The sequence below is a fragment of the Bidens hawaiensis genome, unplaced genomic scaffold (assembly GCF_021521415.1).
Source record: "Bidens hawaiensis isolate Kalapana, Puna unplaced genomic scaffold, B.hawaiensis_p1.1 tig00004774_1, whole genome shotgun sequence".
Classification (NCBI taxonomy): Eukaryota; Viridiplantae; Streptophyta; class Magnoliopsida; order Asterales; family Asteraceae; genus Bidens; species Bidens hawaiensis.
In genome coordinates, this window is record NW_027491298.1 from 1,446,178 (window position 1) to 1,518,266 (window position 72,089).

General features: G+C 36.9%; 4 protein-coding genes and 1 pseudogene across 4 annotated transcripts; 2 read left to right on the forward strand and 3 right to left on the reverse strand.

Annotated features, from left to right (window-relative positions):
• Nucleotides 1–24,254: 24,254 nt before the first annotated feature.
• On the reverse strand, nt 24,255–25,151 carry LOC143628048 (uncharacterized). The gene has a single exon (XM_077097728.1). The coding sequence runs from the start codon at nt 25,149–25,151 to the stop codon at nt 24,255–24,257; it is 897 nt and encodes a 298-aa protein (XP_076953843.1).
• An 8,626-nt stretch (nt 25,152–33,777) lies between these two features.
• LOC143628067 (putative pectinesterase/pectinesterase inhibitor 59) lies at nt 33,778–36,981 on the reverse strand. The gene is made up of 2 exons (XM_077097743.1): nt 35,556–36,981; nt 33,778–34,575 (listed from the first exon to the last, which is right to left on the reverse strand). Exons 1-2 carry the CDS (start codon nt 36,454–36,456, stop codon nt 33,881–33,883), a joined length of 1,596 nt encoding a protein of 531 aa, XP_076953858.1. The 5' UTR covers nt 36,457–36,981; the 3' UTR covers nt 33,778–33,880.
• A 3,724-nt stretch (nt 36,982–40,705) lies between these two features.
• Nucleotides 40,706–42,305, forward strand: LOC143628049 (hypersensitive-induced response protein 4-like). Its single transcript, XM_077097729.1, has 6 exons — nt 40,706–40,732; nt 41,579–41,689; nt 41,764–41,871; nt 41,951–42,043; nt 42,127–42,165; nt 42,228–42,305. Exons 1-6 carry the CDS (start codon nt 40,706–40,708, stop codon nt 42,303–42,305), a joined length of 456 nt encoding a protein of 151 aa, XP_076953844.1.
• A 2,014-nt stretch (nt 42,306–44,319) lies between these two features.
• LOC143628050 (uncharacterized) lies at nt 44,320–48,991 on the forward strand. The gene is made up of 6 exons (XM_077097730.1): nt 44,320–44,416; nt 44,519–44,574; nt 48,166–48,290; nt 48,413–48,518; nt 48,618–48,687; nt 48,778–48,991. The coding sequence occupies exons 1-6, from the start codon at nt 44,335–44,337 to the stop codon at nt 48,855–48,857; spliced, it is 519 nt and encodes a 172-aa protein (XP_076953845.1). The 5' UTR covers nt 44,320–44,334; the 3' UTR covers nt 48,858–48,991.
• Nucleotides 48,992–50,322: 1,331 nt separating this feature from the next.
• LOC143628068 (pectinesterase inhibitor 10 pseudogene) lies at nt 50,323–51,168 on the reverse strand (annotated as a pseudogene).
• Between the last annotated feature and the right edge of the window lie 20,921 nt (nt 51,169–72,089).

Here is a 72,089-nt window from a genome sequence, read left to right on the forward strand (position 1 = left end):
CTCAGGATACTCCTCAGCAGTTACGTCTTCCATCTCAACCTCTTCATATTCAGGCACATTCCCACGTGGAATGCCTAGAATAACACTTTCCTCGAACTCAATATCAACCTCCACAGTCTTCCCAAGTTCCTCAACCTCCTCTTCATTCAGATCCAGAAGCAAAGCTATTTGTTCTTTAGTCAATGAATGATTCACAAACTTGCCTTCTTCGATCTCATCAGCGTTCACCATACTCTTCAATCTTGGCCATACATGCAAAGGATTCGGTTTGTTCAGGAGCTGAAAGATCCGAATCAGTTTCAGAATCAGAGGGCTCACTCTCTTCAGATAGATTAGCACCACTTGCATCTTCAAACTTTTCAACTGGTTCAACCAAGAACGGTTTGCTTGATTTCCCAAAAGTCGTTGAGACCAGTCCACACCATCATTGGCAACAAGAGCTTGTGAGTTGGTTGGCTTATTCTGGTCACCATCTGATGAACTCTTCTTATTCTGATCATTTCCAGATGAATTCTTACTCAAAGTTCTCTCAGAATTGTGTGGATCTGAATATTCCTTCCTTGGTTTATCACACTCTTTTGCGAAATGACCGAAATCTCCACAATTATAACACTTGACCTTCAGTTTGTCAAACCCAACTCGCTTGTTCAACATTGGTAGATCTTTTCCTGTCCGTTGCTTGATTCTTTTCACCTTCATGACAACCATTGCCACGTTCCAGTTAAAATCCATCAACTCAAGATCATCGGGATCTATTTGGTCATAATCTTCATCAGTCAATTCACTTGTAGCAATCTTACTCCCAACGAGTTGTTCGTAAGATGTCATGAACGCACAAACAAAAGCAAATTGCTGCTCAGCTTCTTGAAGATTTACATTATGCAAAAAACTTGAAGAACTTGCACTTGAACTAGAATGAGCACCAGATGCCATGAAGCATACTTTTGGAGAACCGTTACCATTATTACCATTAGTAAACTCTTCTGACGATGTCTGTGTGAAGAATGCGGTGATTGGAACTGAGCTTGAAGAATTATTAGCAGGTAATGAACCACCATACAGAGAAGGGTTTTGATCCTGATTATCCTTCAATGATGTTTGACACTTCATGTCGAATTCTCTTTCTTCAATCTTGTTTATGAATTGCTCAGCAGTGAGTTGATCATTTCTAAAATATCAATTCTCCTTTTACACCAATAAGAAAGTAGAATACGAAGGTGGTGATGCATTCTTCAAGGTGTCAATCTTATCTGACTCAATCAGTTCCAGATTCACAGTAGTCATCTCCACAACCAAATGACAAAATTGACTTATCATCTCTTCCACCGTCTCGTTTTTCAGTAAAGTAAAATTTCGAAACTGAAATTTCACTAGAGTCTTTTTACTCTCGAGTGTATTTCCCAAGCTTCTAGTCCTCAAAGTTGCAAAGAGAGATGCACAAGTCTTGATAGTGCTATACTGGTGAAAGATTTGATAGGATAATGCCATTGTGAGCGTAGAATAAGCTTTGGTCTCACTCTCATAATCTTTAATCTCTTGGGCTTCATAATGCTTATGATACTTTGGAGTCCAACCCAGTGTATCACTTCCTACAAGAGGTTCTTTGTAGACTTCATCAAGAAAACGAACACTGCTTAGATGTACCGAACCCAAATGAGCACGGAACCTCGGTTCCCAACAGGCAAACTCAGACAATTTCAGAAGTTTTGGACATTTGTTGTGAGTACCAATTTCATTGTCCAATGATAACATCTGTTGCATTAACGCATTCTGGGATGCTAATGCATAATACGTGGCATTTTGAGAAGCCATGTTATCACCAATTTGAAAAGTCAAGGACCAAACTTGTTAAATTTTAAAGGTTCTGGTTACTGTTCAAAGGAATGAAAGCAACACGAATGAGAGTAATCTAACGAATGGGAAATAGTAACAAATGTGAAATATGAACGAATCACTCCATTACTAACGAATATGAATACTTGTTTAGTGATTGAAAGTATATAACAAATGTGAGAGAGTGTATAGCGAATGGAAGGTTTAGCGAATGAATGGTTAAAGAATGAATGTGACTTAAGCGAATGTGAAGACGACTGTAGTTTTATTGAATGATCAGTTGAGAGTAACGAATCAGTCTTCAAACTGGTTAACGAATCAGTACTTAATCCAATTAACGAATCAGTATTCAAACTGATGAATCAAATTCAAGTAAGTCCAAAACTTGTCCGAATTTAACATAAACTATATCAATCGACTAGTAATCCAAATCCGAACCGTAATATACTCGTCTGTAATCACAAACTTTCAGTTCAACACTCAATTAACCAGTTCGTAAAGTACTGTTTACCGCCATTAACTATCAATTCCAATTCTATCAATTCATTATCCAATTCCACCTCAAGTACACCTCAAACTACCATTAACACTTTCAATTACTTTAAGTCCTCATCTAATTATGGTTATCTCGGGATGATTACAGTTAATATGAAGCTCTGTTTTACTAAAATTTAATCAAACACATTTCATATCAATTAACACTGCAATTTACTCAATACGTGATGAATGAATACAATTACACAACGAAATAGCACGAAGGTCAGATCAAATTGGCTCTGATACCACTTGAGAGAGCCTGTTAAGGATCTAGATCTCGGATGACATCGTGTGATTCGTTGATTAGGTATACGATTAGGTCAATTACGAATATGTGTGTGTACTGTGTGTGTTGAGAGAGAATTTAGGCAGCGTAACGACTCTGGAGGGATAATAATAATAAGAACTAACAAAGACCGAGACGCCAAGATCGTGTATCAACACCAAGCCCGTATTCTATGTAGTCATATGGCGATTGAAATTCAAACACCAAATAGTAAAATCATTCGGATAGTTGGAGATAAAGAAGTAGGAAAAGTTGGAATAATTTCAAAGATAAAAGCTAGTCGTTATTTAGGTAAGGGATGCCTTGCTTTCATGGCTTTTGTAACCAAAGAACCCGAACCAAAGAAGTTGGAAGAAGTACCAGTTGTTTCAGAATTCAAGGATGTATTTGCTGATGAGTTACCCGGAATTCCACCAGACAGAGAAGTAGAGTTTAAAATTGATTTAGTGCCAGGAACCTCATCAATAGCTAAGTCTCCTTATAAACTGGCACCTACTGAGATGAAGGAATTGAAGAAACATTTGGATGAATTATTAGAAAAAGGATTCATTAGGCCAAGTTCTTCACCGTGGGGAGCTCCGATATTGTTTGTCAAAAAGAATGATGCTCTGATGAGAATGTGTATAGAATACCGGGAACTGAATAAGGTTAAAATCAAGAACAAATATCTGCTTCCCAGGATTGACGATATGTTTGACCAACTTCATGGTGCAAGTCATTTTTCTAAAATTGATCTCAGATCTGGATATCATCAATTAAAGGTCCAAGAAGAAGATATTCCAAAGACAGCATTTAGGACAAGGTACGGACATTATGAGTTCACCGTTATGCCTTTCGGACTCACTAATACACTAGCAGCTTTTATGGATATGATGAATCGAATTTGTAAGCCACATCTTGATAAGTTTGTCATTGTGTTAATTGATGATATCCTCATATATTCGAAACCAAAGAAGATCACCAAATTCACTTAAGGATTATGTTGGAAACCTTGAGAAGAGAAAAGTTACATACCAAATTCTCTAAGTGTGAATTTTGGTTAGCGGAAGTTCAATTTCTTGGTCATATTGTAAATGCTAAAGGTATTCAAGTCAATCCCGCTAAGATAGAAGCCATAACCAAATGGGAGAAACCAAAGATACCAACTCAAGTGAGAAGTTTTCTAGGTTTAGCTGTACAGGAGGTTTATTCAAAATTTTTCAAGAATAGCTGTTTCGCTAAATACACTTACTTGAAAGTCTATTAAATTTGAATGGGGACCAAAGCAAGAGGAAGCATTCGAGACATTGAAACAGAAATTAACAAATGCGCCAATCTTGGCTTTTCCTGAAGGTCAGGACAATTTTACCATATACTGTGATGCTTCACACATGGGTATGGTATGTGTTCTGATGCAAGGAAAGAAAGTCATTGCATATGCTTCAAGAAAATTGAAGGTCCATGAAAAGAATTACACCACACATGATTTGGAACTAGGCGCGATAATCTTTGCATTAAAGTTATGGAGACATTATTTGTATGGTGTTTACCATATACACTGATCACAAGAGTTTAAAGCATATTTCTGATCAAAAGGAACTGAACATGAGGCAAAGGCGTTGGATGGAGACTTTGAATGACTATGACTGTGAAATTGTATATCAAGAAGGAAAAGCCAACGTCGTGGCAGATGCTTTGAGCATAAAAGAACATTACAAACCAAAAAGAGTTCGAGCTCTAAGACTAGAAATTAAAGTAGACTTGATCGATCAAATTAAGGAAGCTTTAAAGTTGGCATTAGAAGAAGAAAATATTAAAGCTGAAAAAGAAAATGGAACGATTAATCAGTTAGTGAAAGGCGATGATGAAATACTCTGACTAGGGAAAAGGATATGGGTACCTATGGTTGGAGAACTGACAAGATGTATCCGGGAAGTGACAAGATGTAACACAATTTGAAGAATGATTATTGGTGGATAGGCATGAAAAAAGACATTGCCATATATGTTGCTAAGTGTTTAACATGTTTAAAAGTAAAAGCCGAGCACCAAAAGCCGTTGGGGTTATTGCAGCAGCCTGAAATTCCGATATGGAAATGGGATATGATAACCATGGATTTTATCATGAAGTTACCGAAAACTGCTCGACAAAACGATGCAATCTGGGTTATCGTGGACAGACTGACGAAATCAGCCCATTTCATTCGAATACAAGAATCTTATAGCATGGATAATCTGGCACGATTATACGTTGAAAATATTGTATCCTTACATGGTGTGCCGCTGTCTATCATTTCCGATATAGATAGTCGTTTCACTTCAAAATTTTGGGTGAGTTTTCAAAAGGCTATGGGAACGGAATTGAATTTAAGTACTGCGTATCACCCATAAACAGATGGTTAAAGTGAACGCACTATCCAAACGTTAGAAGATATGCTTCGTGCATGCGTGATTGATCTAGGAGGAAGTTGGGATACTCATTTACCGTTAATGGAATTCTCATACAATAATAGTTATCATACGAGTATCCAAATGGCACCATTCGAAGCATTATATGGATGGAAATGTAGAAAGCCCGTATGTTGGTCAGAAACAAAGGATAACCAATTGTCAGGTCCGGAAATCGTTTAGAAAACTATTGATCAAATAATACAGATACGAGAACGATTGAAAGTGACAAGAGATAGACAGAAAAGTTATGCCGACGTTCGCAGCAAACCATTAGAATTTCAAGTCGGGGACAAAGTGCTACTCAAAGTATCACCTTGGAAAGGTGTAGTACGATTTGTAGGACCATTCAAAATACTTGAAAGAATAGGACCTGTTGCATATAGAATAGAATTACCCTAGGAAATGAAAGGCATTCATGACGTGTTTCATGTGGAACAACCGATTCAAATTGAAGATAGTATGATTAATTTCCTCAAAAGCAAACGACTCAAGTTGGTAAAAGTTCGTTGGGATTCAAGACGTGGACCTGAGTATACATGGGAACTTGAATCGGAAATGAAAAGAAAGTACCCATATTTATTTCAATAAATCTAGAGGACGAGATTATTCAAAAGGTGGGGAGGATATAACATCTCGGGAATACCCTATTCAATTTTGGGACAAAAGTGACAATTCTGAAACATAAAAGGGGTAAAAATGAAAATTTTGGTTTATCAGACCCATGGCGCAACGCGATGGGTGGACATATTAGATCATCGTGCTACGCGATGGTGTTCCCTGGAAGTTCTAAAAAAGGGATCGCCGCGCTACGCGATGGTCCGAGATCAGATGGGCATCGCGCTACGCGATGACCCCATCAAGCAACCAGGGCCACATAGCCAACCACGTGTCAACACGTGGTAGCTTCTCACTGATTGTGGCGTCGTGCTACGCGATGACCGAAGGAAAAGCCCGATCGCTCAACGCGATGGTGGCCAAAACTCACCTATAAAAGGGCAGCTACGGGTTCAGTCCATTTCACCCCATTTTCACATTCACAAACACACACTTAGTGTTGGGAAGCGTGCTAGATTTTCAGGGAAGCTCCGAGGTCCGTAAGCAAGCTACAAGCATTAGCAACCGCTTTCGTTTTCTTGAAGTTCGTGAAAGTATTTGAGATATAACGAGCCGTAGAGCAGTTAAGTGAGTTAGGAGCGAAGTTTTGCCAACTAAGCAATCATTCTGCCTAAGCATTAGTATTCCAAGCATTCACTAAGGTAGAGTCTAAGTTTAAGTTATTGTCAATCATATTATAATAGCTTAGACTCAGTCAAGGCTATGGCCTTTAACCTTGAAAGTATTTTCAAAAAGCATGCACAAACAGTTTTCGATAAACATTATTTTGATAATGATAATGTTATACAAAATTATATTTTGACGGGCATGTTGTAACTGGAAGGGGGATATCATTAGTAGACTCTTCTTGCCTAAGGTAAGTAATTCGTACACATCCCAATCAACCGCGGGACCTGTTTACTTACCTGGAGAAGTTTTGCCAACGTGATAGACTCTATTAGGCCAAAGCATGCTATACCAAACGTCACACAAATACAATAATGATTTCAAAATACATTCACAAACCTAATCAAGGTTAAAACCAGACTTAAAGTCTACAGTCTAATCAAGAAACACCATCAAGGTGATCATTCAAACCTAATTGTTTATATGTTAACAATCAGTCGCAATCAAGAAAGGTTTTCAAAACAATCACACCGACGGTACAGGTGAATACGTTAAACCTTTACAAATAGTCAAACAGATTTATACTCTATAAGATAAACAAGTTGTTGTCTTATAGAGTCAGTCAAACATTTACATGAGATTACGTGATCTCTAAAACTTTATAATACAAAGTAGAGAATTAAACAACTCAGACCGAATACACATGTGTCTGGATCCAAACATAACCGTTAAGCCTATAAAGTCAAAGGCTATGTGACCGCGAGCTAATGGTCATATATAGTTTCTTCGGTATGGGCTACGCGGCTTGGAGACTTGTGTGTGTGTAGGGCAGTGTTACAAATACCGGGTATAGTAATATATCTGCTGAGATTGTCAAGAAAAATATATTTGTATTATGATTGTTATTTAAATACTTTTAGAGTCATAACTATTCACCAGCACATAGCTGACGTATTTTAATCCCACTTGCAGGTAATTAGAGTCATCTTGAAGATAGAAGTTCGCACCGCATGATGGCTCAATTTTGTTATAAAATCCTTGTAGAATTAAAAACAATATTTTGTAAAACTTCAACTTGGGTATTTAATTCCCAAGTAAATTTTCAATGTAAATTAATATTATATTAAAACTTTAAGTCTTCTGCTAAAATTATAACCTGATATATTTACCAAACAGCTACCAACTATTGGTTACACTCCTAGGCTCTAAGTCAGGGTGTGACATGTAACATCCTACTTTTGTTAAAATATACAAAGGACTTTATGTTAATTTAATTGTGTGATTAGTGTTTAAGTTACGTTGGGCTTGGATATAAGATTGGGCTTGGAAATGAGTATGGGCTCTTAAGGTCTATAGACTAGGAGTATATAAACTTCAAAATCTTCCTTCTACTCATTTCCACCACCTCATTCCACCCAAACACTCTCAACCTTAAGAACACAAACAAACACACGAGCTCTCTTCATCTTATATTCTTCTACAAATGTAAGAGAGCCAAGAAGGTTCGAGTTTAAGCATCACCGAACAACAAGAACTTGTTTGTAAGACCCTGAATCCCGGGAACCCTACAGCTGGTATTCATACAAAATACTTAAACTCAAAAACAGTTCATTTCATTAAAACAACCAATTCAGAGTTAATTCAGTGGAAAACCATAATTAATACAACAAGTTCCCAAAACGAATTTAAATATGTTTAATAAAACTTTAAAAAAAATGTTTAATAATGAAATCTTCCATCCACGTATGCCCTTCACCGTCCAAGTAGCTTCGTGCACGTCCAAGCGAAAAGGCATCCTCCTCCTAACCTGAAAACTCACACTAACATGCACACAAAGTTAGCTTGAGCTGAGTGAGTTTAAGTTTTAATAAATAACATCAATAATAATCATAATAGTCATTCCAAAGGTTTTAAACTATAAAAGGGATACATCAGTTAGGCCATCATCTTCGATAAATAATCATCCTTATATATATATATATACATACATACATATAAACATCTTTATAAGTGCATCCCTATATATATATATATATATATATATATATATATATATATATATATAACATCCAAGTAATAACATCAGGGTCGAGCAAACGTACAACCCAAACACGTAACATCTCATTAACGTATGTAAACACAAAGTAGGCACACGTAACATCCGTAGTCGATAACGACTACTAACATCGCCAAATATTGGCCATACAATAATACATACATACATACATACTATAACATCCCAAGGCCTACCATATACTAGCAAGCCTATATAAAATAGTTTAAACGTTTCATCAAGCAAAATCGCTTAGGTGTGCATGCTAGCCCAAAAACTTAAAAAGAGTTAAAAGGGCATCATGAACTCACCTGACACAAGACACGTATTCACCATGAGCTAGATGATCCCTAAGTAATCCCAAAACTCAAACACTTGTCGGTTTACATACAAACATTACAATCGACATCGAAAGAACTCATTTATCCTACGAGATGTTCTAACATGGTTCGAGTTACCTAAACCCTCGACCTCATCAAACTAAATCACAACAGTCCCCGAGGCCTCACATTCACCAAAACGACCCTTAGGTACTCCCGGGAATAAAGAATTCCCAATTTGCCCCCGGAAGCACTAGGTGACACTAACACGCGCGTTTAAGAGTCGTTTAGGCCGTTAACATCCAACTCAGCCCCGTGTGGACCCAATATGATAAAATCACAGCCAAAAAGTTCACAGGACGCTACACGAATCAAATGGGTCGGTAACTCGCAAGTATAATGCACCAACTATTCAATAAACGCAATTGCGCGTTGTACCGACCCGTTGGAGTAACCGACAACCAATTCAGCCCCAAAACTTATAAAAATGATTTTTCAACATCCCATACATCAAACCGAGTGCCCCCCCGAGCTGAATTGGTCGTTAATCACATCAACACTCGCGTTAAACGCATCAAACTACAATTCTAGTCAACTGAACACTAACAATCTAACTACAACTAGTTGACCAATTTAACGAACACCAATGAACAAGATTTTTAAGTATGTTATACTAGACATACCTAGGAAGATTTTGGTGCAAAAACCTCAACCAAAACAGTCCTGAAACCGCTCAATTGGACAGCCACCCGGTTAACCTAAAACAAGTCGTTTATTGATCAATACGTGTAATACAAAGATCAATTAAGGTGTAAAAGACATGGGGAATCATAAAACCAACCTTGAATTGAAGTTTTATGGCTTAACCTTGGCTGCACAGAAGAAAATCGCAAGGGGGGGGGGGTTCTCTGGTCCGATCGGCGCTGGAATAGGGGCTAGGGTTGGATTAATTTTTTTATGATATAAATAAATATGTTACACACTAGCCCTTCTAGTTTAAGGGATATGGCAACTTGTGAGGAAAGATTAGATAACTTAACGTACCGGAAAGATGATAGGGTCAACGAAATATGCCGGTTAACTCCCGAGAAATATACATACTTTACATGCTTTAATTCTTTTAAACCGGAAATTATCGGGTGTTACATCGTTGAGACCCACGAGTTGGTCCAGATCCGAACGAAAACCGAGACCGTAAGGTGAGATTTGTTAAAAAGGTTAAGTCTAAGGTCGGTTTTGACATGCAACCTGATATAATGGTAGATCGGGATGTAAGTTGTAAGAAAAATATAAACTTTATGAGCCTTGTGCTAACGGTTCCATCATGGGACGAAAAAGTAACGTTAGGGCTTTGTAAAATACGGGTAGACAAAGTTGGTACAACCAAAAACCGTAAAAAGGGTAAAATCGGGTCATAAGGAAGGGTCTCGGAGAAGAATGGCTGGAAAATGGTAAAATAAAGGAAAAGAGGATTATGATCGCACAAAAAGAAATCGCATTGCACGAGCATGTGATGCGATTTGTTTAGATTCATGCGATGCGATTTGTTTATCATGTGATGCGATTAGAATTCAGCATGCGATGCGATTGGTTTTGTCCATGCGATGAGACTGGTTTTGTCCATGCGATGCGACTGGTTTGCTTCTATGCGATGCGACTGGTTCAAGTGCTTCATCTTTCTTTATTTTACTCCACATACGGAACGTACCTGAAAAACACGAATGCTGGGGATATAGAAAAAAAAGGAGTTAAATCCTACACGCTACAATATATATATATATATATATATATATATATATATATATATAAACGCATTCATCTACGAAACTTGAAATAACATTTATGTTCGGGTATATCTAAAAGACATACGTCTCGTAAGTATGATCAACGTGTAACAATGTATAATATATAATTAGATGTGTTGGATGTATACACACATGCAAGTATGTAATATTATACATGGAGTATAGGTGAAATTCTTACTTAAACTCCTAACCACATCTAATTAAACTTAAACTAAGTAATTAACCTACAATTAGTCTAAAGCTAATATCTAGTAAATTCCTAATATTACTACACACTACTCCTAAAAACCCCAACCGACTTCAATACTCAACCACATTAAACCTTTGTTTTAATCCATCTTACAAATAAATTCATCCTACAAAGAAAACAATATAATACATAGCTCAAGTCAAAGATGTGCAAAGATTTCAAAACCCAACACAAATCTCAGGGTCTGTTTGGTATGGGGTAATGGAATTGACGATGGAATAGAATGAACGAGGTAATGGAATGGCTAATTACCATTCCATTGACATGTTTGTTTACCATATGGGAATGAAATGAATTATTTGTCTTTATTTTCTAATAAGCTAGAAAAGCTGGAATAAAATAAAAATGGTAGTGAGTGGCAGTGGGTTGGTGGTGGTGGGTGGCAGTGGCGATGGGCGGCGAGTAGTAATGGTGGTGGGAGACGGTGGCGATGGACGGGAGCCAGGAGCGATTGTTGGTGCTGGCAGGTGGTGCTAATAGTGGGTGGTGGTGGCGGTGACGGTGGTGGACGGTGGTGGTGATGGCGGGAGCGATGGTTGGTGGTGGTGGCGGCGGAGTTGGTGGTGGTGGTGGTGACGGGCAGCGGAGGAGGGTGGTGGTGGGCGGTGGCGGGCGATGGAGGCGTTGGTGGTGGGTGGTGAGAGGGCAATGGGTAATGGTGGTGGGAGAGTGGTGGAGGTGACATAGTGTGAAAGTGGGATGGAATGAAAAAAAAACAAAGGGGGTGGATGGAATGAATTTGGGGTGTTTAGGGGGGATGGAATGGACATTGTAATGGGTTATTTCGTTCCATTGACCAACAAAACACATTTTTTTCATTCCATCATAATGGTTTATTCCATTCCGTCTTTCATTCATGCATACTAAACGCTACCTCATTCTTGTCCCCCCTCTCATCCATGATTCACGGCCATCTCTCCTGTACCACCAAACTTGCTAGTTTTGTTTTTCAAACCAAACACTACACTAAAAAATCAACCATCATCATCCATCTTTATTTAAAATATGTGGATCCAAAACACTCTTCGCTACCGAGCCCGTTAGCCGTTTCCAAGCTCAAGCAAGGATGTGGATCCAAACTCAATTTCTTATTCTTTTTAGTCAGCACTCTATCTCAAAACTCTCTCCCTATCATTTGTTTATGCTTCAAATGTGTTCACCCAAATAAAAACATGCTAATATACTTAAAGGCGTTAAACACGTTAACAAGTTGGTTTTATATATGTGATATATAAAGGAACATGACGATGGAGACATATTTGGTAGACCGTTGGTAAAACGAATGTCATATTATTAAGCTAACTGTTGTTTTAAAATAGAAATATAAGCATATATAAATTTTATTAGAAATATTTGTTTAATCAAAGAACACATTCACATAGCAACTATTTAGCATGCATACATTAATATGTCAATTATCAAACAAAAAAATTGGGAAATACTGACAACCGTAAAGTAATAAATATAAAGGATTGCATACACTGGTTTGGTAGATTTAAAAGATAAAATAATTATTCAAATAAATATTTGAAGTTTTTATTTAAAGAAAATATAATTATTTAAACATAAATCTATATTAAGTTTTATTTAAATAAATTAATATAAGTGTTTTGAATTAAATGCTCCAACGTCCGTAACGTCACACGAGAATTAAACGAATATAACTAAGTTGGGTGAACAAATGGCATAAACCGATCTGTGAGATAATAATTAGATTATGACCGTCCTTACATGTTTAGGGAATCGCAAGAACCGGATTTAACAAATTCTCTAGGTCACCAGAATGAAATTACATGGTGAGTCTCACGGCCCCATTTTAAGTGTTTTATAATTGGTTTGGGGGGGGGGGGGACATACTAGTTCTATTTTACCTAATTATACGAAAAATGCTTGATTATATGTGTTATGTTTGAGGAAAAACGCACCAGTTCTATTTTATATGATAATGCGAAAACACTCTATTTTATGTGTCCATGAGGTGTTTGGTTCAAGAGCTCGAAAAAGTCCCCTATCTAAGTATAACCATTAGTTATGGATTTAGCCGTGGAAATATCGAATAGTACTATTGGGTTTGACACCCCTTATCATGGTTAGTCGCACTAATCACCGATCTGGAGGATCGAATGATAGCAATATTGTCCAAATTGTAACCTGCCCAGCGGGAAGTGGGGCAAGGATCTCAGGTCAAGGTTTGGTTATGTCTCATGGAGTTACATAGTATTCGTATTCCCTGCAGGTTTACGAATTTGTTTATTTTTGCTTGTTTTGGTTATCATAGGTTTATATAAATATTATCAATTTTTCGGAGGAAAACGGTTGAATATTATGATTATTTACATTTACGTATTATTAATGTTTTTCGAAGGAAACGGTCAAATATTATGAATATATACATTTGTACATTATCAATGTTTCAGGGAAAAACAGTCAAATATTATGCATATATACATTTATACATTATCAATGTTTTTAGAGAAAACGGTCAAACATTTTGAATATTTTACTAATTATATAGTTTTTTTTAGGATAACTACGAAACAGTGTGTTGGGACTTATATTTTAGACCGACGCATCGAATTATTATTAATATGGGTGAAAAATAATCAATATTTTTGTTTTCAACCAAGGGTGGATGGCTTGAAGACCAAGACATGCTAGACTAGTATAAATAGATGTATTTGTTAATTTTTCTAGGATGAGTGAATTGTGTATTGTGTGAGATCTAGGGTTTATCTCTTTGAGAGAGCCGCTGCCTCCAGGATGAGCTCTCCTGGAGGTGGCTGATCTTTACTGTATGTATGTGTGTATGTATGAGTGCTTTTTATGACAATCTTTTGGTTAATGAAATCATACTGCCACCTCTTTATCTTTGTGAATCGATTGCATATGTTTGTTCATCCAGCTTATTGTTCATTGTAATCGATTCAGGCTCTCTCCCAAACACCAGTCATCCGTCCAAAACCCCCTTTCAAGAGCGAATATGATTCGATCCTTGCACAGATACGAGCCCCACCATTAATAACGACCATTATTCACGCTTCCGCACCGGGGCTCGGTTCCTACAATTGGTATCAGAGCCAGTCGCCGAATCGTTTAGACTAACCGCTGAATCTGATTCATCTCGCTCTTGAATCCACCATGGACGTTAAACCGATGAGGTTTGTTGAAAATTTTTTTTGGGTTTTGAAATTATTTGATGATTTGGGTAAAATTTATGTGGATTGATGTTTGGGTTTATGACTCGTTCGAAGATTCAACATCAATTTCATGTTTATTTGGTCATATCGGTCCAGATCTGATGTAACAGTGTTTTTAGCTCGTTTTGGGGCAAAACTGTTATTGAAAATGATTTTCAGATCTGTAACGGCTGTTGATAGATTGAAGATAGACGGTTGATATTGAGATGACTGGGATATTGCTACAGCGATTAATTTTAGATTAAGAAGCTTGGTTCTTGATCTGAAAATTAGGGTTTTATGTTCTTAAAATTGTTTCTGATATGAGTGTGCTGCTTGAACAGTAAAGGGAATATTGAAGAACATTGCTGCTGGTACAATCTGATATGCAGAATCAAGAATGAACAGGTACCAGGAGCAATCTAATCATTGTTTGTAGCAGCAGATGGAAGATGCTAAGGGAATATTCAAGCAGGTTCTGTATTGGAAAATCATTGATTGATGATGCAGAAAAGAAATCTGGATGTCTCGAGCATGATAAGAATAGTCTCGAGTATGTAAAATGACTAAGTGTTGCTTCGAGCACAGCTTATCTCGAGCATATCTTATATAGAGCACATCAAATTTGGTTTCGAGCACATGAACCCCGAACACATCCTGGTTTATCTCAAAATCTATCTTTTGGTCTCGAGCACACTTTGTTCTAAAGCAAACCTTCTTCGAGCACACTTTGCTTTTGTACATGCTCAGGAAGAAAGCAAAAAATAAGTAATTTTCGAGCATGGTCTCGAGCATACTCGATGACAGACAGAAAAAGACTAAGTATTTTCGAGCAAGGTCTCGAGCAAACTCGAGTAAAGACAGATGCATGCTCAAGTAACAACAGAAAAATACAAGTGTTTTCTCGAGCAAGGTCCTCGAGCATGCTTTCCAGCATGCTCGATGAAAGAAAAAGACAAGTGTTTTCTCGAGCAAGGCCCTCGAGCAAGCTCCCCAGCATGCTTGAGTAAACACTGAGTATGCTCGTGAAGGGACTTTGACTTGTGTGCTCGTGAACCGATAATCCATGCTCGTGAATGAATTACACTTGAGATTTTTGGTGCCGTTGACCGTTTGACCAAGCTGAGCTATATGGAAGATATATACCAAGGGTATTTTGGTAAATTTTATCAAATCATCAACAAGCAAATGGAAATCAAAGCCTTATCAATTTTTCACAAACTTCATCAAAGTGCTTTACAAAAACAATTGTTGACCAAGCTTACGGATTTTATACCTTATGAGTGTCAACCAACATAATGTCTTGTTTATCTTTGTTTATTACAGAATCAACAATCTTGATATGGATGGTCAAGGTTGTTTCACCCATACTTGATTTGAAGACACAATTTTCAAAGACAATTGCAACGAAATTTGGGGAGTAAAAATTCTTGAATTTCATTGCAAATTGCTTGCTTCAAATCAAGTGAAAGACTCAAGTTAAGGAAAAGTTGATCAAGATCGATAATCCAAGATTCTTTAGAGATGTTTCAATGTTTGTGAGTTTTCAGATTTCCTAGTACGGTTGAGAAGATAGAGTCATCACTAGTAACATGGTGAACGGATGATCAGTAGAGTTTAACCTCCTATGAAAACAGTCACTTGACAATCAAGAACGGGTTATGGTTGACTTGAATGCTATCTTGATTCAGGGAATGGTTTGAAGATGATTTACAAGGAAAGAAACAAGTTTGAAGAATGGAAGTTTATTTGATGATCACATTGAGTTTATTTGTTTTTGTGATGAACTTGCTACATGAAGTTGATCTTTGAAGTTCAAAACCTCGTTCATATGCCTATACAAATGTATCCAAAATTGGTATAAGAGATATGATTAGAAATGAACAATGGGAGAAGCTTAACGTGAGGGGGAGAAGTTCAACGAAAAACAACAGGTTTTTGAGGTGGTCATGGAAGAAAATTCGATGGCATCGGTCTAAGGGGAGATTGTTGGGACTTATATTTTAGACCGACGCATCGAATTATTATTATTATGGGTGAAAAATAATTAATATTTTTGGTCTCAACCAAGGGTGGATGGCTTGAAGACCAAGACATGCTAGACTAGTATAAATAGATGTATTTGTTAATTTTTTTAGGATGAGTGAATTGTGTATTGTGTGAGATCTAGGGTTTATCTCTTTGAGAGAGCCGCCGCCTCCAGGATGAGCTCTCCTGGAGGTGGCTGATCTTTACTGTATGTATGTGTGTATGTATGAGTGCTTTGTATGACAATCTTTTGGTTAATGAAATCATACTGCCACTTCTTTATCTTTGTGAATCGATTGCATATGTTTTTTCATCCAGCTTATTGTTCATTGTAATCGATTCAGGCTCTCTCCCAAACATCACTCATCCGTCCAAAACCCCCTTTCAAGAGCGAATACGATTCGATACTTGCACAGATACAAGCCCCACCGTTAATAACGACCATTATTCACGCTTCCGCACCAGGGCTCGGTTCCTACACAGTGTAAAACACATATACGTATCATTGATTTCCAAAGAAACTATTATATTTATTTAATATTGAGGTTTTCAAACATATAGCATTTACATCGTGTCAATAAACCTGTGAACTCACCAACTTTATGTTGACGTTTTTAAGTATGTTTTTCAGGGAACTATCTTGGAATTAAATGTGTCACTAGGAGTGCTTTCTCATAAACAAAGGCTACGAGAACCATGACCGTCACATCTCGTGTTTCCGCCTTTGCGGGGTGTGACATGTTGCGAATCCCTTTAGCCATGCGATGCGATTGGTTTTACATGCGATCCAAATTGTTGTAAAACTTAACCCGATTTACTTGTAACATCCATAAAAAATTGGTCCAAATTTGAAAAAAATTTATAAAGGTGAGGGACCAAAAATATTCATGGTATAAGTAAGGGGGAAAATAAGATAAAGAAATGGAAATATATTATGTTAAGAAAATAAAGAAGGAAACCCCATCCCACATGGAAGAAAGGAAAGAAATGAAAGCACTTTATAAGGAAGGAAATTCCCATAGTTATGTTCTTATGTGGATATCCACTCTTAGTGGTCCTAGCGGAGAGTGCGAAGCACCCGACGCACACGGGCACGGGCGATGGGCGCAATGTGGTGCGCAAAAACATGATGTGCTAAAAGTAGTTTAATAATTATCAACTAAATTAACTAAAAACAAACACTAAGTAATATTCTAGACTCTCTAAAACTCGACTAAACTACTAACCGGCAAGTGAACCGATCGACTCTAGTAAAGCTAAGTAAGTCCGGATATCGAACCCACGAGACTCTCTAAATTACGTTTATTAGCTAATTAGACTCGACTACAAACACGACTTATTAATTTATATTTGTTTGGGGGGTTTTATTTAAAATACTAATTTAATACTATAACTAAAAACTAATTAAGAAAATAAGTAATTTAAATGAAAGAAAAAGTTTGTTATGAAAATAAGACGATGATGAGAAAACTACCTAGGGTAGAATCCCCTAAATTTCAGTTATGAATTAGCCGGGAAAATATTTAGTTATGGGCTGGGATCGTAAAATAGACACTTAAAAGAAAACCCGAACAGGACCCCTAACCCTTCTCAAGAGACACCTATGGATTTCTAACAAGTTTTAACGCAGACCAGTATTAAAAATCAAGTTTCTTACGGTCACCTAATTAATTATGATCTAGTTCATTTATAACGAAATCCTACCTTATAGCGCGGAAATTAAAGGCAATTTAAAATATTTAATTGACTTAATAGGCAATAATAAATAATCAATCCTAGACGGACTCCTTACGAAGAACTAAATCTAGCAAGATTAAATAATAAAGATCTATCAATAACCTAGCACTTTACAGATTTTAGGTTAGCAGCACACTTAGGTTTATTTGACAATATTATTCCTATGATCTTATCGCGAAATCAAATCATAAAATAATTAAGAACACAAAGTAATTGATCTAATAGCAACCTATCATATGACAAACAATAATCAAGGAAACTATGGAGTAAAACTCATCAAACAATCCTAAGCATTCATGCGCATCAATTTTATATCAATAAATCTTTTACTAAACCATAAAAACCATAACAATAAATAATCCCAAGTTAAAACAAAACATCAAAGTAGGTTCATCATAACCTAGGCAGTCTAAGGGTTTAGCCAATAACCATACTCAAGAACAAAAGAAAGTAAACAAGTTTAAATAATAAATTCATGATGAAAATAATAAATTCAAACCGACTAATAAGAATTCTTGGATGAGTAGGTGTTGAACCCGGATGCTAACCGGTCGAACCAAAGTGCTTTTTCTCTCCTTGTTCTTTCGGGCGCTCCTTTTCGTAAACTGATGTTGAACCCTCTGCCTTCTGTTCGTGTCTTGCTACCTTCGTACGATTCATGCCCCCCACATTATATATCTTTTTGAAGTCGGTTAAAACAAAGTTTTTGTGGGCCTTTTTTCTGTTTAACTTTTATTAATGGCCTTGTGGACATGAACTCTTTCCAAATAATAGATGATCAAATTAAATTAGTTACTAGCCATATATTGACTTTTCCTTGCCCTCTTCACGTTTTTCTTCTTTTCATTTGTAACAATGGGTCCCACCAATCTTTTCTAACTCCACACCTTGTACGTAAACCTTATGCAAAACCATAAAACACACTAGATTATTAAGTGTTTATAATTCATTTAAAAACCTTCTTATATTTAATATTAGATCATGACACTTATACTATATTATAATTAGTAATTCACATAAACATCAACATAAACTTTAAATTTCAAATACAAGCTAACTAGTTATATAGTTTCATAAAAAGCAACCCAAAAATAATCAAAGTGTAGGAAATAGTTATATATTTATATATATATTTTAGCACATATCATTTGCACTTCGCAAACTCGCATCACCGAGAGCCGCATTAGTATTTAGGATGATGGAAGTTAGATCAAGACATGGCAAGTTATCAAAAGATCAGGGACTAAAAATGAACAGATTTGAATTTCTGTTCCTTCGCGCGACGCGAAGGAATTGGATCTTGAAACTTCGGGCTACGCGAAGTAGCAATGTAGTAATCGTACCATTGAACGACACGTGGCAACACGTCATAGGACACGTGTCACCGCGTGATGACCCGTGGCAAGCCTAATTGTCGAATCACCAGAGCTATAGGTCTACTTCGCGCGACGCGAAGGATACTTCACGCGATGCAAAAGACAAAATAAACCTGAGGCGGTTTGCTAGCCGTTCGCGCGACGCGAAGATTAAGTTTGCGAGACACAAAGAATCCCTTTTTCTACCTATAAATAGGCGGCCAAGGAAAGATGTCTCAATCACACATTTTATACTACAATATTCTTGATATTCGTGCCACGAACCCGACATATCTACATTCCGACGATTGTTGTCTTGAAGTACGTGCTAGAACCCTACCGAGATATTCTCTTGACTTTCCACCGACTAGTAGAAGTGTTTCCCGAGTGAAGCCTAGGCATTCTCTATAAGCAAGCAATACAAGGTAGGGGTTCTGCCCGATTATTTTATTATAAATGGCTTAGACCCTAGTCGGGGTATAGCCCATACCTTGATTATATAATAAGTGGAAAATATATATTTCATAAGATGAGATTATAGATGAAATATTATTTCTTTATTTTATATAAAGATTTTATAAAATGTTTCTTATAAAAGAAGAAACTCAATATATACGTTTCTTCATGAAGAAGAAACGTAGTGTATAAATGATGAATAAAGGAATGACTAGATGTCCTTATGTTTTACGTAAGAAATGAATGTCAAGGTAAAGGTTATGCAAGCAGGCTAAAGGTCTGAAGCTAGATCGTTGATCTAGTATTTATAAAACGTTATTCTCGTACTATAGGTCTGAGGTAACAAGAAAGTACAAATGAGTGAAAGACACTGATCGAGAAGAAAGGTGAATACGCTTAACTCTTTTATGTGTCATAAATTGTTTGCATGGGATTATGTATCCCTAAAACTTTATAAACAAAGGTAATTGCTTGCCTTGTATACATTTGTTTGGATCCTTACATATGTGGGCAGGAGGTGGGCACACCGCACCACACTTGCTAATGCCTCCGCCACGATGGGCCGGACCTAAGTAATGTCCAGAGGGGATTATCTTTTGTATATTGGTAGTTTCTAAGTCCTTGATTATGCGATATCGATGAGTGGTTTCGAGTAGATCTGGATGTTTTTAATAGTCATTCAGACTTTCAGAACTTGGTTATTTCCTAAGCCATGATGGGCCGGGTCATAAGATACCCGAGGGGATAACTGAGTATCATAATGTTTTGTGTCAACGTGTTCACCAGCATGTGTTGCTAACATATTTTTATAAACTGTTTTACAGGTAATGAGGAATAGGTGATTGGAGATGGTGACTAGCCATTAGACGATCTGATGGATCAGATGGAGTTTTGTTAATAAAATATTGTAAATTATGGTTTTGTACTTTCAACACTTTTTTGTACCAAACAACCAGGTGTTTAATTCCCGACTTTTGAATATAATATTATTTTAATCAAGTTTTCCGCTTTACCACCTTAAACTCTGATTTATTTACAAAACAGGTACCAACTTGTTGGGTCACACTCCTAGGCCCTAGATTGGGGTGTGACATCACTTTTTTGATGAATTTTTAGTAAAGGCTTAATGAGGGTATGGTTGGTATGGTTGTATGGTTGAATGGTTAGTGATAGTTGCAGACCCTAATAATATCTGCAAAGAGTAAAGGGTTGCAGACTCTAATAATATCTACGAAAAAGCAAAGGATTGCAGACCCTAATAATATATGTGAAGAGTAAAGGGTTGCAGACCTAAATAAAATCTGCAAAGAATAAGGGTTGCAGACCCTAATAATATCTGCAAAGGTTATAGGGCGAAAGGCTCCTTAAAAGATATAACGATTATGTGTGTACCAATTAATGAAAGTAAGATAAAGTATGAAACTAAGAATGTACGTAAGTATGTTTAAAAGATAGGTAAGCAGGTTAAGAATGTATTACGCATCTTCGGACATATATATTTAAGAATGTGAATGTAATGTATGTTACCAGATTAACTAGAACTCACTCAGCGTAGCTAATTTTTAGTATGCACGCAAGTAAATAGATTAAAGGAGCTGGCTTGAGGATGACACATGGTATGGACTGGAAGACTGGCATCTTGAGAAGAAGTATTATGAAACTTTTATGTTATGTTTAAGACAAGTTAGCCTTTGTTAAGACAAGATTTTATGATTTTGGTTGATGTTTTTATGATTCCGCGAAAAGTTTTAATCAACTCTGATCTTAGAACTGTGTTTGTGAGTAAATCCAACGTCAAAGTAGGGCTCCCGGGAACGGGGCCTAACAACAACAACAACCATACCCAGTATAAATCCCACCAATAGCAAAGCTGTTAGCAGGGTCTGGGGAGGGTGGGATGTAGGCAAACCGTACCTCCATCCCAAAGGATAGAGAGGTTGCTTCCAGGGAGACCCCTGGCTCGAAAACCATATGCATGGGATCAATAATAATAGTGATATTGGTAATGAATACTAAAATATATGTTATAGTAATAATAGTGATGTTAGTAATGAATTGATCAACAATAGTGATATTATAATGAATAGATCAATACTAAATGTGTGTTACAGTAATAATAGTTGTATCAGTAATGAATACTAAATATGTGTTATAGCAATAATAGTTGTACTAAATATGGAAATAGATCAATAATAATAGTGATATTAGTAATGAATACCAATATGTGTTATAAATACTAGTTTGAGGATAGGGTATTATAGTAATATATCATTTTTCCACTCGAAATAAGGTAAAGAAACGCCTCCTATGATAGAATTATAATCAAAACTCTACGATTCTCCTAAAAGTCCTTAGCCTTAATCCTACGTCTCCAAGAATTCCTATCCTCAACCATGTCCTCGTAGAGGTGCAAATCTAGCAAATCATGCTTAATCCTCTCGTCCTAAGTTAATTTGGGACGTCCTCTATCCTTCCTTCCCTCTATACTAATAGTTTCTACAGATCGGACAGGAGCCGTCGTCTCTCTTCTCTTCACATGTCCAAACCATCTCAATCTTCCTTCTCTTATCTTATCTAAAATGTTAGCAACCCCTAATATCTCTCGAAAAACATCATTTCTTATTCGGTCCAATCGTGTGTGCCCACACATCCACCTTAGCATTCTCATTTCTGCTACCTCTAACTTGCGCGCATGTGACTTCTTGATGGCCCAGCAGTCTGTTCCATATAACATTGTCGGTCTAACCGCGACCCTATAAAATTTACCCTTTAGCCTGTTTGGGAATCTCTTGTCGCACAAAACTCCTGTAGCTGCCTTCCATTTACTCAATCCAACTTGGGACAAACGATCCTAGATATTTGACAAACGATCCTAGATATTTGAACTTCGTTACCCGCGGAAACACTTGGTCTTTGATGGTGATCTGGATCTCCTCATCATTGACGAACCGTCAATAAGAATACATTGACGAACCGTCAATAAGAATACATTGATGACAATAATGAAATCGTCAATAAGAATACATTGACGACACCTTTCTATATGGGGATACCATATATACTCGGAATTAACGTATGATCATACTTTGATGAGGCTACTCGCCTTAGCATTCAAGAGGCTACCCGCCTTAGCATTCAAGAATTTGCACATAATCATGTAAAGCATATAACACCAAATCAAGCATTTATTTAAGTAAACATATACAATACGTGTTGTGGTTTAAGACTCAAGTATAAATCATTTGAATTTGAATAAGTATGCAATGACACCCCCAAAACGAAAGATGGAAAACGGGGGATGAAAAAGTACTCACATTAACAAGTAACTTGAAAGATAGTGTCGTGAATAATCGGAGAGATCGGTTTAACGAGCAAGACCTATATTAAACGGTTCTTGTGTTAGTAGGTAGTCTTGGAAGGGTTTAAAATAAAATACATGACAAATAAAGTAAATAAATAAAGTTTAGGATTTAAAATGTAAATATTTGAGAAATTAAAGAAACGAGTTTTTTAAAATAAGTTTACTCGAAACCGGGTCTTGGTATTCTATTCATTAGTTTTTTCTTTTTTTTTACTCAACCTATGTTAAGTAATAATGTGGGTTAAAATGCGATATTGCAAAACCCTTGGTTATAAGAATACCAAAACGAGGTTTAAACGAGTGTTCGGATTTGTCGGTTCGAGACTTGATAATTGACCAAGCTCACAGTTAACTCTGGACAAACGATCCTAGATATTTGAACTTCGTTACCCGCGGAAACACTTGGTCTTTGATGGTGATCTGGATCTCCTCATCATTGTTTCTCCCACCAAAGTTACAATGGAGATACTCGGTTTTTGAATGACTAATCCTTAAACCTGTATTTTCTAAAGCTGCTCGACACTCCTCTAACCTTATGTTCAGATCTTGTTTTCTCTCAACCACTAAAACAATATCGTCTGCGAACATCATGCACCAAGGGACTGTCTACTAAATTGACTTTGACAACTCGTCCAAGATTATTGCGAAAAGGAACGGGCTGAGTGCTAAGCCCTGATGAAGGCCTACCTCCACCGGGAATAAGTCAGTATCTCCCAAGGGTGCACGCACACTTGTCGTAGTGTTGGCATACATATCCATAATCATCTCTATATATTTCCATGGGACCCCTCTGACCTCAAGGCTATCCCAAAGCAGTTGACGTGGCACATTGTCGTACGCCTTTTCTAGATCAATGAACACCATATGTAGATCACGCTTCTTCTCCCTATACTTTTCCATGAGTCTTCTTAGGAGGTGTATTGCCTTTGTAGTGGACCGCCCCGGCATGAAACCAAATTGGTTCACTGTAACCTGGGTTTCCCGTCTAATTCTAGTCTCTATAACTCTTTCCCCTAGCTTTATAGTATGACTTAGTAGCTTAATGCCTCAGTAGTTCCCACAACATTGGGCGTCTCCTTTGTTCTTATAGATAGGTACTACGACACTGCTCCTCCATTGATCTGGCATCTTACCGGACTTGAAGATACTATTGAATAGAGTAGTTAACCACAAAACTCCTTCCTCCCCTAGGCACTTCCACACCTCGATAGGTATGTTGTCTGGGCCAACTGCCTTAGCCCTTCCCATCCTCCTTAGTGCATTCCTCACCTCTTCTTCCGCAATACGTCGGCAGAAGCAATTATTCCGTTGTTGTCGTCGTAGGCGTGTGTTGTCGTTTTCTTCTTGGTAGGCCCTCTCACTGTTGAAAAGGTTCTGAAAATAGGTTTTCCATCTTAATCTGATGTTCTACTCTTTAACTAGTACATGCCCATCCTCACTCTTTATAAACTTCACAGCCCCTAGGTCTTTCCTTCTATGCTCCCTTGCTTTGACAATCTTGAACATATCATGTTCCCTCTCTTGTGTTTTTAAATGTTCATACATCCGTTTATAGGCAGTGCTCTTTGCCTCTGAAACTGCTTTCTTCGCCTCCCTTTTAGCCTTTTTGTATGCCTCCTTCAATCCCACTCGCTCTTCCTCATTCGTGCACCTCATAAGCTCCCTAAAACTTACTTGTTTATCCCGTATTTTTTCTTGGACGACCTCATTCCACCACCACGTCACCTTATGCCTCCCCGGCTTTCCAGTCGTAACCCCGAATGTGTCCTTCGCTACTTGGGTAATCTTTTTCGCCATTGCTTCCCACATCTGGCATGAGTCATCTTCTGCTCTAGCCAAGTTCATTGATATAAGCTTATCCTTAAAAAGTGATAGCTTGTCGTCCTTTAGATTTCCCCATCGAATCCTAGGTGTCCCTTTTCTCTCTCGCTCAATCAACTTATTTCTAAAGTTTATATCTGCTACCAGCAATTGATGTTGAGCCACAATCGTCTCCCCCGGTATCACCTTACAATCCCTCCACCAACGTCGGTCTCCTTGCCTCGTCATTATGTAGTCGACCTGTGTGTTTCGTCCCTCGCTGCTAAAAGTAATCAAATGTGATTCTCTTTTCTTAAAGAATGAGTTTAAAATACTTAGGTCATGGGCTACTGCAAAGTCTAGGAGATCTGTGCCAGATTCATTCCTATCACCAAACCCAAAACCCCCGTGGACGGCTTGGAAACCATTGCTATCCTTTTCGATATGACCATTAAAATCACCTCCTATGCACATCCTCTCATCCCTAGGTATGGCCCTTACCATCGCGTCTAAGCAATCCCAAAAATCTCTTTTTTCCCGATCTCCTAGTCCAACATGTGGTGCGTAGCGCAAACCACTGTCACTGCTTCCTCACCTAGGACTAGTCTTAACACCATAATCCTATCATTATGCCTTATCACCTCCACCACACTATTGTGTAGTTCCTTAGCCACTAGGAACCCTACACCATTCTTAGCCCCATCAGACCCCGAGTACAACAATTTGTATCCATTACACTCGGCCCCTTTATGCCCTTTCCATCTAGTCTCTTGAAGGCATGCTATCTGAACCCTAAGCCTTTTAAGCACATCTACCAACTCCAACAACTTACCACTTAGTGTTCCTACATTCCAGGAAACCAAATGTAATGTATGTCCCCTACCTTTTTTCCTTACCTACACCTCTCCTTTCCGGACATGGTCTCAAGTAATAATCATGGCTTCTATGGTCTATGATTATCGTTAATCACACAATGCCAAGCAATAGCCACCAAAAATGTAGGTCACACGTCAAACGTCACACTCTAAAACACAAACGACCCCCTTAGTGGTAATATGTGTTAATAAATACTATTGGTAGTTTATGTTAATCAAAGTGGGTAGATTTTATTAAAACTTTATCAAACAAAAGTACTATTTTAAGATTTAAATTTAGAACGGATCTACTCACACTACACAGTTAATTGATTAAAATAAATAAATAAATAAATAAATTATATAAAAAAATAAAAAAATGAAAAAAATAATAAAATGTGCGTTGTGTTGAAGCTAGCGGTGGCTGGAAAACGGGCGTGTTGGTGTCCGGAAAAGGAGAGAAGGTAGCCGCTATGAGTGGCCGGAAACTTCTCAGTGGCCGGAAATCGAGCTCCCGGTAGGTTGAAGCTAACAGCTTAACCAAAAGACGACCGGCTTCCGGTCGCTACCGTTGACGTGATGGGGGTTTGAGGAGAACTGTGATGAGGACACAAGAGTTGAGGAGAAGCTTACCTGATTGGACGTAGGGAGAGTTGCAGAACTTACCTGGTTGCCGGCGTCGAGAGTTACCGGCATCCTCGGAGGAGAACTGTGATGAGGCCAAAAGAGTCGGTGTCCTCGGAGGAGGGTTACCTAGTTGCCGGCGTCGGAGAACTTAACTGGTTGCCGGCGTCGAGTTACCGTTGTTGGACGTACGGAGAACGTACGGAAAGCAAGTAGTAGAGAGAGAGCATAATAACAAGTGACTAACAACAATATATGTAATCCCGTATTAATTCCATTAAGTTCGTATTCCGGCGAGCCCTCGTTGACCGTCAAACCATTTCAAACCAGGTAATTAATATATGCGTCTTGATCGTTTTTCATTGTTAAGCAAAACCCCTAACTCTAATTGGTCAAACTTGGAGCAGATTAAACGATTAAAAACCTAAGGTTTTATGTGAAGAAGATGAAATTGGAAGTTAATATTTATTTGTTTGTTTCTATCTATAAACCAACAAAAGTTTAGTCTATCTGGTTATGCCACTTGGGTTTAAGCCAAGAGACCCGGGTTCGAACCTTGGTCATAGCATTTATTTTTGTTAAAACCTTTTTCTTTATGTTATAAATCAAACTTATTTATTAAAAATTATTTTAAACTAAATAAAACTATATTAAGTTAAATAAAATATTTATGAACTAAATTTTACCAACATTCGTCTAAAAACCATACTTTTCCTACTCATCAAGTTTTCATGAAAACCGTAATATAATATTATAATATTCATCTTTTCGTTAACATATTATTATTTACTCTAAAATAAATCGCCTTCAAGTTAAACTCCCGTCTAAGTTGTACTTCATAGTTATAATTAAATTCTCGTATCTATAATAAATTATAGTTGAAATAGCATCTAAAATATTATATTGTAACCCTTTTTCGTTAACCTTATAATTCGATTTCGTTAACCTTTATAATCTACTACTAAAATCATTTTCGAGTTAAACTATCATTAAAATCCGTAATATCGTAACTCTCACATTAGTGTTAAAATTATAATATTAAAATAATATAAACCGTTTAAATTTCCGTTAAGACTTAGAATAATATTAAAATAATTCACACCTTAAGATAATAAAATATATAACGCGACATCTTTAAAACCAATGTTGTAAAACTCCCGAGTAGGCGGCGAGTACTCCTCGATTACTCCCCGCCTCGGCCGAGTACTCCTTAGGTATTTTTCGAGTAATCCCCGACTACTCCCGAGTACTCGCAACTCCACAGTCGACCGCCTAGGACCGCCTACGACTTTTACAACATTGTTTAAAACTAAATAATTAACCCATTTAATCCCGTTAGTTAGTCCTTAAACATTTATATTTATTTTATTTATAGTTCGAGAAGTTCAATCGTTTCGGATTCTTTAATGTATTTTCGGTTGCTTCGGTTTCGTTAAACGCGCTTTCGTTTTTTATTTCAAGTTGATCTTCGATTTCAAGGTAAGTTTCTCACACCTCCTTTTTAAATATTTTTGTATTTTTGGGGGTAGCATATGTATTTTATTACAAATTCAAAGTATTATGATTTTGCTTACAAACTACAATTCACTATATGGACTTGTGTGTTACTTGATTACTTGTTCGAATTTACTTGCACGTGGTAGCCTCAATAAGTATGATCATACGCTCCCCTTTGCACTCAGGACCATTTTGTTATGAGTGGAAGATGGCCTCATTATCTAAGTACGTTGGTTGTTACTAACTGGAAAGACCTTACTTGCGCGATTATCTGAGTACGTTGGTTGATGATTTTTTTAAAACTAATCCTTTTTCTCAAGGATATGATTACAACTAATGCCATGTTTAAATTCTTTTCGCATATAGTGTCTTCTCCAATACAAATGGCGATTTGGTATGCGTGCAAGATGTTGACCTAGAGAATGTCAGGGAATTTTCTGGAAAAGGAAACATATCGCCATTCCCAATGGCAAAGCAAAACGTACCATATTTCCATTCTCAATGGTGATTTATATCAATCAAAAGATCATTCTTTGACATGGCTGCCACTGCTAAGGCTGAGGGGTGTGGGGGGCTTTAATGGGGCTCCAACCAATAATATTATGACGTGTGGCAGAGAGAGAAACTGGATAAGGGGGTGTTGGAGCCCCCGTTGGAGTCTCTGGCCCTGGTGTGGAGGGGCTCCAGCAGGGGCTCCAGCGAATTTTTTTTATTTTTTTATAAATATATTCAAACAACGTATTATTAAAAAAACTTATAAATTATTAAAAAAACACACATTAATAAAAAAACACATTAATATCTAAAAATAAAATAAAAATTAAAGTACTAAAAAAAACATTCTTCTTATTCTTCGGCTTGGTCTTCTTCGATCAACCTCTTTCGGATACGTTCCTTTTGCTTTTCCATTAGCATTTGATCGACCGGATTTAGGTTACTGAAGTCTCTAGTAAGAAAGTCCAAATCTCTCATTCGACTTTTTTCCTTTTTGTCATAAGAGACCACCTCCATGGTTTTGTTGAATTTATTGAGGGATTCAACAAGATTGGCGATGTTTACGGCTTCCCCCTCAGCCGGTTTTTTCCCCTTGGCGTCCCTTCCCAATGGCCACCTCCTCGGCGGTGAAGACGTTTCCTCCTCCGCAATGTTTAGGTCGAATCCAACGCGGCAATCCGACCCGGTTGAAGTGCTATACGCTCCAGACGAACTAGTTTTAGTCTGTTTCGGCCTTACTTCCGCATCAAAGTCCGGCGCCACCAACTCAACCCACTTGGAACACCTTTTCAACCTCTCCCACAACAATAAATCGTCCCACGTCTTCACCATCCCATACCTCCGCAAACACTCCTGCTTCCACTCTTCGACCGTGAAATTGTAAACCGCCAAATCATCACTGCCACTTGGTCTCATACGACCGCTGTTCCTGTTGAAAAGATTAGTAAACAAGCCGACAAATTTTCTGATTTCGGACCACCGACCCGAAATCATATCGGCGTTCCGCTCTGTACTCCCAACGAGCATGTAGAACGTCTCCCTAACCTTTGTCCAAAAAATCTTGCTCTTTTGGTAGTCGGCTGCAAAATGACTAAATAAATTAGATTTCCATTTAACTTTTTTATTTAACTTTTTTATTAAAAATCATTTTTAAAAACGTTAAAACAATTACCGCAACGCCGATCCTCAGAAATGACTATCCAAGCCCGACACAAGGCTTCCTTCTCATCCGATGACCACGGAGTGGCTTTCCGTTTCGTCCTCGGAGTCGAAGCCGGTCCCGACCCGTCCGTTGCAACTTGTTTTTTCCGATGGACGCGTCTTTTGGTCCCGTAGCTTCACCGTGTGATTCTTGTGTCTCCGGAACAACAAAGTTAGGAGACGGTTGTGTGTTGCATGGTTGAAAGCCGGATGATTCTTGCGGCTCCGAATAAAACATCGGTTGGTGCGGTGACGACCATAAATCATCGTCAAGATAATCTGAATCAAGGTTTGGGAACCAATTTCCAACCATTTTTTTAAAAAAAAAGTTGAGAAGATGAATTGATTTTGGGTGAAGGTTTGAAGTTTTGGTATAAAAATGGGTGAAATGGGGTATAATTATATAGGAAAAAAAAATTTTTTTTGGTTTGTTCGGCTCCCAACGGTTAAAAAACCATCAAAAGTTGTGCAGCCCTCTCCCTTCTCCCGCTAACCGGCTCACGCCTGCATTGTTTTTCGCGTTAGCGCCCCCGCTAGCGCCCTGGTGGTGTGGTGTTAGCGCCTGGGAGCGTGAACGGAGGGGCTCTAGCGCCCCCGTTGAAGCCCCACACCCCTCAGTCTAATAGCAATATCTACCATGTTGCCGCTGCTATTGGCGATTGAGCTTATGATGTCACATTAAGTAAATAATTAATCTCTAGAGTTTACACTTTTCATTTAAGACTTGTTCTTTTTTTTAATAAGTAGATGAACTTTTATTAATCACAGTACACAAACAAAACTATTAATTATTTGAGCATAGTGACGGTACAATAAAACTAGTAATTATTTGGGCCTAGTGATAGTACATCTGCCAGGAGGATATCTAGGGCCAGACTTTCCAAAGTCTTTGAATTAGTAAGATCACCTGTAGTGGGGCACCATCTGCAACCATGGCGCCCCATAGCGCCACGAACACCTCCCCCGGAGCGCTATGGGCGCATGGCGGGCGCTTCCCACACAACGTCGGTAAGGGAAATGGGATGAAAGGTGATTGGTGGGTTTGTTTTTTGTTTCTTTTTGTAATAAAATAAAATAATAAATAATAATAAGGTAATATTTGAAGGGACTCCATTCACTACACCCATTTTAGCCATAAAGCCCCTAAGGTGACATGGCACCACATGGTACATAACGCCCTCATATGAGCTTCATCCACTACACATGGTCTAATAAAGTTTGCATTTGAATTCACAACCATTTTCCAAACATGAGCCATTCTGCGTCCCGATAATTATAAGAGTATTACAGCAATCGTCATTAAGAATGGCAACACTTTTAACTTTTTGTCAGGTATTGGTAGAAATCGCTGTTGAGAATGGCGATATGGTACTTTTTTATAGAAATTGCCATTGAAAATGGTGATACAGTACTTTTCTTTGCAGAAATTGCCAATGCTAGTGAAGATATGTTTAATTGCCATTGAGAATGACAATATGGTACTTTTTTTTTTTTTTTGCAGAAATTGCCAATGCTAGTGGCAATATGTTTCTTTTTCCAAAAAATTTCTTGACATTTTCTGAGTCAACATCTTACACACCTATAATCCCATACCAAATCGCCATTTGTATTGGAGAAGACATTATATGCGAAAAGAATGTAAGCATGGCATTAGTTATGATCATATCTTTGAGAAAAAGCATTAGTTTTAAAAAAAATTCGTTGGTTGATACCAACTAGAAAGGACTTCACTTGCTCGTTTATCACTTGTTCATGAATTGTATGATTTTTTATATATTTATATCAAACTGTGTGAACTCATCAACTATTCATATAGTTGACATTATTTTATACATATGCTACAGGTACAAACATTAGAGGATGATACTTGGAGAATACACTAGACTTAGGTTATTCAAACAAACGGACAAAATGTTTAATATATTTATATTTTCCTTGTATTCCTTATTGCAAACTTGTGTACTCGACTTGTAAATTAATTAATGATAATATTGTCACGTAATAGTGTCACATGTGTTTTGAACAATCTATACGTCACACTCAGGCGTTTCGCTTTAGCCGTGGTGTTACAGAGGACACGGCCGTGGTGAGCCTAGAAGTGTCCATTTTTCGTCTTTTCTCTTGTACTTTCAACATGGGTGTGTTGAGGTTGAACATGGGCCACGTTGAGCTTCAGAACCTTCTATTTTATCTTTTCCTCTTGTACTTTTAACATGGGGTGTGTTGAGGTTAGCATGGCCATGTTGTGACTTCCTGAATTTCGTCTTTTCATCATATGTTCTTAACATGGCTATGCCTTGATTCACCATGGGGTGTGTCGAGTCCGTTTTCACAGTTTTTCTCCGTATTTTTCGTATATCAGGTTGTTTTATTCATTAAGGTTATATTTACCTAGAGATAGAAATTATAAACATTAGTGGTTATTTATTCTAATATAATTTCTGATATTACGCTTATTTGGAGATATTTTGGTGCCGAAAAGATGTATACATTTATATATATCAAAGCACCTGTGAATTTCCTGACTGGTCCATTGGAGGAAAGATCATCTCTTCGACCGACTGACATTTTGGTGTTTGGATGGATATGAGGAAAACATGCGTATGTGGATCCAACAGGGGGTTCCTCTCTAGTGGGCTTAGCGAGTAGTGGTTTCACAGTCGGTCAAGCTGTTTTAAAAGCTGCTTCATACAAGGTAACTAAACATGATAAAGCGTGTCTTGACAACCAATATGTATTTATTCCTTTTGATTTTGACACTTTTGGTTTCCTCGCACTTGAAGCTGTGGAGTTACTAGCCGAATTCAACGTGTCATGCATAGTAATGTTATTACTCCAAAGTTAGCCAATGTAGTTTTTAAAAGATTTGGTTTTGTAATTCAAAAGAGGATAACTACGCAGCTTATTGCCCGTTTACCTTCTATTTTGATGTAATAACTACTTTTCAGTTTGATATTGTAAAACTTTAACTGCCATGTGAAAACACCTAACTCGCCTGCACATGTCGTTAAAACCAAGTGGTTGAGCTTATCAATTGTAATTTTGTGATGGTAATCTCAAACGCGACCGTATCTCTCCTCAATAAAATAAAGCATCACCATGGCTATTAGGGTACTTTTTATCCTTTGATTTTCATTCTAACTAGTAAATGTCCCGTGTGTTACGGCAGAAGTGTTGATGCACGTTAACCTGCGTGGCGTAATGTAATGTTAACAAAACATAAAGTTTTCTAAAGTTTGTCTGCACTTTATGAGATGTTTGGTTTTAATAAAATTCTTATGAAAACATAGATAGAAATAAGGACGAATCTATACAAAATTAAGTTGTTGTGAAAAAAAAAACATAAAATATATATATTATATTTAACATAAAAACCGGTTTGGGACCGGTTCATGGCAAACCGACCCGAACCGGTTTGATAAGGAAACCAGTTTCACCCAAACTGGTTCATGAACCGACCCAAACCGCCGGTTATGATACCGGTTCCCCTTTTGAACAACCAAACCGGTTTTAAAATTAAATCAAACGGGTTTGAGAAAAACCACCGGTTCTAAACCAGGCCGAACCGACCTGGATCAGGCCGGCCTATCTTGATTTTAAACCGGTTTATAAAACGAACCGGTTTGAGTTAAACCGGTTTTGACCAGTCGTTGACCAAAACGGTTCGGTTTATAAACCGATTTGGTTTGAGTTTAAAGCCGGTTTTGTACACCTCGGTCAACTAAAGTATGAGCTCTAGGCCACCAATCTTTTAAGGGCTCCATTCTTTGTAGATTGGGCATGTAGAAGTGTTATTGTGAAACTTGTGATCCATGTTATCACGTTTTTATTAACCGTTAAACTTAATCTTTCTTCTTGTGTGTGTGTGTGTATATATATAGGGTAAGCTTAAAATAAAAACCCATTTGAGTTGTGAAAACCCACGAAACATCGAAAACCTTATGTAACATTGTTTTTTTTTTGTTACATGTAATATATGTTGTAACATTTAATACAAAACATCGAACCATCAAAAAAAATGTTTTGCTATTTTTTAACATTTTTTTACTAATTTTTATATATGTTTTCAGGAGAAAGAAAAAGTTATATTTATATTTACATTTTTTATTCACTTTAATTGTAAACCACAAGATTTAAACATTAATTAAAAACATGTGGTTGAGAATGGGTTTTTAGAGTTTTCACAACTCAATTGGGTTTTCATTTTATATTTAGCCTATTATGACATGTTGATGTTTCATTATTTATAAAAAGTTTTTAGAATTAAGTCTTAATCTATATATGGAACTAAACTAAATGTTTTAGTCTAAACTAATGAATTTAGTAAAAGTCCCTAAATTTTCATTTTGTTTTAGGCTATTCAAAACGGTTGAGTCGGCCCTCTATAACCAGTCGGAATATATTTTGAGTTCTAGGTTTCCTGATCAAGTTTTGAGTTTTTTCACATCGTTTAGCAAATTTTATAGCCACAACCATGGATACTGTTGTATTTATTCCAATAGAATCAAAACAAATAAAATCATATACACAAATAAATATAAACAACAAATAACAAATTGTTCATCACAATCCGGCAGTGAACGGCACACCGGTGGCCGGCAACCACATCCTCCCAGCTATAAGCCCTTGCACCGTAAAATCCTGCACATCAGCCAAACTCATATCACCATGGTACCCAGTCCAATTCACCCGGTCCGCCAATCCTGCACCGTCAACAAAACAACCATACTCCCCATAATACAATGTATCAAAAGCAAAATCCGTATTCCCCCACGGCAACCACCCTTTCGGGTTAATAAACCCATCAAGGTACGTTTTTATAAACACTGTTCTAGAATATTCCTGCCACGGCCGCCCTAAATACGTCTGAACGGACCCCACCACGGGTACAAGGTCACTGGCTGGGATAACACGGCAGTTGTGGATCGAAATGCCGCTGTTTTGGAACGGATCACCGCGGCCTTGGGCGGTGATGGTGTTTGCTTGCCCGGGTAAGGGTTTTCGGACTAATATTACGCAGTTTTGGAAGCCTATGGCTGCGTTACCGAATATGAAGTCGATGGTGCCGGAGATGTAGCAGAGTTTGTAGAATTGGCGTTGGGAGACGGCAAAGAGAGTGTCTTGGTAGCCTTCGAAGCTGCAGGCGTAGTAGACGTAGAGATCGGAGGCTGATCGGAGGGCCACGGCTTGGCCGCCTTTCGGGCCAGCGGTGTTTCGGAATGTTATGCCGCGTGCTATGAAGCCGGAACCTTCTACTCCTGGTTGAGAAATAATATAAGTTTTTAGACAAATTACTTAAACATGTGTGAAATGAAATATAATAAGCATGCAGCTAACCATGCATGAGATTAGGAAAGAAGTATATAAAGTATTATATATATGTTTAATAATTTACTTTTGATAATCATAGTACGCCATCAATGCTTTACGATGATTATTCTCAAAGTTTCATTTAACCGTTTTATAATTTACTTACCATCTCAACAATGATGGTAAACCACATTACCTTGGATTAGATATTATTTTATTTTATTTTTCATTTAATATTGTAATTTCCTAAGCAATTCAGTTTATTAATTTTATATATAGGGGATATGATATGAAATATCTACAAACTTGACAAAAAAAATTTTAAACTGATGTTAAAAAGTGTATATTTTTAAGAATAAGGCTAGGTAATTAAATATTTTTTTAATATATAAATTTGTATTTACTAAATAACTTATATCTTTATAAAACTCAAAATATATATCTTAATACATAAAATATATATATATTTTTGTATATGAAAAAATTGAGTTGTATTCTAGGTAAAGAATTTTTATATGATTACAAAACCAAAATATACTCAACTATGCAACTTGGTTGTCGACAAAACTAATGCTGAAAGTAAGATTTTATAATTTTGTAAAAGATTAAGTATTACAATTAAAAAAACTAACAACTTAATCTCTCTAACTCAACTCCCAAATGAAGCCTTTTACTTGAAACCACATGATTTCAAAAACACAAAGTATTATGAAACTCACTGAGATGTACCCCTTATATTGTTTACAAAAAGTTGCAGAGTACGCGGCTTTAAAATAAATTCCTTGGAATTGTAATAAAAAACTTCAGCCATTTAAATAACCCTAGCTATTAATTTCTTATAAATTTGTGACAAATTAAGCAACGATTAGGTTGAGTTTTAAAAATTGTACGTGTTCTAAACTAGCAATTAAGGGAATTGAAAATTTACCGACGGTTGCTGATCCGTAAGTCGTGTAACCTCCGGAGGCACTTCTGTTGGCGGTGATAATTGTGTACCTGATTCCATCACCCACGAACATGATATTATTCAGTCCATTTACAATATCAATATTTTCATTATACACACCACCCTTTATATAGATTATAAATCTCTGATTCTGCCGGTCAACACTTCCGGCATAATCAAGAGCCGACTGAATCGTCGGAAACCTACTCCCCGGAGCTTGAGACACCGTCACGTTCGCTAGTGACTGGAATGACACCGTCGTCAATAATCTCCTGTCACGACGTGTCACCCACGTTGGAAAACCATCTCTTTGCTTCAATTCACTAGGTTTTTGCTTCAAGAACTTGTGATTTATAGCCAAACTATTGCTTATCATCTTGCTCAAGTTACTCGCCTTGATCGGAGTTGCAAAGTCAGTTAAATTAAGCTCGCCACAACCGGTGAAGCATGTTTGGAGGTTAGTGAGGGCGGCGCTGAGCCATGTTTGGGTGTCGAAGTCTGAGCTCTGGTTGTTTTTCAAGCCGGTCACGGTTTGGTTTAGCTGGAAAACTGTGTTATTGAGAAGCCTGTAACAGTCATTCCACACAGCTTTTGTTGTGTCAGACTGACACATCTTCCCAAGGTTTTTTGCACACCCTTGTGCCTCGTTGGCATTATCTATTGCAGCCTGTAAGGCCATTAATCGAAAATCAGACCTGTGTCGTGGACCAGGATGTGGGCCACGACCTAGAAAGTAGTTGCATTGGTTGGGATGAGGAGTCGTTTGGCACCATCTGTTGATGTTGCCACCTGACTCCTCGTTTATCTGTGTGGACAAAGTAGACAAGGAAGATATCATGAATACGAACAACCATACCGACGAAAATATGCTAAATGAAGGCATTTTGAAGTTTAGTTTTGGTTGCTATTAGCGGTTTTGCTTTCTGGCTTGATGGTTGTGTTTAGTGGATTTGCTTTCGAGTTTTGATGGATGAAAAATGTGTGATGGGGTGGTGGTTTTAAAGAAGGATATGGAGATGTGAATTGATAAAATGTGCAAATAAAGGTTTAGTGAAATTAAGTAAAACAATGAATGAAGAAGGGTTGTAAGATGGTTGCTTGTTGTAGAATGGAGGGTGTTTTAAGCAATTGTTTTTGTGATTTTTATTAAAATGCGATGCACGGTGGTCGTCGTCTTCTTTATTAATAAAGTATTAGTATTGATTAATATTAGTTTTGTATTTTACTTTGCATAAACTTAATGTAGTTGAAACATAGAAACTGTTGCTGGCAGTTCAAGTCATATGGATTATCAAGATAATTTGTTGACTCTAAAACACGATGGCATAATATGTACATAATCACCTATAGGATTATTTGCTTCGCTTTCACAATAACGGCCACATGATAGGTAATAAATGAAAAGAATCTATGTTGTATACGTTATAATATTAGATAGATTAAAAGTCCATGGCGTCATTAGTTACAATATTAATTAACTAGTTTTAGAGCTCGTGTCACACACAGAATAATTCAAATTATAAAATTACAAGTAAAATAAATAATTACATAGCATATATGAAAAAAAATGTATTACATTTATGCTTGTATCTATACTATTTATACATAAATTAATTTTATTTATATCACAAAATGATTTTTTTAAATGAACTTAATAAAAAAAATGTCTGTGCAAAAGCGTATCTGTAAATGCTTATTTCTATTGAAAATTTCATTCTCAGTGTCATAAATGTATAATTGAATGAATTTTGGTTACGAATCATTTTTGGAAATAAGACTTCTCATACGATAGTAGTTCTAACCACTCATCCTAAATACAAAAGGAGCGTTACCTTTATTGATATATTTATCAATTTACCACCCATCAAAGGAAATGAGAACATTAAATTGTAACGATGAATGTTCTTCAAAAACTATGTTTTTCTGAGATACACTATAGAAAGATTTTGATAAATTTCAGAGGGCTTCTCGACTTTGTCATAATGACAATATAAAAAGTAGCATGTTAACTCATTCAATTTTGTGAATATTTTGTTTCATTTAAGCATAGTTTTGCATAACATGCTCTCCTACAACATTTTGATCACCATTGAAAGAAAAGTTAATGCTGACATAAATATTTCAATTTTGATAAAAGTTAGAAGTATTGATAGACATAGGGGGTGGCATGTCGAAAATGTTCGCAATCTTTTCTTAAATTTTAATAGTCGAGGGAAAAATAATTAATTTGCCAAATCCAAACTTTTTGATTATTTCAAAAAATGTCCTTAAAAATAATTTGATACCCGAATCATGTTTAAAATTCTAATTTTCATACTTTTGTCATATTCAAATCAACACTTTGAACCCATAACAAATTTGACGATAAATCTATTTGCATTCTCAAAATTTTAAAAATACTCAAAATTTCCATTTTTGACCTCAATTTAGTTAACTTGTACTAAAAAATCTATTTGCCAACTTTTGACTCATAAAATCAAATTTAAGTTTCACAAAAAACCTTAAACAATCATTGATAAAAACACCAATAAATTAAGTATGATAAACTTTGTTATATCTGAAAGTGATTCGTATATACTATCATTACATTTCAACATATATATAGTTTACTAAATTAACCGAAAAAATAAATGGATAGATTTAAATCATATATTTATAATTTATAAATTTATATGACAATTTACAATAATACTAATAATAATAATAATAATAGATAAATGGATTGATTTTAAAAAAATTGATCGACTTTTAGATATATGTTTATAATTTAATGATTAAAAAATTATTTTGTAAAATAAAAGCATATTCGAGTTGTGTTTTTCTTTACAATCTTCTACAATATACATAGTATAATATGTGAATGATAATATTTGAAATTATATTCTTTTTAATATTTTAGAAACATGATTTGTTGTTGATTTTTGAAATTCACCAAGTATTTTGAAATATATAGTAAAATAATATGTTAATATGTATATTTATAAAAATATATAGATATAATATAATTAAATAAAATGTAAAAGGAAAGTAAATAATTATTGATTTATTACATATATTAGGTATCTTAGTTTTGGAGGAAAAAAATTGTAAGAATTAACCAAAAGATGACAAGTGTTCGTAGTTATTTTACTTTATTAGAATAGATGTAGATGTAGATGTAGATGTAGATGTATAGTATTAAGGGTATAAGAGCATTCTTATCCCCTCCATCATCTTTATTCCTATAATTTAACAAAAAATCACTACTTTTTAAATTTTACCTTTCATTTTAGAAAACACCTCACATCCTATCCTCTAAATCTATCTCTATATTCTTTTTTTATTAATTTTTCTCTTTCTACTCACTTACAATATTAACTACTTGCTATTTTGTCATATTATATTCTTCTTTTAAAAAGTTTCTAAATATTTAGAAAAATCGAATTAAACATTAAACGAACCAAAGCTCGGCTCAAACTCGTGAAGTATTCTTAACCAAACATTATAATCAATATATGGGTTTAAAATGATATAAGCTATCTATTTATAATTTATAGTAGTCTAAATTTCCATTTATACACTATATGACTGATAAAAAAATATGGAAGTTATATACAAGTGAAAATGGCAACTGACTATGTTTTAACGATAAAAAAAAGGAAAAACAAGTTTGACTATTGAACATCTAGAGAAGCATTACAAAAGCATTAATCAGTCAAACAAAAAGATTAACAAAAGCAATAAATTGTTGGTCGGGCCGGGTCGTATCCGTTGCACACTCCTAACACATTACAAGCAAATGACCCAAATAGATGCAAATTAAAACAAAAGTTGAGCTAATAAGTTATGTTCTTACATAAATAATTCTAATGATCATCACATAGCATGCTTCTAACTCAAACCAATAACATTCACGAAATAATAAAATATAACGCGATATCGTTTATTGTTGAGAATAGAGTAGCCATTGATGTTCAACTAGATCTTCTTAAAGTTGATGATGAGCCGAGTTATCTCTAATACGAAGATGACGTTCAATGAAGTCCATAAACTCACATGTATGAGTGCGCGGCAATTCAGGGAGATCATCATCAAGTTGATCATACTCCATATTAAGATCGTCACCATCATCACGTTCATCTTCAATGATCATATTATGAAGAATAACACATGCTTTCATTATATTTGTTAGCACACTCACTTTGAACATTCGTGAAGGTCCTCGAATGATTGCAAATCGTTGTTGAAGTACTCCAAACGCTCGCTCGACATCTTTTCTTACAGATTCTTGTGCTTTTGCGAAATGTTTGTGCTTGTTCCCTCTTGGTGCTGGAATCGTCTTTACAAAAGTTTGCCACTTAGGATAAATGCCATCTGCAAGGTAATACCCCATAGTATAGTCGTTGCCATTAACTGTGTAATTGACTAGAGGAGCACGCCCTTGCGCAAGTTCCGTGAAAATGAAAGACCTCTCTAGCACGTTAATGTCCTTATGTGAACCGGGCATGCCAAAAAATGCATGCCATATCCAGAGATCATATGAGGCAACCGCCTCTAAAATAATAGTAGGTTCACGAATGTGGCCAGAGTACATACCTTTCCAAGCTGTGGGACAATTTTTCCACTTCCAATGCATGCAGTCGATGCTTCCGAGCATTCCAGGGAATCCTCGTTGATCCGCAACAGCAAGCAATCGAGTAATATCATTGGTGTTTGGTGAACGTAGATATTCAGTTGAAAAGATATTTACTATCGTCTCACAGAATTTTTTGAGGCTCTCCATTGCGGTGCTCTCACCAATGCTTATGTATTCGTCCATAAAATCTGCGGTAACCCCATATGCCATTATTCTAAGTGCTGCAGTTATCTTTTGCATAGAAGATAAACCGAGTCTTCCGACATTATCTCTTCTTTGGACAAAGTATGGCTCGTGAGTCACTACCTCATTTAAAATACGGAGAAATAAAGGACGACGCATACGAAATCTTCGTCGAAATAGATCTGCAGGATATATGGGATTTTCCGCAAAATAATCACGATATAGACGCTGATGTCCCTGAATATGATTACGCCGAATAAACCTATGACGCTTGCGAATACATTGTCCTTTGCCATCTTCGTTAAGATCAACATCACTATCATCTTCAGAAAATATGTATGTTAACAATTTGCGAAAGAATGTACGACGCATGTGATCAAATATGCAATTAACTCAACCTGTCAAAATATATACGAGTTTTATCAACGCCAAAGATGAAATATGTTGCAACAACTATATTGCTTTTTATTTGTAATTCACAAACAAAAAATGAACAAATAAGCTGCTGATCATGCAAGTTTTAGCCATGAAACTGGAATTATAATAAAGCTACACATTCTGTAATGAAATGATTAAGTAATTTCACGAGTTGCTTCAATTTTTCTAGGTGTTATAAATGTTGGATTGTTGGCAATGGCTAGACCTATCTGCATGCCACTTTTTGTTTCTCCTTGTAATTATACCCAATTCATGGGTAAACTGCCACAAATGACAACCCAGCCGTCATAAGACTGACAAAGCGCAGTTATAAGAGCAGCAGAATGACAACAGTTTACCTTAACCAGTCAAACAATGTGCAGTTACATAGAGAAGCATTATAAAAGCATTAATAATATAATAATGTATTCAAGTAATTTATAATATGGAAGCTATTATAAACTGTTCGGTTTTAATGGATGGAATGGGAATGCTCTTATGGTTAGGGCGATGAGCAAATTTAAACTCTTGATCGTCAATTATTAAAACTTTCATTGGTGTAAACGACCAAGCTTGAGCTCGGCTCGTTTTCACTTACTGAAGCTCGAGCTTGGGTGGTACGGTTCGTTTGCACCCCTACACGCAGTTAATCAAAGTAATCATTTATCATGATCGTTTTTTCATTATCATCTTCGTTCCATAAATGTTGAAGATTGTAGTATACATTCACAATGAACCATGTGTTTTAGTCTATTAACTTAAAAGATTTAAACAATTTTTTTATTTGCAGGTCAATGTGTTTGTGCAAATAATTTCATCAATTCAATATCGAGTAATCAAGCAAAGTGCCGATGATGCATTCTACGAGTTGCAGAACCCTGCTGAACAAATTCAAGCTTATGTTTTTTATGGTAAATATCACATTTTTTTGTCCAAAATTGTAAAATCTTTAATAAAAATCTTATTCTTTTAAAGATGGCTTTCGTCCCAGTTGTACTTGCACAAGTTCCAAGAATGACCTTGGATCAACTCTTTGAACAGAAAGATGAAGTTGCAAAAACAGTATTGGAGGAACTTAAGAAGGTATATTACTATATTGTATTAGCAATATATTTATGGTTTAGAACCATATGAAATTACAATTGTGTCCCTAATACATCAGGTGATGGGAGAATATGGATACATGATAGAGCACATTCTAATAGTGGACATTATACCTGACCCCTCTGTGCGTATAGCAATGAATGAAATGCAGGTACTTATTTGATCTTACCTAATTTGGGCATTAATCTATTTTGCGTATTTAATGTTTATGAGCGAAAATAATAATATCTGCAGCATAAAGGCTTCAACTTGCTAGTGTATACAAGGGTGAGGGTAAATTACATGAAGATAGTTGGAATCCTATAATAAATATAATGAAATTGAGTGATAAATAGAGAGAGGTGTACCTATTGCAGCTTGTATCGGTGAACACAAGGGCACCAATTGCTTCGATTCGAACCAGGACTCTTTGATTTTGGTGTTTGATTTGCTTCAGAGGGAATGGAGATGGTAAAGTGGGCTGACGATTTTACTTCAGAGAGAATCAATTGCCTTTGGTTTGCTTAGAAAGGCCGATGAACCCTAGAAAGATGAGCGGGAGAAGAAGTGATGAGGCGGGTGAGAGTATGATAGCAGTTGAGAATTGAGATAGGGTGTGCTACAGTAGCTTTTCATATATGAAAAGTTACTGTACAATATTTTCATTATTTAGAGATGAAGAATATGAATAGGGGATAGGATGGAGTGAGTAATTGAATGAATTTTTTAAATTATAAATATAGTGGGTGTTTTGATGGTTGGGATAGGAATGCTCTAAGGATCTTAAGGTCATCAATAGGCCCAAACAAATTTTCAAAATGCTTCTTTACTATAAGTCCAGTCCAAAATAAGCAAAAACAAAGCGTTTATGGAGTTACCAACTTACAAGGAGTTGGCTTTGATTCAATTCATTTACTTACACCTCTAGTCATCATTTATATTACTCTTTGTCACGAACAATTCTTTACTTTAATTATCCATGCAATGAAAACTTGAGATCAACAAGACAGCAATTGCGTGTTTGAGTTGTTTCTATATTCTAATTACTAATAACAATTTCGTTTATTTTAAACGTCCGTGGCAACCACCTTTTACCATTGCACACTTTAAAATAAATAAATAGGTAAATAAATAAAAATCGGTGGGTTAATTGGGCTGTAGGCAGGCCCACGGACGTTTTAATCGATCACCTAACGCTAACGCTGGTTGCCATGCCACCGGTTTCTGATTTCTCGCCGGTACGATATTTTGCTCCATATCTAGGTTACCTAATTTATAGCAATTCGAAAGTCAATCAACTCCAAATCCAAATCCAAATCCAAATCCAAATCCAAATCCTGTAGTGTCTTCCTTCATATTAATACACCAAATTTGTGTATTTATTTCCCCTCAGGCCAGGCCAAGTAACTTAGTCATACAGATTAAGACTGTATCTTTATTAATTAATAATGGTTCAATTTTGGTTGGTATTTTTTATTCTTTGTTAAAACTTGTGTTTTTGGGCTGAATTGATTAAAAATTGAATTTTTTTTACATTGGGTTTTATATTTGCACACCAACTGTTCGATGAAATGCTTGTGTGAGTATTTGAGGTGATTTTGGGACTTTTGATTTGTGTGAATCTGCATGTTTCTAATGAGCACAATGGTATGATTCATGCGATAAGATCAATCGAAGGAAGCCTTGATTATTTTGTCACGCATACACCCACACAATTAGTTTGGTAGTTTTCCCCATGATGCATGCTCTCTTGTTTATGTTTCTCACCATGTTTTCAATTCCCCGTTGTATTTAAGCCCACTTAGTTCATGAAATGAAGAGTTGAGAAACTACGTTGATAAGCTCAAACCGGTTGGTGTTTTCGTAATAAGCTCACCACTAAGGACTGGAGTCAAAAAGTCTAATGCGTGTAAAGTTAATTTTGATATCATCCAGTGCACCATTCAAAAAAAAAAAGATATTATCCAGTCTGTAATATTGAAATATGGCTTTTAGGTTTGTGTTTTCTGGTTTGAGTTTTTGGAAACATAAGTGTTAGTCAATCGTGGGAGTTTAGATAGTGATTCTTTTGGAAACTGTAGGTGTTTACTAAAGCTCGTAGAAGATACAGATTTTTAATGTTTGCTCACAAGATTCTTCATTTTTTAAAACGACCTGTTTGACTTGTACCCACTTTTGTCAAAACCTGTATTGGCTTGAACCAAAATGACCCTTTTCTCCCAAAGATGCCATTACTCTGCCTGACCTGACTCGACCCAGACATTTTTCCAGGTGTAGTTAAAAGGCAGGGTATCATTTGAATTAGAACAGCATCAATAGCATCTATTAAGTGTTTGCTTTTACTTAATCATCTGTTCTTGAAACAATTGGCCAGGCTAGGTTAACTCATTGATGACGAGAAGGCGTTCTTAGTAGTCAGATTTGAACAAAGGGGTCTGGCCAAGTATAAGAAGGCTCGGAGAGATGCAGCAGCGAAATCCTGGCAACCGACGGCCAACAGGAACCGATGGCTCTGATTTCTCATACAGAATGGTCGTCGATAACAGTACGCCTTTTTTTAAATGTTTATGTGTTTGATATTGCATGTTATATGTTTTTTTCTTTTTCTTCTTTAAATCTGAACTCTTGAGTTGGATCGTAACTTTAGGGTATACAAAAGTTGCCAAGGGAAAGTCAACCCTCTCCAAAATTCTCGTGATTCAGGTATGCATGAGTGCTCTTTTGGTGGTGTTGTTTTGTATTAACTGTTGCAAGTCTTTATGATATTTTCATAACCGGATTGATGCAGTTTCGACTAGCAATCAAATGGCTCAAGAACACAATGATTTCATTCAAACGATTCGAACCGAATGATTCGGTTAACAAGCTTAAAGCTTACAAATTCTTTATTGAAAAAACAATCAACTAAACTAAAACAAAAGACCTATAACCCTATTTATGAATAAAAATAGACATTTGGGTCGGGCCGAGTTAATGGGCCGATGCTCCTGCATTATACTCCCCATCTTCGGAAAAAACTCGTCGTCGAGTTTTGCTTTGAATAAAGCCACCTGGATCAAATGGAACATCCAACTGATTACTATTCATCACCACCATAATTCGTTGAAATTGTTCAACTTCACGGGCTTCCAAATCATCGAACTTCATATTCATGGACTCCACGTAATCCCTCCCTTTATATATATTCACCAAATTTCCTCTTTTGATTTTTATTTTCATTTGAACTTCCGATAAAAGAGCTTTGCTAGTCCAACCCATCATAATCTTCTTGGCATTCTGATTGGACCTCTTCATTAGAGTTTTCGAAATTAATGGCTCTTTACATGTATAGCCATCGAATTTATGGGAAAGTTTATTGTTAGCAATGGAGTTTTTTTCATTAAATTGATAATCATCCATAAATTGAATTCCTCCATTCGTAGGAGAATATTTTATGCAATCTATAATATTAAAGTTATTAACATTATTATCCGTAATTGTACCCGTATTTTTAGCAAACCCCATCTTCTTATCAATTTGAAAAATTTACTTCATGCTATATCCCATATTTTGTGGCAAATTGATTGGACATTCCAAAACCGATTCCCATCCACTATTAACCACCGGATCACCACCAGGAATAAAATCACCACCAAGAACCACCGTAGGTTCTTCTTCATCTTCTCGATCCGCAACTCCATTTATAACCCGTTGCACCCACAAGTACTCATATTCTTCATGGCGCATCCCGTCTTCATCAAATTTGGGACTGCCTTCCGATACACACTCATGATAGATTGGTTCATAGAACCGAGGTGGGTGATAGTAAAACGGATGCTCCTCTCCGTCATCACCTTGGTCCCAGACGATGGTGCTCGACTCAGTTTCCGCCTTACGCATCTCCCGTTGCAACTTGAGATCGCAGACTCGTTTTCGGAGCCGTTTGATCTCCTCAAGATCGTGGACTCGTTGTCGGAGTCGTTTGATCTCGTCAAGATCGCGGACTCGTTGTCGTAGTCGTTTGATCTCTTCAAGATCCCGTGGGTCGGGACAGACTCCATCGCTGCCTCGGGTGGCGAATCTGCGAGTAGGTAGTCGATCTTCTCCACGGGCACATGAACCACCAATGTTCTTGTCAATGCCTCGGTCGGCGACTCTTCGAACAAGAAAACACTCGCCTTCACGTAGAGCCATTTGAACAACCAAAGCTCTGATACCAACTGATGCAGTTTCGACTAGCAATCAAATGGCTCAAGAACACAATGATTTCATTCAAACGATTCGAACCGAATGATTCGGTTAACAAGCTTAAAGGTTACAAATTCTTTATTAAAAAAACAATCAACTAAACTAAAACAAAAGACCTATAACCCTATTTATAAATAAAAATAGACATTTGGGCCGGGCCGAGTTAATGGGCCGATGCTCCTGCATCACAGATGAGATCTAAGTGTTTGAGCGAAGCTAATCATTTTGATTGATCAAATGAAAGTATAATATGATTTTGTTAGATATTAATGTGAGAAATTGTTTTATTAGATCGTTTTTGGAGTTTTAGTTGTTTGTACTTTGATTTTTAGGGTTTTATGCTGTATTGCTGTTCAAAGTTATTATTGTTGGTACCTAGAATTCAGATTACTAACCAATGGTCCAATGCCATGGTTTGTGGTTCCTGATGTTGGGGTGTTTTGTAAATTCCTCCTGCTAGCTCATGGAAAACGAATCTGTTACCAACGAGTGGTAGTTAATTTAGAATGCGATTACTCTAGTTCAAGGGAAAGTTTAATTACAAAGATACATTGATGCCATTGCTTGTCGTTTGTCAATACATTGTGTTCTTTGCAGATTTCATGGCCAAATTTGTTGACGCTTAATTACTAAATTATCTTCATTTAACTGTCACTTAGAAACACTCTTGGATCCTAGTAAATAACGGAAGGCTTCTGTAAATCTGCAAAGAACACAATGTATTGACAAACGACAAGCAATGGCATCAATGTATCTTTGTAATTAAACTTTCCCTTGAACTAGAGTAATCGCATTCTAAATTATCTTCATTTAACTGTCACTTAGAAACACTCTTGGATCCTAGTAAATAACGGAAGGCTTCTGTAAATCTGGAATAGTGTTATTGAACATGCTTGCATTTTTCATAGTTTGAGTTTACATGGTCTGGACTTAGCATAACGTTCACATGAAATCCTACTGTAATGAATGCAAAACGGACTAAGCATAACTTTCACATGAAATCCTACTGTAATGAATGCAAAACGGACTAAGCATAACTTTCACATGAAATCCTACTGTAATGAATGCAAAACACACTCAGTCTGAACTTTGAAGATCTTACATGACAAAGCTGAATTGCATGTACAATACTACCATAAATTATAATTAGTAATTACTCGGTTAACAGCTGATTTTACAAAGAGACAACATGGATAAAGCTGAACTATTTGGGCGTGTGTACAATACTAGGATAAATTTTAATTATTGGAGGATCATTACCAAAACTCATCATGGAAACAAAGAATCCGATCCAACTGAAATTATCCTAATTCCCAGCCAGAACAACCATTCATCATGGTTCACATATTAATCAAAATTGATCCTATAACAATACTACAAAAACTGAATCAAATTATAACTCGATTGTAATTACAATCAAACCGGCAGTGATTAACAAATACGAAATTGTAACAAGTAATCTGAACCCAAATCGGTAGGTTCATGGTATCAAAGTACACACATCGTCTTCCACAAATATCAACACATAAAAGAGAAAACATATGTCTCAGATTAAAATCAGGGCAAATTTGGAAACTTTCTTTCAAGAGTCAACTCATCGTATTTCTTCTTCTGTTCAGTCATTACGAGCTTCAGCTTGAGCTTTTTTACATCATTCTCCCTCATTCCCACAGTTAGATATGAAAACAAGAAGCTCCATGAGAAAAAAAAAAACTTGTATTGACTCCTGCCTTTTTTATGTGGCCCAATATGACCTGCTCTTCTTATTTTTTTTTTCTTTTTTCCCCTTATTTTTGGTTCTTCTCCGTTTAACTCTTTGGAAATATTAAGCAGCAACCCTAAATCATATATTAAGAATCCAATTCAACCCAAATTTTAACTTATGGACCAGGATTGCTAGGACTACTGATTCACTGAATATACTCGAGGAGTCCTTTTTACAGCTAAAAGTTTTTAATGATATATATGTATATCTGTGTGTGTGTGTATAGCAAAGCTAATGTGTTTATTGCAAATTTTGTTTCATGCTTGTTAACTTGGGTAACAAGGTGTGCGTGTCAATTGCAGGCTGTGGTATTGTTGGTAGGAGTAGTTGACATGCTTTTGACATATGTAAACAAGGAGCCTTTTGAAACATTAGTTGTTGTATCTAGTTCTATAACCGCCATTTCAATCGTAGTAGGAGAAATAGGTGAGTACTGTTATTCATCACTCTTGAAGAAAACCCTTATGCTTTTTGTATGAAATTATTATTATTATTATTATTATTATTATTATTATTGTTGTTGTTGTTGTTGTTGTGTGATGTTAAATTACAAAAGCGTAGCAGAGTGAACTTTTTGAGACTTTATATGGCTGCATCATCCATAGGAGTTCTTGGATCAGTTGCTTCTGTCATCCAAAGCAGGACCCAGCTAAAGGCAAGCGAATCTCTTCTCTTCTCTTCTCTTCTAGTTAGATTAGTTTTTGCCATTTATGAATATCATTTATTGTGGTTGGCTAACTGTTATCTTCATTAGGTTATTCATGATCCGAGTAACTGGGAGACAGAGAAAGTTGCTTTATTGAGGATTGCATGTGTTTTTATAGGTAAGCTTATATCATTATGGCTGTTTATTAATGTTTCCATATATCATATTGTGTTGTCTTCTTAAATAGCAATGGTTTACTGTGTGACAGGACTGTTTGTGCAAATATTTTCCATAACCGCTACAACATCCCTCATCAGGAACATGTCTCCTCCGAAGCGAGCTTCTTGATGCACTGAAACATTTAATCTTATTGCATCAGTTTCCCTCTTAATGTTTCAAGTATCTTTTTAGAATCATGAAAAAAATGGATTTTTTTTTAATTTATATTTGAATTGCTTGAAGCCATACTCAAAATACTTTTTATAAAGCTATATTTGCAATGATGTTGATTTGAGGCTATGGGGGGATGGGGGACCTATTTCATAAGAAGAAGTTGATTTTTATTCAGTATGTGTACCATGTAGAGGTATAGGAAGTGGATGACATTTTTAGAACATGTTCATTTTATTTAGCCTCTCACTTTGTCAGGTCTATATATCTCAACTCAATAATACATTACTTGCAATTAAACCCTTAATGGCACATGCCTTGTCTTTATCGAAAGATAATGTGATCAACTTGCAATCTTTAGCTTGACGATATGCCCCCACGTTAGTTTTTATATTATTCCGCCGACACGATGAAAAACTGATCGTTTCAACTTGTGAGATAAGGTTTGTATAGAGAATTATAATTACTGGGAGAGTAACTTTTTTTTACTGATGTAGATGCATGTTTGGATGGATTGACTGAGATGACAGAGAAGTTAAAAACATCAGTACAGAGTAATGTTTTAAGATTATCAGATAAATGACTCCATGCCATATGTTGAAGTAGATTTTGATATGACTGGTCTTGTGGGGAAGTTAAAAACAGGAACCATTTTTGGGAACCTTTGATGCATTCAACTGTCTGCTTGAACATAACTGGTTAAATAATGGATTGACTTCACCAAAAATAATTCGTACATGAGTTCACTCGGTTTATCTAAATTTTGTGAACGGGCTAAATCGTTATAGTGGACAACTATTATAAAACTTGTTAATCTCAAAAAGGTCCAAATGAGTTGGCGCTGCCCATAACCTTTTTTGTCTCTTAACTCTTACTCGTTGCCGCACCACCACCACCATCCCACTCTACTGCCGCCGCTCCGCTACCAAGATGCTCATCACTGGCATTGCCACCCCATTCCACCATTGAGACTCTCATCACTGCCACCACTCCACCACCGTCGTCGCTGATGTGTCCACCTGCCAGAAGACATGATAGGGGTGAGAAAATCTCGATCATACCCATGCAAACTTGAAAGAAGAGACCCATTTTGACCCGAACTTATTTTGCTTGGTTTGATCCGCCACCTCAACCTGTCCAGCTTGCCGGGCTTAATTATCAGGGCCATGTGTTTGTTGGGTAAGTTTCCATAATCCATACTGCTTAAGTTCTTTTTAACTATAAACTCGTTTTTCCGAGTATTATATATCAACAATTTTTATCTATTTCAAAATTTTGTTTTTATTTTCATTTTTAACTATAGTGTGTGGTATTAGTTTTGTGTTAAATCTGGTATTAAAGTCTTACCACAACTTTCTCCCTTTTCTTTGTAGAATTTCAATTTGCACTAGTTTAAAACAAGAAATAATAATATTCACTCAACAATGTATTATCAATTAAAGTATAGACAATATGACAAACATTCACACATTAAACCACCTTATATGACTAGGTATTTTAAGTTTCCAAACTATATTGGCAATTGGCATACATCAACTTCCTTCAACTACCCTTGTAAAGAAGCATAATTGTTGATCAAAGCCAAAGCATTGCTAGTTAAGTGTGCAACATTCACAATCTTCCCTCTCACAACATTCTTCATTTTTGGGTCATCCTTAAACCCTTCCACACACGTGTCTTCATCCGTCATTGCAGAACTCACCCACGTCTGAATGTCGTTCATCACTAGCCCTGAATCTTTGGAACCCTGTCTAGTCATCTCCTCAAGTGATTGTTTCAAGTTGTACACCGAGTCACTCATTAACTCAATGCAGTCTTTCATGGCAGCAACCTGTTGAGGCGCCATGCCATGCGTTTGTGACAATGTAACCATTGATGAGGAAGTGGTGCGGGTCATGTCAAGGGTCACTGACAGAGCAGTTTGGGCTAGTAGCTTAGGGCTTGTTTGGATTGCATTGGCTCGGGTTGATAGTGAGTTGAAGCATAGTGTCGGGTAAGTTGTCAAACTGCATGAGGTTCGTATGAATTTGACATTTGTTTTCTCGAGTGCAGAGATTAAATGGATTGAGGAAGTGACGAGTAATATTATCAAAACCGCACTATGGGATTGAAATTTGACCAAACCCGAGCCTTCCATATCTTATTTGTTTTAGTGTTTAGCTCAGCGTTTAAAGCTAATGAATTGGGTTATGAAAATCAAGCAAATATGATCCAAATTTATAGGGAAACAAATGCAGATATTTTCTAAAACGTTTCATTTGATGCATGGCCATGATTCATGAACAATAACTAATGAAAAGACCTCAAGCTTTAGTCTCTATCTATGATTATATACTTAGCCTAAATATCTTTTTAAGGATCCCTTAACAATGTGCAATGTATCATATTATCAAGTTGGAGGGACTTCACTGGGGCCTTGAAACTGGACCAATATTGTTAATGTGCCAAAGTTGGACCGCTGGGCTCAACAATTGCTATCAACTATCGAGAAAAATATACATGCTTTAAGACTTGTCAGTAACGCTACAACCAATACTTCTCACATACAGACTTAGCATTTCTTAGCCCTTCATCTACTTATACTCAAAATTATTTTACCCCCTAACACTACCATACCAATCATTCCCATATTCAACCTTATTATTTCAAGCATCATTGCTTTTTAATTTTTATTTGACAAATACATTCTTTTTTATTTAAGAAATAATTAAATAAAAAATAATTAAACGAATGTAACATCTCGGATTTTTAAAACCCGTATTCATTTACTCATAACCCGAACCGAGAAAATTGTTAGATCTTTATTATTAATCAAAATCAAATATTTATAAGTATTTAAGTTTTCTTATGTTCACTTTAGGCCCTTCATACTTTATATAGTGTTCATTTCTTATTTTAATCATAAAAGGTTTAATAATTGACCATTTAACAAATCACAAGGACCAAAATCATCGAAACTGAAAATTCTCCCCCTCGGTGGCCGGGGCGCCGCGCGATGGGAGCCCCCCTAGCTGGCCATACGGCGTGGTGGAGGATCTGCATAAGATTCTTGTTTGATTTCCTTTCCTAACTCGTTTATAGCATGTAAATCGCTTATTTTAGGACATAATTGAGTGTTTTAAGCCCCAAGAAAACTAATATAACTTAGATACATGTCCATGTTCATTACTTGTTGTCCAAGAAGGAATTTTACTATTCTTTTCATTGATTACATCATTAAAAACATATTCAGTTTCCTTAAACGAGTGAACTAGACTTATTTGGTTCGTTTTAGAGTTTTCTATATAAATAACACTTATTTCTCCTACCATAAACTTTCCCTAAACCCTAATTCACTAATCCCAGCCGTCACATGCCTCTAATCCTCATCAAACTCTTCGCTTGGCAACGGTCTTATTATTACTTGCTCATGGTTGATTTACCGGCACCCGATTCGCTTGGCAATGGTTAATTGACACCTTACTTATTCATTGTTTGATTTCATTATCGCGTTTATTATGTTTTGCTTATTTCTTATATTATTATTATTATTATTATTATTATTATTATTACACAAAAACTGGTGATAAACTCACTCAACATGTGTTGTTGATAAACTCTATTTTCTACGCATATGCAGGTTGCCATTGAATTGAAGTTGAAGTATGGACATTTAGAAAGACCTTAGGGTTTAATGAAGACAATTATTATTTAAATCTTGATTGGATTACTTGTATTAAATTATTTATTTGTGTAAGAAAATTTTTGCATTGTATTTGAAAATAATTAACTTAATAGATATTGTCACACTTTATTTATGATAGCATCTTCGAGCTGTGAGCAATCAGATCACGTCCTGACATTTCCGCCTTATGTGGGGGTGTGACAACGAACATAAAAAATAAATGACTAAAAAACTTATATTAGGCTTAAAAGAGAATACATTGGTAAAACTTAAAATAGAAAATAAAATTAGAACAATAATACCATATAAGTGTAGGGATGGATCAATGCCGCATAGCACGTGCCACCTTAGCAACAAGCAAGGTAAGAACAAATCGATGAAGCGAAATGATCAAAACACTAACAAATTAAAATAATCAATAATTTTTGGGATCCACTTTAAAAGAATATATATATATATATATGTATATATATATATATTTATATATTAATAGTAATAATAATAATATTCTATATGTATGGTGGGAAAGCGGGGCGCCAAAGGGTGCCACCAAGGCATGGTTTCACAGTGAACACAACTACACACCAAGAGCCAAGGACGCGGAAGAGCACCATAGAGGTAGCGGGTGCTATAAGGGTATGCGTTGAGTTTTTATTCAATTTTTTGATTTAATAGCTGTTATATAGTCAATAATTTATTTCCACCTCGCCTCACTTGATCATCATTATATTTCATCCCACCATAAAACATATTTTTGTAAAAGTCTGAAAGCCTCATTTGCCACCTTTGTGCTTAGGTGTCCCGATTTATCCTCTAGGTTACATGCATGGGGTTAACTTGGCGTTATTCACTTCCTATCACCAATGATCTGATATACGAATAAACCGAGATAATGAATATAATCTGCCTTGAATCATACTTGAGATGCATGGTTATGGGGAAGCCTAAAGAATGATATAAATAGTTCTCTAGTTGAATGATGGTATAACACCATCCATCATACTAGTTATTAACATGGCATCATTTAAAGCTCTATCTCTCCTTGACTCTTTCCTTGTTCATTCCATACATTCCAAAAAATGCAAGAGTAGCAACTATAGATGGGTTATGCCATGAGATGGAGGAAATGATTAAAATTTAAAATCCTTCAGTCACTAGATCGAGCTAAGAACGTAATGGAACAACTGGCTTACAAGAATAAATTTGAGATATCATTCGAGGTGGGCAGCTGGGTGTTTGCAAAGATACCTTCATTGTTAATCTCCTCTTAGATATAATATAACAAGTTTCAAAGCTTTTTGCAAATCATACACAGCCGATACTGAGGGTTGAATAGTATATATATATGTGTGTGTGTGTGTGTGAAGGAGAAGGAAATAAAAAAACAAAAGGTAGCTCGTAATGTTTGTCTCCTCGAATGTGAGTTTGTGGTATGAAAGCTATTATGGGGGCAGTGGTATAAATTATTAGCTCGGAACTCGTTGACGTTGATAAGGAAAGGAATAATAAATAAATAAATAAATAAATTACTTTTTGAGATTCGTTTAAGTTTGTGAAAGATTGATTGCTAAACGTGATGCTCAAAGTAAACTAATAATAATTTGTAAAGAAATCCCTAGCTAGAGCTAAAATTTGTGAAACTGTATAAAACTTTTAGTGTAAAAGATTTTTCTGTTGGGTGGTGTCTTATGAAAACATTTAGAATGATCGCCAGATAAAATGACTCGATGAATGTAACACTTTTTATGGTGATAGTATAATAGCCTCATGAGCTTAGGAAAAGATTTTACTTTATTTAATGTTGGAAAAATATTATAATAATGGTAGTAGTAATAATATTAGTCAGAAGGTTGAGATGAATAGACTTTTGGTGGACAAGGGATACGAGGTAAAGTGTAACAAGTAGGGCTTATAGTGGGTGTTCTCGAGTTACTATAATAGTAGTGAGTTTGAAATACGGGCATAAGGTAAGGCAGAAGGTTGAGATGAATGGTTGGGTAACAGGTCATGGAAAATAAATGTGTGGTGTTGAGTATGTATAGATTCTCGGCAAGGATGATGAGGTGGCCGAGACCATCAAAATGTGGAGCATCTCGACATCGCGGTAGCGGAGTGGTAGATTTACACGTGTTACACAAAGGGTGGGTTCCCGTGTAAGTATCTTTGGCGAGTTAGGTTTGAGTATCCAAGATTGTGTTGGGTTTGGATTCAATCAGGCATAGCTTTGGGGTTTGAATGTATCGTTGTGGTTAACGAGGAATTTTGAGTTATCATGGCCGGGATCACGACGACCAATTACTTGATGATCTAGGTTGTCGTTTTGTGGGTTGAGTTTCGAGGGCAATTCCATGGAGAACGAGAAGACATGCTACGAAGCGTGAAGAATTCACGTGACACGGAACGTAAATATGAAATTCGTATTTCAATTAAAAACCCAAAACAGTAATTCAATATATAAATAAAGAAAACGAATTGAAACTCGACGATTCATGTATCACCATGACCTTTTGAATTTTCAAATTATAATAATAGAATTTATAAATAAAGAAATCGGGTTGAAACTTGATAATTCGTGTAATAGCACAAATTTTAGAAATTTATATGAATATATAAATACAAAGACGAATTAAAACTTGACTATTCACATAACCCAATGACTTTTCGAAACCGCAATATAACAATTGAGTCTTCGAAATCACACGTTGTATGAATTATCATATCTTGTATGTTCCAATAAAAATAAAAAAATGTGTAATCAAATCGAAACAAAAGCTGGTTATTCGTGTATCACCACAACTTGTCAAACTTTTAGTTAAAACACATAAATCAAATGCGAAATCAAGTCTAACCAAAAGCTGGTTATTTGTGTATCACCACGACTTGTCAGACTTTTAGTTAGAACACATTGTAAAATATTAGAGTCACACGTCGCATGAACCACCATGACTTGTGTGACATCCTTAGGAGTGTAACCATATTATTTTCACAAAGAGAACATGGTCACATTTGAAAACATAAAATTGTGATTCGTATGGCGTAAGGTGTGGTATGATTTGGCTTAATAGGTTTCATGCCATTTCCAAACTCTCTAGGTAAGCAACTGGGTCCGCGTCTGATTGGATTTGTACGCATTGCTTATCCTTAGGTTTCAACAACCTTGGTGTCAAGAGTTTGGAAAACAAGCACGCCCCCCTTACAGTTTAATACCCGCCTCGTAGAACCGTCTTTATGAAGATGAAATATCAGAACACTGAAATAAAATCGAATTCAAATGATTGAAAATATTCGTTTTAGGCATAAGCCTTGGAGTTTTGTGTGTAAACATGTGTGCAGGCGACGTTATAAAATATTATAAAAATAAATAAAAGCATACGAATGAACTTTTAATATAAGTGCAGGCACATAGCATATAAAGTATACATGCAGTTTGGGCCCTAAAATAAACTATAACTATACTAGGCCGATACGTCTAACAACCTATCTTATAGTTACGACTTGATACCAAACTTTAACACCCCGGCTTTAAGCGGAATATGCCCGGGTGTAATGTACAGTTGTTTGATGTAACAACCATAAACGATAAACACATTGCACACAATTTCACGTAAGGTAATCATAAACGAATCGGATAGATAATATGAATATGTTGAGACACACAATTGAATCGGTTTGAAACTTAATGACACAACAGTCGATAAAAGCTTGTAACATGCCACACCCCGAAAATAAAGGTTTAAAATGACGTTATAAAAACTCACATTTGGAATTGAAGCGAAATTAAAGATAAAACCGAAATGCGCCAAAGGAACCAAAACGATTGAACTTCTCGAACTATAATTAAAACAAAAGCAACGACTAACTATCGGGATTGAACAAGTTATATAATTAAACTTTAGGGTTAAGCATTATTAACATTTTATGGCATTTTTATATTATAATAATATTTTTAAGCTTTAACAGGTTTTAACGATTTATGTTATTTTAATATTATAACTTTAAGATTCCTATGAAAGTTACGATAATTTCTAGGCACGGATTTTTAAATGGGAATTATATCTCGAAGACTAATTATAACTAAAGTCAACAAACACATTAATATTAACGGATTAAAATTTAACGGTTTAACAAAATGTATTATATAAACATTATTTCAACTAATAGTTTATCATATAACATGGGAATTTTATTATACTAACGAAGTATGAATTTTGACGAGATTTTATCTTGAAAACATTTATTTTAAACAAAGAAAAATTAACAATACAGGAATAATAATAAAATATTAATCGGGTTTTACGAATCTTATCAAATGTGAAAAGGTTGGCTTTTAGATGAAAATGGTAAAAAAATAATAATTTATAAATGATTTTTATTTAGTTTAAGAATAATTTTGTTTGATTTAATATGATTTTAAGTATTTTATTTGGCTAAAAATAATAAAGGAATATGGAAAGGAAAATATATAAATAACAATGTTCTGACCAGGGTTCGAACCCGGGTCTAATAGACCACACAAACATGAGTTAACTAGTTGGATTGCTTGATTAATTTGTAAGGAAATAAGAACATTTATATTTATTCAATAACCAAGTTCATCATATGTATTTAAAAATCCTAGAATTTCAATTCATGTACTTCGTTCTATGTTTGTTCAATCTAGTTTAGGGCTTTTGTTAATTGAAGAAAAACGAATTAGAAACATATAATACTTGATATTGTTATGGATTGACGGAAAACGGGTTTGGCCGGAAAGTGAATCTTTGACCGATTATTATGTGATTCAGGGAGTGTATTACGATGGAAGGATGATTTGTCGCATGTTTAGTTGAATGAGCAGGTACTATTTATACAATTATTTGGCGCGTAAGAGGATTAATTGGTGTAATTTGCCTGTGGTCGTTTCCGGCGAGTTTCGTGGGTCAATTCAATAATATTCAGCCGTTAAAACGTATAAAACTTGATGATTTATGTAATTCGTGGAAGCTTAAAGCCGTCACAAAAATAAATTGGTCATAATAACGAGATTTAAGGGTGTTTTTGGCTTGGCCAAAGCCGTCGCCGGTGCCAAGATTTTCTATTTGCCGAAAATACGCGGCCAGGGGGAGGGCTAGGGTTGGGTATTATTTTATTATAAATTAAATTTAATTTACACTTTTTACCCCTATTGTTTCGAGGTATTTTAATTCATAAAATAAAATATAATTGCATTTCAAACCTTGAACTTTGATATATGCTAAATAATGAAATGAAAGTTAGGATATTTGGATAAATTTGTATTATATCCGAGTAGTTTATAAATTGTTCAAATAAAGCCTTAAAATCGTGGAGATTCATTAATTTATCAAAACGAATATAAAATGAACGAACGATGAACATAAATCATCGGAAATATTATATTAATAATAAATTATGAATCAAGAATGCATTGAAACGATAAACCGGGTCGGTTTAATGAATACAAATACGATTACGAATAATAAACATTTACGAATGTCAAATAACATACATGAAACGAAACTTGAGAATATATACATATATATTAATAAACAAAACCGAAAATTTAAAATGGGTCGGGTTTGAAAAGTAACGGATGCTACAGATCATCTCGCCAAGTGATCTTTTCAACTCATAAACGGAGTCACTCAATAACTCAAGGCAGTCTTTCATGGCTGCAACCTATCGAGGAGCCATGCCTTGCACTTTTGACAATTTAACCATCGACGAAGAGATCGAGAGAGTTGTGTCAAGGTTCACGGCTAGAGCTGTCTGGGCTAATAGCTTAGGGCTTGTTTGGATTGCACCCGCTTGTGTTGAGAGCGAGTTAAAGCATAGTGTTGGGTAAGTGGTCAAACCGCATGATGTTCTTATGAATTCAACATTTGTTTGCTCAAGGGCTGAGATGAAACTAATGGAGGAAGTAAAGAAGAGAAGTGCTATGATCATGAGGATGTGTGAACTTTCCATAGTGTGTGTAAATAAGTTTGAAGCAAATGAGGTTGGTTATGAAAGTGTAGCAAGGTCATTCCACATTATTTACAGGAAAATGAATGTTGATATATCTTCAATAAAGACCATGATTAATAACTAATGAAAATATCTCAAGCTTTAATTAATATATTTGTCTAAAATAATGTTGTACATGTGACAAATTATCTTGCAAGTAGCCCTTCACAACGTGCAATTATGGAATCTTTAGCCATCTTATACTGTTATATATGTTGGATAGTATTTTGCAAGTTGGATTTTCGATCTGATCGACATATATAATTCAATATTTTAAGCCATCTTATATTCTTATTGTGAGATAATTATCAAATTGGAGGTAAGTGAACTAGTAGGTTATGATAACAATGAAGGATGCTCTGCTCTAGTGCTCGTATTTCACGCTCCCATTGCGGGCAACTAGGGAATCTCACCTGTGCTTTTAGTTTTTTAGTGACTATGGAATGGGGAAATCATCATTGAGGGCTAATAATTTCATAAAATTGGCATAAACCATAAAGCTACATACTGGTTCATGTTATAAAATAGAGTGTCTAAAAAGAAATGAAACTATTTTAGTTTTATATTAAATTATTTATCTAATTAAATGTGAAGTGGAATAAATAAAAAATTAAAAAGTACAAACCCTTTTTTAATAAGGTCCTAAATAATTTTTGTTCGCTTTAGGCCACCAAAATGGTTGAGCCGTCACTGTATAGGACCCGTGCGTTGCGACGAGGCGTGCCATTTACCTGCTTAGCTAATCGTATTTGCGTGTCGACCTGAAATCAACCCAAGCCGATTTAAGACAATCGACTTCCAATTATTTAATTCAAGTTCCTTAGTTCTTAAAGTTTTAAGGTTTTTGTTGGAGAAATGAACTTGGTTTACTTTAAAAACAGAAACCAGCCCCAAGATATGTTGTTAGTTATTTATGCTAATAACCAATGTTTTCATAACCGGATCGGACACTGAACCGGTCGGGTTACCGGTTCACCGGTTCAACTGGTCGAACCGGTCGGACCGGCCGAACTCAAAAATTATGAAAAAAATGTTAAATGAAAAAATATATAAAAAACTACAATAAACCGGCTGAACCGGTCCGGTTCACCGGTCCGACCGGTTGAACCGGTCTGGTTTTGCGGTCGCTATCAGGTGTCCAGCTGTCTTCCTTTTATTGGCTGATGTCGCTATCAGCGAATGTTGTGGTAATCTTCTAGAAATAGTTTATTACAACTGCTTTTCCTTATCACGTGGGAACTCCGCTCGTGTGAGGTTCCTTGCGCGACTCGTGGATTCTTTTTCACGGATACTCACCGGTGATCCGCGGATTATATTAGTGATCCGTAGGGCTATTTCTTTAGTTTGCGGGTAGTTTTAATACCTTACATCTATAAGCCCCCCTGGTCTATTGTTTCTTCCACAAAATCAAGTCGCGGGTGGAATTATGAACTCTCTGCTCTTTTCCAGGTGTGAGGGTTTGTCCTTATACGCGAATTTGATTATTATTTTTATTAGACTAGGGTGACTTTTGGAGGTTGTGACATGACGATTTCAATCTGAGTTGTGTCAGGCATCATTTTTGAGATGTCTGCACATATTTTTAGGCGGCTGATTCAAAATCATTTTGCTTTTGTCAGTTCCCGCCTAACGTGTAGATATCTGGTTAGACGATGATTGATGGTGAACTGTTTCCCTTCATATCGCATTAATTGCGATAAGTATATAAAGGGGAAGCGTTACCCTTATCTCTCACTTGCAAATTATTTTCTGGCAATTTTTCTTCTCCTCTATGTAGTTCTCTGCTGCTTATCACCATAGCTCGTTGTTAGACATTCAGTGACACTTTAATGTCCGGTGGAAAGAAAGAAGGTCCTCTGACAACCATCGAGAACACTTTGATAAACTGGAAAGAGAAAGATTTCCAAGATATTGTTAATTTGTACGGACTAGCTCCGGAATGGGGGCCGGAACTTCCAATTGCTGGATCCACCGCCAACAAGCCTCCCAAAGGCAAAACTGCCCTTTATGGCGAGTTCTTCACAACTGGCAATTTCAGAATTGCCAGTTACAAAATTTGTGAGCCGGTTCCTGACGTTGAATTAGATATATATATCACAGATGCACCCTTTTGGGCTCGCAGGAGCTGGTTTAGCTGCTCTCTCGTTAATAAGAAGCCAATATGGACTGAGCCACCTCGTAGCGATCATGAGTGGAAGACTTAGTTCTTCTGGATTAACGAAGACGTTATACCAAACGCCATGGTATATCATTCTTTGACCGAGAAATTCACAAATCTTACTGTGGCTGATTACAAAAATCAGCCATGGTATGATACTCTTACGCGGACTCCTACTCCAATGTAACTGATCCCGGAGTCTGCACTTGTGTTGGTTGGAATGAGCCACCTATGGTCATTCCCAGACGAGTATCCCTATTTTTCAAGGGATAATGGAAGTAAGTATTTCTCTCTCTCTCTCTCTCTCTCTCTCTCTCTCTCTCTCTCTCTCTCTGACATTTGCTTCTTGTTTCAGCGGACGGGTCTGTTTTTGATGTTCTTGTACATAGTATCTCTGGCAGGATGTTCCGTCGTCCGCTTGAGCATGGGGCTTTGCCCATGTTTTAGAAGACTAAGGAAAACTTTCATTTTCCAACCCGCGGACACCTGGAGCCAGTTGTTAACGAGGCCATTTTTGTTCAAGGTGTGTACATCCTAAACCCTCGTCCTCTTACAGTTATGGAACCATATGGAACAATTATCCTTCCTTCTTCTAGTGAAGATTCTTCCACTAGCAAAGGTTCATCGTCCCGTGATACAGAATGTTCGCCATCTGAATATTCAGGGGTTCTACGTGCTATTGCAGATCTTACCCGCAAGCGAAAGCGGAGGGAAGACCTTGCCAGTGGGTCCGGCCATGGTGGGGGTTCTGACCCCGAGAACCATGTTGATGAAGATGCTCCGGAGGTCACTGAGTACCAACCTAAGGCCCCAACGAAGGCTTCTTGGCCCAAGGCCAAAAAGGTTCGCCTCAGTGAATATCCAGTGTCCTTTGTCTTAACGTTTTATATTTGATAGGTCTTGCGAAGGTGGTGTTCACTGAGCCACCTCCATCTTCACCGCCTCAATCATCCCCTCCAACACCACCTCAAGACCAAGCTGCCGATGATATGGGAAGGGGTGGCCACGACAGGGGGGAGGGGGAGGATGCACCACGCACTGAACCCAGCATTCAAGATCCTCCCGCCTCTGTTGGAGGAGGGGAAGGATGTAACACCCTCATTTCATTAAATAAATAAATAAAATATCTCGAGTTGTTTTAGTTATCGTGTCGGGTGATGTCGTTAAATTAATTAAATAATAGGTAGAATGTGGATAGGATTAGGAGAGGTTAATGGACTTGAGAATGATTCGGGCGTAAAATCCTTTGGGCTTAGCCTATTTAAACCCTAAATTCCATCCTTATCCTCATCATTCCCCAATCATTACCACACCCACCCATACACACACAATCTCCTGTACACACTCCATCTTTCATTCAACCCTATATTTAAGAGGTCTCGTTTAAAGATTCAAGTAGCCGGGATTTAATCAAGTCCATAAGGTAAACATTATGAGTATTCATTTTCATTTCATTCTCATTCCGTTTCTATTCTAGATCCAATAATGAACGAACAAACAAGTTGAAAGCTAAACTCGAAAACGAACCGAGCTAAGCCAACTTAAACAAACTTTAAAAGAACCAAACAAGGTAGCCGATGTCGGTTTAAAAACAATTTAGCATAAGTATGTAAAGGTATAATGAACTTGGTTCATTGGGAATGAAACCCGATTGAAAAACGGAACCTGGATCCTAAATTGCCCGGCCAGGTTAAGGAACCCGCACTAGGTTTACGACGTTGAGGCTTGGACCGAGGACCCGAAATGGACCCCTAGCCTGTTCTCTGTTCTACACTAGTAAGCACTCTTAAACAGTTCGAATTTCAGGTGGAATCGGGACTGCGCAAACCCAACTGAACCTGTGTGAACCCAACTGAACCTGTCCGAAGCCGACTGAACATGTGTGAACCCAAATATGAATGGCTCTCCAGGTGTAAATCACACTAAGATTCATGCGTCTCATTTGAACCCGATGCGAACCGATCTAGAAAAAAAAACAAGTCACGCGAATTAATCCTCATGCGAAGTGTTCGATTCGCACCCGTGCGAAATTCCCGTGCGACGGGGGTGGCATGGAAAAGAACATAAGGGAGAAGAAGGGAGTAGGGCGACGATGGTCACAGCGTGTGGCCGGAGTGGATGGTGACGGCGGTGGAGGGTGGTGTTGAGAAGGGAAGATGATGACGATGATGATGATGATGATGATGATGATGAAGATGAGGAAGGTAGGGGGTTGTGTGAAGGGTTATATACCTAGGGGTGCGTTTGGTAAGTATATAATAATAATAATAATAATAATAATAATAATAATAATAATAATAATAATAATAATAATAATAATAATAAGGATATGATAAGGAAATAAACAAAAACCCGAACCCGAGACCCGACTCGTCTAGTGCCTCGTGACCCGCCTCAAACAAAAGAATGGAAGTTGAACATGAACCCACCCATTAAGGAAATGAAATCTTTAATAAAGTTAAATGTAGGCCCGGCAAGAACCCGCACTTGCTTAAGGAAACATAAACTCGTAAATGTGTTGAGAACGTGAGTTAATAATAATGAAGTGGATATAATATAAATATATAATAACAATAAATGAGGATTAAAGTATATTAAATTAAAATAAACAGTTAAAGAAGAATACATGTCGGTTCGGTTAACTTAAAAAGTTAACCCCCTTAACTTAAGGAATGAATAACAAGAAATTATAGAGGATTAATACGCATATGGTATTAACAGTTAGTTGGGCACAGTTGAAGAAAGAATTACTATTAATTCAGAGAGGAACCAACTACAGGTGAGTTCTAGCCCCTTTCTCTGTGATGTTTTTCGGGGCTGTGTGCATACTCCTATGTGATAGTTAATACACTTATCCTATGCGATAAGTGTATGATATGTGTATGATTATTTATTTAATGTTATTATTAATCGTTGTACGAATGTGTGCATATAAATATAATTATTATATATGCAATTGAAAGATGTGTAAAAGTACGCACGTATGATAGGAAACATAGGAAGTAATGTATGGACGATTGACGGGACATGTATGGTTGTATGGTTAATCGAGACAAAGGGACCAGACCCTACTAATATCTGGGATAGAAGGGACCAGACCCTAATAATATTTGAGATTAGAGGGACCAGACTCTAATAATATCTGGGATAGAAGGGATCAGACCCTTGCAAACATCTGAGATTGAGGGACCAGACCCTAATAATATCCAAGATAGTAGAAGTAGGATAGTTAACGGTATACCATAGGAAAGTAAGAAAGAAAGTGTGTAAATACGTATGTATGTACGTAAAGTATATATGAATGAGTAATAGCAAGTAAAGTACGAAATACGTATCTCCGAACGCGTATAAGTATGGACGTGAACGTATTGTATGTTAATTGATTAACTAGAACTCACTCAGCGTAGCTGACTTTTAGTATGCACGCAGGTGAGTAGGATGAGACTAGTGACTTGAGGGAGACACGTGGCAAATAAGGGAAGACTGGCATCGAAGAAAAGAAGAGACACATGTTTATTTATGTTTTATGTTTAAGACTTATGTTATTTCTGTTTAAGACAAGTACTTATGTTATATAAGAGTGATTGACGTTTATGTTCCGCAAAATGTTTTAATTAATTATGATTTCCGAATTATGTGAATGAGTAAAGCCAATCGGCGAGAAAGTAGGGCACCGGGTCGGGGGCCTTGACGGGCGACTCGATGGAAAGCAACTAAGTGATGAAAAAGATATAATTATGCTTACGGGATTAAGTTAATTCCGTGGAATTAGTTGACTACGGTTGCTCGTGTGTTTGCAGGTTTGAGGAGCTAGAGAGCGGCGTTACGAGAACACAGGCGAAAATGGTGAAGAAAACGGAGCTGGAACGCGAGAGATACGAAGAAAACAAGTCGCGGGATGAGCTCCACCGTGGCCATGGTTCACCTGAAGCCAACATTCCGGAGTCCACCGTACCGTGGAGAAGAAAGGGCACCGTGAAGGTGACCGTGGCCCACGGTCTGGCTAGGAAGACTGGTTGACTTTGGTCAACCGTGGACCACGGTTGACACCGTGGCCCACGGTCTGGAGCGGAGACTCACATGCATGTCTTTTAATAGGCCGATTTGGAGTGTCTTTTCAACTACTTTTTCACATAGGACGGCTAAGGGCGATTTGGGAGGAACAAGAACACTATTTTGGGTCTGGGTATCATTGGTTTTATGTTTGGGATTGCTAGTAACAAGATTCTTGACACAACAATGATCTCTCGAGCCATGAGTGGCTAGTTTCGTGGTATTTCTCTCGGGATGTAAGGTTCTTTGCAAAACACTTTTGTTATTGTTCTTGAACTTGGATTGATGATCTAAAATGTTATGTTAGCATAATCTTGTGTTTGTGTGATTGTTTGTAACTTGTCCATATTGTTTCTATCTAGCTTTTAGCCATATGTTCTTGGTGTCGTTGGCAATCGAGATTTAGTGGGAAGGACTAGAAAGAATAGTATTGATTGATTGTTAAGTAACAACCTCGCATTCTAGGAATCCGAGTACTTAGTTCTTGATTAATCACAAACAATTGCATGTACACAAAACCGAGATATTACGGTCTATCCATTGAATGTTAACAAGAGTGTTGAGCAATAACCCGAACCCCGAGAGGAATGCTTGTTTAATTATTCGTTTACAACTTTCATTTAGTTTAATTTAGTGTTAAAAATCAAATCAAAACTAACTTGGAAATTACTTTGTGTCATTACATTTATCTTAGTTTAATCGTTAAGTTACTTGGTTAACACATTTTCCACAAACTCTTCGTGTTCGATACCCACTTACTGCTACCTATTTACTTGTATTTGGTTTAAGTTTGCATGAGCCTTCGACCTCACGTCAGGCCTTACAAAAGAGGGCCTTCACAGGCATCAAATTCTACTCCTCATCAAGAGGGTCCCTCCATTTTACTTCCTCCTTGGACTCTAGGCCCGAACACGCGCTTTACTAATATGGATGCGTGCCTAGAGTTCTTTGACCATCGCCTCCCATGCGCTGAACGTGAACGCCAACATGTATGCTTCCGGGAAGACTTGACTAATTATTTTTAATTGCCATCTTGCCAATGTCATGTCTACCGGGTGTGAAAATTTTCAGGAGTGGGTGGCGGAGCAGTGTGACTTGGCGAATCATGTGTGGAAGCTTAAAGTGGTGGAGGCAGAGAGAGACACGGCACAGAAGCAAGAGAGGGATGCTACCCTTCTTAAATCATTAGAAAATAATACTTTGTTCAAAGGGCAGGTCTCGTCTCAAGGCGATCTCCTTGCCCGCTAGGAATATGAGCTCAAGCGCATACGGGTTGAGATCTCGGAGAGGGATGGGCGAATTTCTGACCTTGACAGAACTAATACTCGCCTCTCCAAGGAAAATAAAACGTTAAAAGAAAAGGAGGAAAGAACTTCCGCCGAGAAACATTGGCTTCTAAAATATGGCTTTCCTCAGGTAATTAGTTCTTATTCTTCTCCCATCTTTTATTAACGATGTATTGTTAACCCTTTTGTTATTTTCTGTGTAAGTTATCAACCATATTAAGGATGGTCATGAGCTTGGGGATTGCCTAGCCAAGCTTCTACTTCATTCATTTCGAGCTGGTCGCAAGGCTGGGTTTGCGGAGTGCTTGGCGATGGCCCGCGAAGGTCGCCCCTCATCGGAATTTGTGCTTAATGGACAAGATGTGGATGGCGAATATAATGCCAGCCTCCAAGAATTAAACGAGCTGACCTTTGCGATTAAAGATTATATAGAGATACACCGTTATGATGAATACTGCGTAGCTGATTTGCAGGCGCACCTCCAAGCTCTCCCAGGCAAGTCGGAAGAAGAAGAAGGTTAGTAGTAGGAATCTTTTTCATTTTCTAAATACTATGTATTTTGATCTAATGAAATAAAATTTACTTTTGTTTCATGGATTTTTTGTCTTTTTCATTGCATCCACTCATTTATATGTAGATTAATACACTTCTGCAATAGAATATTATCATCCGCCTTGTTCACCACGCGCGCGGTTATAGGTTTTTGTTTACTTATTGCGTGTATATTATCTGTTGTAATCATTTTGCTATGCCTTATTAGCGTGTGACTAGGATTTCACCTATTTTTGGCGACTGATGTGACAGAAACATGCCAGCTGTGTCAGAGATTTGACAACTGTGCTGTTGATGGCTCTCATTGGGAAGAGTTTTTTAAACTTTTCGCTTTCCCGCCTGAACTGTCACGATGCTACTAAACCTCCCCTTGTTGAATTTATTGCGATTAGTATAAATAGGGTTTGATCCTTTTGTTTCTTCACATTGTATCTTGCTTCCTTGCCTTAAATTACCTAGCTGAGAACTTATTCTTCTTTCAAGCCCTACTTTTCATTATTGCTCGTTGTAGTCGATTTTTGTCTGAGTACTTGATGTCTACCAGGCAAGCATATCCGTCGGTTGATCGTATTCTGATCAACTGGAGGGAGAAGAATTTTCTTGATATCCTCAACGCCTACGGCCTTACTTCAGAATGGGAGCCAGAGTTTCCAACCCCCGATTCAACGGCTGACAAACTTCCATAAGGGAAAATGGCGGTGTATGCTGAGTACTTTACATATGGAAATCTTCGGTTTCCGATCACTAAGTTTATCAGTCGTCCACACAGTGGAGAAGTTCGCAGTGTTCTATAAGATTCACAGTTGTGGTGACTGGTTCAACTGTATGCCCACTGACAAGAAAGCAATTGGGGTTGAGCCAACACACAGTGACCCCGAATGGCGCTCCAAATTTTTCTGGATTCGGGAAGACGTCCCGCTATCTATGACCCGCCTTTATCCAGATCATAAGTTACCCAACTTGCCCTTCGTCGAACATCCTGAAGAGTTAAGTTGGTATAATCTTTTGACCCGCATGCCTAAGCCCATGCGCCCCATTCTAGAGGCCGCGCTAGTGCGTGTCGGGATGAGCCATTTGTGGCCCTTCAAAGATGCCATTCCTTTCTTCTAGAAGCCAGACGGGTGTAAGCATTTCCCTACATCTTCTTCCTTTTGTCATATGAATCCATACTTAATTTATTTTTGATGCAGCTGAGCGAATTCTCCTGTCAATGCTTGCTGACTTTGTGCCGAGAGCCATAAACAATGTTTGCGGGACAAGAATATTCTCGATAAAACTCGGGACTATTTTCTGTTCCCGCGGACTACCCGCTGAGAACCTGTATTGTCTGAAGCCCTCTATGCAACACGTATTCTTTTCTAACTTGGGTCTTGTTTACTACTACCTTATCCTAACAATGTTTGATTTGTAGACGCCAGGCGGAAGAGCAAAGAAGCCACTACCACCGGAACAACCCAAGTGGTGGGTGTTGACACTTGACACCTCGGGTCTTGACCCAGCTGTTCCTCCGCCACCAAAGAGGGCGAAGAAGACCAATCTCCGTGACCGGATTAATAACCTTGCGCAACACCTCCAAGGTGTTTTTCTGAAGTTTTTGTATTTGACTTCGTACATGTACTGACCCTTCTATTGTTTGGATATTAGGCATGCGCGAAGACCATCATCAACAGTTGTTATCCGGGACCCTGTTCAAACCCAAACTAATATTGTTAATCTTTCCTCTGACAAGGAAAATATCGTTTGCAAGCCAACACTACGAAGTGGTAGCTGAAAGATGCTGAGAAGGCTGTAGAATCCAAGCGGATGAGGTAAGCGGCGGCCGCCAAGGATTGGGAAGAGGCGTGCTACCAGCGCAATGCTGTTTTAGAAGCTGCATGTGCATAAACTTGTGACTGGGAGGTGTAACGTCCTTGATTTGAGAATAAATAAATAAAGTAATACGAGTTTTATTTTATTTATTGTGTCGTGTAATGTTAGTTGAATTAATTAAATAATCATAAGATGAGAGGGTAAGATTAGGGTGGTTTATGGGCTTGAAAACGATTATGGGCCTAAAGCCTTTGGGCTCAGCCTATTTAATCCCTAAAACCCTAATCATCATCCTTATCCTCATCATTCCATCATCATTTCAATCATCAGACACGCATGCTCATAAAACCCCTGTATACAAACATTCCTTTTAATTCATCCAAGATTTTAAGAAAGTTGTTTAAGATTTCAAAGTAAACAAGATCTAAATTATCCTAATTCCTAACGTACGTTTTAAGATCCAAGATTACCCTTTTCATTCATTCACCTTCACCTTGTTCTTAATGAATATAAAGTAATAATAGGTAAACAAAATGAATCTTGTAAGTGAAAATGAAATGAAACCATAATAACCGAACGTAAATGAGCTCTAATTGGACCCATTGTGAAGAGTTGGATCTCGGTTAAGGATTTGACAAACATTGGTATGTTTGGCTCGCGTGAGATGAGATCCAATAGTTAAAGGAACCCAAAATGGGTTCGTGAGGACTTGGGTTCAAACCCGGAACTCAAGCCAAATAGCAATATATTGACTCGATCCCAATTAGCTCGAGTAGCCATGTGAACTCGGCTCAACACCTCGAGTCGAGTGGAGATGGATAAGATCAGATTATGAACTCTGGCCGAATGAGAATGTAATAACAAATTGACCCAATTTTGACTCGAGCAGAACAAGGAACCTCGATTCGAGTTTAGTTGACTCGAAAACAAGAAAACGGCTCGAATTGGGCAAGAGAATCGAGTCCCCCACTCGACCCGACTAGTCTAAGGGGAAACTCGACTCGTTGAGTCAAATGCAGAAGAATGGGCCAATCGAGGCCGAAAACTCGGCTCAAACATGATCGGCTCGGGTGAAACTAGAGTCGACTGGATATATCGACTAGAATGGACAAGAGTCGACTCCATATTGAGTCGACTGGAAGCTAAATTTCGGCTCGATTGGAATGTTGAATCCACTAGATTGAAGGACTCGACTTGAACTTGAGACTCGACTCGATCAAATAAGTCGAGTAGAATGTGGATCGACTCGAGTACTCCCCTGCTCGACCCGAATGAGAAATCGACTGAAAAGTGCGACTTGAGATTCGATTCAAACCAAACAAGGAAACCCGAACACTAACTTCTTCACCAGCTCCAAAATCTTTTTCTTTCATCGCCATGGCTTCCGGAAACGGGGAGGACGACGGTGGCAGTAGAGGAAGTAAGAGAGGAGGGTGATTGGATCTTTTTATAAATAGTTAGGGTGGGAGGGGCATTTTGGTAATTACTCTTTAACAAAAAATAACAATAATAAACAATTATATATATATATATATGTATATACACAAGCATGTGACCCGACCTTGATTCAAAAATAAACAAGACCCGACTCGTTTAAAACCCGTTAACTTAAAAAGCTCGTAAGAAGGCTTAAACGTATGGGTACGTTGGGCGAGCGGTTAACTTATAAAAGTATGAACTTGAACCGAGCGTGCATAAGTAAAACCAAGAATCCAACTCGTTAAAGAAGCTTAAACGTATAAACTCGTTAAAAAAGCCGTTAACATGTAAAGCTTGTTAAGAATCATGAGATTGGTTCGTAATCTATGAGTTTGACTTCTTAATAACAATAATGAAGTTAAGGTTAATAGACTAATAAAATAAAGTTAACTAATATAATCGTTTTGACACGGTTATACGTTCGGTTTGGTTAACTTAAAGGATAACCCGTTAACATAATAAAAAAACTTAAAAATAGAGAATTAATAAGTCGAGCTCAATTAAAGAAAGGCATTACGATTAACTCATAATAGAATCGTCTACAGGTGAGGTCTACTCCCATCTCGGTGTTACATTTTTCGAGGCTGTGTGCATTCCGTGATGTGTTAGATTAACACACTTACCTTAAATGGTAAGATAGTAGATATATATTTGTGTATGTATGCGAACATTATTGAAAGATTAATTTGTATGCCCGTAGTTATAAATAATTATATTATAACTGAAGGTAGTAAAGGTATGTAACGGACGTAGGCATGGTTGTATGGTATGATGAAGGGCACTGGACCCTAATAGTATCCTAGGTGTGAAGGGAACCGGACCCTAATAGTATTCGAGGTATGAAGGGCACCAGACCCTAATAAAATCCAAGGTATGGAGGGCACCGGAACCTTATAATATTCGAGATAAGTAGGGAGCCAGACCCTTATAATGTCTGAGGTATGTGGGGCGAAATTCTCTATTAAAATGAATAGGTACTATGAAAGGAATGTGGGCATATGAATTATGAAAGAATGTATAAATGTATGTATGTATGTATGAATGAAAGAAGAGCATGTAAGTATTTAATACGTATCTTCAGACGCGTATTAACAATTAAGCAAATGTAATGTATGATTAATTGATTAACTAGAACTCACTTAGCGTAGCTGACTTTTAGTATGCACGCAGGTGAATAGAATGAGGCAGGTTGCTTGATGGAGACACGTGGAAATAAGATGAAGACTGGCATTGTTAAGAGGAAGAATCATGTGTTATTTATGTTTAACGTCTAAGACTTATGTTATTTTGTTTAACAAATACTTAATGTTGTATGCATGGTTGATGTTTATGTTCCACGAATACTGAAACTAAGAGAATCAAGTGTTATGTTAAAGGACTTCCGCAAAATGTCTGCACACTGGTCAGGGCAAGTAGACCTGCTACTTTTTATTACGCGGTCGAACTTGCGAAAATGGTTTATGACTTTATGATGACCTGGCGGTGAATGAATTGGTGGTAGAGGAGAAGAATGAAAAGAAGTGGGTTACCCATGCTAAGCGGCTTGGTACTCAGATGTGGAATCCCAAAGACAAGAAATAGAAGACGTGGGAAAGGAAATCGTGCAAGACTTGTAGTAAAATTCATGGTGGGGAATGCAAGTGGAGTGCTGGTACTGATGGGTTTCATAAGTGCAGGAAGCCTCATGGAGGAGAATGCAAGCTTGGTTCAAATGCTATTTATAAGTGTGGAAAGGTGGGGCATTACGCCCATTAATGTAATGCAAACCCACCAGTTACAAATGTGGGAAGACAGGTCATATGGCACGAGAATGCACTGAAGGTAAAGCTGGGAGTAGTGGAAAGAGAGATGTTGAGAAGACCAAGCCAAAGACCAGAGCTTACATGTTGACACAAGAGCAGGCCAAGTAGATTCCCGATGTTGTGACAGGTACATTTCTAGAAAGCGGTATTTCTGCTTCTGTTTTATTCAATTCTGGTGCTAATAGAAGTTTCGTAGATGTAACATTTCCTAAATTAGCTAAAATGACATGTTGTCGTGTGCCTAAAACTTTTATGGTAGAAATGACTAGTGATACTTATGTTAGGATAATGAGAATGGTTAAGGACAGTAAAATAGAGTTAGAGGGACGTGAGTTCCCTGTTACTCTTTTTGTAAGGACCTTAGGAGGATTCGATGTGGTTTTG

Bases quoted from the DNA above. Each gene is read 5' to 3' on its own strand.
- LOC143628048 (XM_077097728.1), bottom strand. From the start codon at position 25,151: ATGGTAAGGGCCATACCTAGGGATGAGAGGATGTGCATAGGAGGTGAT.
- LOC143628067 (XM_077097743.1), bottom strand. From the start codon at position 36,456: ATGCCTTCATTTAGCATATTTTCGTCGGTATGGTTGTTCGTATTCATG. The intron at 34,576-35,555 runs GTAAATTTTCAA...TTTCTCAACCAG, and splicing joins TTACGGATCAGCAACCGTCG to GAGTAGAAGGTTCCGGCTTC.
- LOC143628049 (XM_077097729.1), top strand. From the start codon at position 40,706: ATGTATGTTAACAATTTGCGAAAGAAT. The intron at 40,733-41,578 runs GTACGACGCATG...TTTTATTTGCAG, and splicing joins TTAACAATTTGCGAAAGAAT to GTCAATGTGTTTGTGCAAAT. The intron at 42,044-42,126 runs GTACTTATTTGA...TAATATCTGCAG, and splicing joins TAGCAATGAATGAAATGCAG to CATAAAGGCTTCAACTTGCT.
- LOC143628050 (XM_077097730.1), top strand. From the start codon at position 44,335: ATGCAGCAGCGAAATCCTGGCAACCGACGGCCAACAGGAACCGATGGC. The intron at 44,417-44,518 runs GTACGCCTTTTT...TCGTAACTTTAG, and splicing joins CAGAATGGTCGTCGATAACA to GGTATACAAAAGTTGCCAAG. The intron at 48,291-48,412 runs TGAGTACTGTTA...TGATGTTAAATT, and splicing joins ATCGTAGTAGGAGAAATAGG to ACAAAAGCGTAGCAGAGTGA.